Source organism: Vigna angularis, chromosome 1, assembly GCF_016808095.1.
Source record: "Vigna angularis cultivar LongXiaoDou No.4 chromosome 1, ASM1680809v1, whole genome shotgun sequence".
Classification (NCBI taxonomy): Eukaryota; Viridiplantae; Streptophyta; class Magnoliopsida; order Fabales; family Fabaceae; genus Vigna; species Vigna angularis.
In genome coordinates, this window is record NC_068970.1 from 11322472 (window position 1) to 11394560 (window position 72089).

At 31.3% G+C, this 72089-nt stretch overlaps 6 protein-coding genes across 6 annotated transcripts; 2 read left to right on the forward strand and 4 right to left on the reverse strand.

The window, feature by feature from the left end:
* Window positions 1–5056: 5056 nt before the first annotated feature.
* Window positions 5057–7061, reverse strand: LOC108321126 (uncharacterized). Its single transcript, XM_017552776.2, has one exon. It carries the CDS (start codon window positions 6766–6768, stop codon window positions 6154–6156), a length of 615 nt encoding a protein of 204 aa, XP_017408265.2. The 5' UTR covers window positions 6769–7061; the 3' UTR covers window positions 5057–6153.
* Window positions 7062–13503: 6442 nt separating this feature from the next.
* On the reverse strand, window positions 13504–14358 carry LOC108338793 (uncharacterized). Its single transcript, XM_017575826.2, has one exon. The coding sequence runs from the start codon at window positions 14091–14093 to the stop codon at window positions 13710–13712; it is 384 nt and encodes a 127-aa protein (XP_017431315.1). The 5' UTR covers window positions 14094–14358; the 3' UTR covers window positions 13504–13709.
* Window positions 14359–21360: 7002 nt separating this feature from the next.
* LOC108338925 (uncharacterized) lies at window positions 21361–24719 on the reverse strand. Its single transcript, XM_017576003.2, has 9 exons — window positions 24532–24719; window positions 24249–24451; window positions 23280–23464; window positions 22828–23115; window positions 22686–22744; window positions 22557–22593; window positions 22385–22456; window positions 21910–22204; window positions 21361–21821 (listed from the first exon to the last, which is right to left on the reverse strand). The coding sequence occupies exons 1-9, from the start codon at window positions 24698–24700 to the stop codon at window positions 21483–21485; spliced, it is 1647 nt and encodes a 548-aa protein (XP_017431492.1). The 5' UTR covers window positions 24701–24719; the 3' UTR covers window positions 21361–21482.
* Window positions 24720–34349: 9630 nt separating this feature from the next.
* Window positions 34350–36120, reverse strand: LOC108340498 (protein RGF1 INDUCIBLE TRANSCRIPTION FACTOR 1). The gene is made up of 4 exons (XM_017577939.2): window positions 35728–36120; window positions 35346–35591; window positions 35060–35200; window positions 34350–34953 (listed from the first exon to the last, which is right to left on the reverse strand). The coding sequence occupies exons 1-4, from the start codon at window positions 35734–35736 to the stop codon at window positions 34606–34608; spliced, it is 744 nt and encodes a 247-aa protein (XP_017433428.1). The 5' UTR covers window positions 35737–36120; the 3' UTR covers window positions 34350–34605.
* A 12059-nt stretch (window positions 36121–48179) lies between these two features.
* Window positions 48180–49823, forward strand: LOC108339074 (protein CHLORORESPIRATORY REDUCTION 6, chloroplastic). Its single transcript, XM_017576227.2, has 4 exons — window positions 48180–48472; window positions 48876–49007; window positions 49130–49338; window positions 49423–49823. The coding sequence occupies exons 1-4, from the start codon at window positions 48271–48273 to the stop codon at window positions 49627–49629; spliced, it is 750 nt and encodes a 249-aa protein (XP_017431716.1). The 5' UTR covers window positions 48180–48270; the 3' UTR covers window positions 49630–49823.
* An 18163-nt stretch (window positions 49824–67986) lies between these two features.
* LOC108341016 (uncharacterized) lies at window positions 67987–69436 on the forward strand. The gene is made up of 5 exons (XM_017578620.2): window positions 67987–68157; window positions 68240–68289; window positions 68396–68474; window positions 68898–68959; window positions 69068–69436. The coding sequence occupies exons 1-5, from the start codon at window positions 68100–68102 to the stop codon at window positions 69236–69238; spliced, it is 420 nt and encodes a 139-aa protein (XP_017434109.1). The 5' UTR covers window positions 67987–68099; the 3' UTR covers window positions 69239–69436.
* The last annotated feature ends 2653 nt before the right edge of the window (window positions 69437–72089 follow it).

Consider the following 72089-nt stretch of genomic DNA (forward strand, 5'->3'; position numbering starts at 1 on the left):
TGATAAAGAAAAATTAGGTAAAAGATCAATTTTAATACAAGATTGTTCAAGCAGTGAAGGTAAAATTGTATGTATACCTTTGACAAAGAAAAATGAAGAAAAGAAGAGATGAGTTTAAAGAAAAAAGAGGACAAAGTTTAAATAATAGTGTTTGTATTTTTTTTATTTCTATAAAATGGTATTTATGGTAATGAAAATTAAAATAAAAAGGAGTATGAACATTTGTCTCGTATTCGCCTACTTAATAAATTGTAATGATGATTAAAAGTAATTTTTAAACTACAATTCTTAATATAAATTTATCTACTTATATTATCTCCTATTTGCAACATTCATAATTTAACTGTTTGCTAAATATATATATATTAACACTTCATTTTTTTATGAAATTTAGAATTTATAATTGGTTATTTCGGCCTCGTAGATTTAATAATGATACAAAATATATAACAGTAAACAAAAGAATATTGGAGATTAATATAGGATAAATATTTTCGATATTTCGTTTGATTGTTTATAACAAAGGCATAAAATAAAAAGTAGAATGACATGATATGTTTTACACTGTTGATATGCAAAAATAAAATAATTTTAAAATTATATCAAGATGCATTTAAAATTTGTTATTTTATAAAAACAATAATGCTTTTGTTTAATTTAAAATCTCGATATAAAATAATTTATTAATAGATTTCTTATTGTATATTCTCCGTACTAAACAAAATCCTTATAACTTATATAAAAATAAAATAAATTAGATATAAATAAATATTTTACTGCAAATGTATTTAATTTAAACATGACTGAAGAATAATAAAGGTTTTTAGTATGCACCTAATTAGAATATATTTATGAAATTTTGTAATTAACTTTTTTGAATCATTGTTATTTCTAATATATTTTATTACTATGAAAATCAGTATGTAATAGATAAATTATGATCAATAATTTTGAACATTTAATATCATCATTTATATTAATCTCACATTATAATTTTTGTGAGAATTTAGAAAATTACTTAATAGTGTTAATTTTTATTTTAATAATAGTAAAGGATTTAAATTATAAATAAATTTCTAATGATTGAAGTTTATTATATAAAAAATCACCATTTATTTAAAAAGTTTGTCTATAATCACCATTTTAAGTTTTACAAGATCTCATGTGACTTAAAATAATTCAAAGTGAATATTTATTTAGTTGTGATCATAAAGATATACTTAGATATGTTTGTTGTCTATATATATAGTTAGATCATCCTATGAGAAATATAGCAATAAGGAGTAGCTATAAGTTAAATGGTTATTTAATCAAGGTAAAGGAAGCTAGTTTTAAATTTAATTCTTAATAAGGTATGATGAATTGTAATATATGGTGATGATTTATGATGAATATAGTGGTTGAATATGTTTTAGAGTGATAATTGTACATGTTTGAAATAATTAATTGAATTGATGGTTGAGTTGTGAATTTTTTGTGACTTAATTGAACAAGAAATTTTGATTTTAAGTGGGCATGAGGCACTTGATTAAGTTGGTTGACGTGTGATAAGGGGATGTGTTGTATATTGAGTTTGATAATTGAGTTGTGAAGTTGAGAAATAAATATGCGGAGTAATGTTTTAGTTTCTAATGAGTTTATTTTAATTGATCTAGTTGAATTGATGAATGAAATAAGTTGGTTTGTTAGAGGATTAATTAAGTGTGTTTATAAAATGGAATTGTTGAGTGTGTAATATGTTTAGTGTTGTATGATTTATGTAAATATAGGTAAGTATGATTCAATTGGTGTTATAAGGTATTTTGATCTTGTGAATTTGAGTATGAGCTTCTCTATGAGACCTTTGATTGATTAAATTTGTACTTCTTAGGCTAAGACACAGTGGTACTATGATTTTACAAAGTTAATTAAGTGGGGGAATAGCTCAAGAACTCAAATATGATGTTTTCGATTTCGGTATACTCTTAGGTGACGTCGCACCACCATCGAGCACCACTTAGACTAGTGCCACTAACCTGGGGGTGTTGGGTGCCGCTTCTGAAGCACCAAATGCTCTCAAAGCAGTGTCTTCGTATGGGTTGTAGCTTTAGGCACCACTTACCCAATGAGCGCCACACCCTGTTTCCAGCCTTGAGCGAGCAGATTGTGATTCTTGCTTTGTTAATCGTTAGATCGGGCTGAAATTGTGATGGCTGGTCCTTGACATATGAATCTTTACTTTGACTGTTTGGATATTTGATTAGAGGTTTATGGATGAAGTAATGCATATAGGAATTTTGATGTATTTAATGAGAAAAAATTAATTGAATGTTATCTAATAGAAAATAAATAATGAATTATTAATATGTAATTTGAAATAAACAATATGTGTGAATATTTAAAATTTTATGAGACTAGGATGAATGAGTGAAGTAATATATTGTGTTTTAATATTTTTCTTGTGATTGTGTTTTCTATCAAAAGAAAGCACAATACACCAGTTTTTTAGAAACGTGTATGTAATTATCAATATATGTTGTATTATGTGATTCTTGGGATTGATTGTATGATTTTTTGAAAGTTACTTAGTTATTTTTTGAATTTATAGTATAATTTATTTATATTTAATACTTATAAGTTTTAAATTATCTCTAATTTATTATGTTTTTTTTTCTGTGTCTGTTTGTGATTTATTCATTTGCAATAATTATAAGTTATATGTACATAGAGGAAGGAAAAAATATAATAATCGAGAAGTAGTGAGACGGTTGATGGTCAGGTAAAGTTTAATTATCTGTGTAGGTGTATATATATTATATTGTATAACTCTCCCATTTATTGAAAAATAATTATATATTTTATAGAATTTTTCTTGAGTTTAAAGGAGGATTCTAAATACATATTATAGATTTATATGAATAATGTATAGATTAACACCTAAATTGTAATAATCTATTTTATAATACAAATCTACTGATTTGGAATGTTACATTATTAATATAAATTAAATTTGGTATTGTTGAGCAATAATTTTACTATTGTTCCATAATATGGGATTTCCCACTATAGAGGATATGAGCTATTATTTTTTCACTTATTAATTTTTCTCTTTTCTTTATTTATTTTTAACCAATGGAGCATATATTTTTCAAAGAATTAAGAACTTTGTGGTGTGAAGTGAGAGTATATATATTATTCCCAATTAGGTACAGTTATCTTTTTTTTTTAATATTCTTAAGACAATTACTGTTTTATTTTTTCTATCAAGAGACTCTGTCCTGTTTGTTGTGTTTCTTTACTCATTCATTCACGAACACAATTTTATATAAAAAATTTACATTTTATATACAGCTTCGTATATCATATTTTTTAAATGTTGTAAAAATAATGTTTTAATCCCAATCGTACTTCAATGTTTTGAATTATAACATTTTTTAAATATTCAAATAAGTTATCATATATTAAAACGTAACTTTTTGTTTTGAACAAATAAATTAAAGTCATTTTAAAGAAATGTATTTTCAAATATAAAACACGTTATTTTAAAAAAAAAAATTAGTAATATTTAAAATAATGCTTAATATAAATCTTGTTTTGTGCAACGATTGCGGACAAAGTTGAAATTTTTAGCATGCTATTGTTTTATTCTATCTTGTTAAACTTGCCAAATTGATAGGATAGATATGAGATAAGACCAATTGACTAATTGGTCTATTTTTTAAAAATAAAACTTAAAAATGAAAAAATAAATAAAACATTGAATTATATGTTTCATTTGTTTTTTTTTATAGAAATTGTTCCATCATAATTATCTTAATTTCCAAATGACATTCAATTATATTGTTTTTTTATAGTCATCTAGTGAACGTTGTTACAATAGAAGTGGTTCTTGACATTGTTATTTCCAAAAATGACAAATAAGACAAGTTGATATCAATAATACTTTCTTAAACGAATACATTGAAGAAAAAAGTTTATATGAAACAACCTAATTGGTTTGCAAGACTGACATCCACTCTTATTCATCTTGGATTTTCACCACCAAATTTTGATGCTTCTCTCTTTATTCAAATGGCAAACTCTCTTTAGTATGCAATCATAACAATTCCTCACATTAGCTTTTGTTGTCAGACTCCTTTTTTATCATTAGAAAGTAGTAAAGAAAGTTCTCATATACATTATGATTACTTTATAAATAATCTCAAAATCTCAACATAGACTAGATATTTGATTCTTCTAACTTGAAGTCTACCACTAAATTCAGAACCATGACTACTTTTCATACTAAAATATAATAATTAAAGTCTCTCACTGAGCTTCAAATTAAGCTAATCAAACCACTTTTGATGTGGGTGACAACCTAAGGATTTGTGGTTTGTCAATCATAAGAAAAAATCACAGTGATCTCCTAACCAAAGCTTCTTCTAGTGCCACTTTTTCTTTTATCAAGACCCAAATTGAATGTTAGATCTAAAACTACACTCGATTTGAGAGCAAACAAAAAGAATAAATCCACAATTATTAAAAGTAGAAATGGACTTAGTTTCTTAATTATTTTTCGGTTTAGCATTTTAATATAATTCTCCTTTATATATCTCTTCTCATTTTCTTTCCAAATTTTGTAGTGGATTATTCTAAGCTTCTTCCCTTTGATGTGAGAAGAGTGTATTCAATTATGTATCTTTTCTTTTTCTTTCCTTTCTACCCCCATGCTTTAATTTTCTTACCAACATATTAGTTAGACATCATATATATATATAAAAGGAATAATGATAATGTTGTCATCTGATGGTTCCAATGCTCAACATCTTAAGCAACACGCAACCCAAAACCGATATTTTTAAGCTAAAGAAATTTTTCTTTGACACTTTTAAAATCGAATCAAATCTCATTATATTCATAAAGATCAACCCCTTCAACCAACAATATCTTCACTGAGCAAACAATCCAAGAGATTAAAGAATGAAAACCATTCTATATTTACGAAAATAAAAAAGTATTTTGTGCATAAAATTTTTTACCCTTTAAATTTATGCCTTAGGAAAATTGTAAGGAGAGTTTCTTTAAAGTGAACTAATTTTAAAAGAAAATAAAAAACATTAACTTTTATTTATAAAGTTTCAAAATTGATCTTAAACAAAATTCAAGCCTAGTGTAGTTTTGCTTTTTGCTTTTTGCTTTTTTGAAAGTATGCAATAGTAATGTTTTACTTTACCATTAGAAATATCCATCCCATAATGTTTTTCTTTTTTTGAGGGTGAAGTCATTTTCTACTCCAATTCTTGTGCCGGACGTCACATTCCACAAATATATTCACGCCATTGCCCTTCATCATTTCATCCAGCCACTGGCATGCAATGGGATACAGGGAATCAATCATTCATTGTATTCAGGATAAAGATTATGTGTTTTACAATCATACCAAACTCTCCACATAACTTTATCCTGTTCTTGGACCCAACCCAGTCCCGTTATGCGTTATCTTCTTCCTTCTTGCCTCCTCCACTAGCCACCCAAAATATATTCCCTGCAAAAACAAACAATTATTTAATATCAAATCACCAACCATTAAAACAACATAAATATAAATAAACTCATAACGGAAAAACATTAATACGTATAAAAATACGTATTCACTCCAACCAAGAAAACGCACTGAAAAGAGGAGAGAAAACAAGCAGTTTCAAAATAGACCCAGTTGATAAAAAACACAAGGCTGAGACTAAGAAGTGACAAGCGAATACCACGGAAAAGTTTATGACAAACGTCACGTCACGGGAAGTGTTAAAAACTTTTACAAAAAAAAAACAGAATCTATACTGAACCGGAAAAAATAAATTAAAAGACAAAACAGGATTGCTATGAACCAAAGTTTAGACTGGATCCAGTATTCAGTTTCAATTTAGGATTGGTTGTTTGTTTTAAATTTTGAATCAAAACCATTTTCCTCAAAATTAGGTCCAGAAGCTCCACGAATGGCCATCAATGGCTGCAACTGATTAATATAAGTTCTGTATTATGTACACAGATACACACGCACACAGACCAAACACATAATCAATTTTCGTTAGATTTTGAAATCCGTCAGATCCCAAGCCAGCGCGACAGGATCCGTCGCCGCTGCCGTCGTGGCCCGGAATAATGAAGGTAGACAAAACCAAAGCGACGTTCGATTCAAAGGTCCTCTGCTTTGGTCATGACGGAGAGCCTGCTCGGCCTCGGATGAAAGTCTCCACGCCGTCTCTGCTGGTGCGAGGAAGGTCGAATCAACGCTGCGAGAGCTCGTTTGACGAGATCTCCCTCCACTCCGCGAATTCTCACGAGCGAGTTCGTCATCGCCGATCTGCGCGCGTTGAGGCGATTCGGGGAGTACGGCGCCGGCGCGTGGCTCTTCTTGTGCAGACTGCAGCGGAAGGAGCCAGGGTGCGTCGTAGGCGAGCACATGCACGTCCGCTTCGGCTGGTGCGGGTTAATACTCCCCTGTCTGGACGCGGCGGCTCGCGGCGCAACCGCGATGGAGCGGTTCGGAGAGACGGAGCGGTGGTCGAGAGAGAAGCGCACGGAGGGAGCGGAGGAACCGCAGAGGTTGACACGAGTGGGGGAGGAAGAGCGGTTAAAAAAGGTGGTTGAAGGAGAAGAGAAGCTGGAAGTGGAAGATGCAAAACCTGAGGGTGAAGAAGAGGAGGAGGAAGAAGTAGTGTGAGAGCGAAAGTGAGAGTTGTAGAATCTAGGAGTGGATGAGAGGGATCCAATTACTGCGTTTCTTGATTTTCTAGAAGCTGCCGCCATTTTTTCTCTTTCAGAGGAAAGGAAAGTGAAGAAGTGTGGGAGTTTTTTTTTTTTTTTTTCTCCCTAAAGGCCGGGTTCGGCTCTTCGGTTTGGCAAACCTAGCTTTACTCGAGGCATGTATATATAGAATTTTGAAGAAGAGCAATGGGTTTGTTTGGCGTAGGCAAAGATTGACGAAATTTTCAGTTTGGGATGTGAACTTTGGGTAATTGTGTTGTAGTCCCTGATTGTTCTTTTGTTTAGTTGCGCGTGTGGTGGTAAGTGGGGAGATTTTGAATTGAAAAGACAGGAGAAGGATGGAACAGCAAAAGAGAAGAATAGTGTAGAAGAGCGGTTAACCAAAAGTGGTTGGGGTTGGGTTAGTTAACCAAAAGTGTAGAGGAGCCCTCGGAATTGCAATGGAACCGCTTTAAGTTTGAGAAAGCTATGGGCAGCAGTGGGCATAATAATAAAAGACGACAAAAAAATATTGAACCGTTTTAATTCCACTGACACGTCTCCTAATTCTCTATCCTTCTCCCACGTACTTCTCTCACTTGTAAGTCACTAAACTACCCTTCTCATTCTTTTTTTATTCCAACACAATACAACCCTTCTTTTTTCCTTTACTAGTATTTTGATCTGTCGTTGCCAACGCCTCTATCATTTTTGAAACCACCAAAATTTATTTTTATTATCATTCAAAATAAATATGATTTCAAATAAGAGATATTAACTTAACAGTTCATTTGATATAAGTGTATTGCAATTTTAAAATTTATATAAATATTATTTTCAATATTTTATTATTTAATTTATTATAGTTTATTAATTTATTAATAATGTCGGTATTTAATTATTTATTATTTTATGTAATATTTTAAAATTTATTATTATGTGGAATTTGTTAAGAAATATTGACAAAGTTCATAAAAAACCTTCATTTTACAATTTTTTTTATTTTGAATTTTAAATGCAAATTCTGTTATTACGGTATTTTGTAATTTGTAAATTTGGTTATTATATTTTAAATTTTAAATTTCTCGTTGATAATATGAATTTAAATTTTAGAAAAAAAAAATAAAATAGTTAGTTATATTTAATTAAGAGTAATTATTAATAAAAAATATTCTTTAATTATTTGAAGAATATTAACAAAGAATTAATTAAAGAAGATTAAGGAAAATTAAACTTTTATTAAAATAAACAGCAGCACAAAAATATCATAATGGTAACATTTATTATTAGAAAGTTTATTTTTTAATGACATTTTAATGTAAATATTTGATAAGACTTTATAGAAATTTTAAAAAATAATTTATAATCTGATACACTTTTAAAAATTAATAACTATCTATTTAAGTTAATCTTAATGTACGTCAATTATCACTATATGATAATACTATTACTCGAATTGCAATTTTGTATACTATACCAAGTAGAAAACTTTGATTTGTTCCCAAATATGGATGTCTCTTTGACCCCTATTTTGATCAAAATGAATATTATTTAGCATCATAAAGTACCATTTTTGGATTTGATGTTGTGTATTATTTTTGTTCCTTATTTTTATATGTTTTAAAGATTACCATTCGTAATAGATTACTATTATAACTTTTTATTATAATAAATTTATTATCTCTTTGTGTAAATTATTTAGAAGTTATTAATTGTAAGGACTAAAATATAATAGAAAAAAAAATACCAAGATGTTATCGAAATTCTAAAACCAAAAATGAAGATGTATATTGTTTTTTCTAAAATCGAGACAGATAAATAGGAAAAAAGTGTGAGGAGATTAATAAACAAATTATTCCTTTTTTTTTTCTTTCTATTATTGTTGTATTTTTAAAACATTTTTTTTGTTTATATTTGATTGGTACTTTTAAAGTTTAAAATAAAATTAAACATTTTTTGTTGTCGGTACTTTATTTTTCATATATAAGTTTTAATTGGTTTATAAGTAATTTTTACTTAATAGGTTGGGGCTGCTACTGTTATAATTAAGTAGATAAGAAACAATCCCATCATGATTCTTATTATAGAGTGATTAAGTCATTTTGTAACGGAATTATTAATAATCTCTAAGTCCATCTATATAGATTTAGAAAAAGATACTTAATGGAAATTTCAAAAAGTGTTCTCTTACCAAAAATTAAGGGTTCAACAGAATCCAAAAGGAAAATAGGTGAATAAGTTGTTTTTTTATATTTAAGATTTTCTCCTAAAAAAAATCTAAAGAAAATTTATTTATGAACACAAGACAACTTTAATATGAGAAAACTGTTCTAACACACTTAAATTTTGAACTAAAACATTTTAAAAATAAAAAAATATTTAATAGTTCTTTTTCTCTCTATATATCTATAACAATAATTGAATGATTTTTCTCTGCTTAATTTTTTCTTAATATGATCCTTTTTGCTATATCAGATTAGGATTATAGTCATTTAAAAGATGACGAGCCGATATATGTTAATACAATCATTTACTTATTTTATATTTTTATTTTTCAATCTCAAGAACAAAATAAGAAAAATATCATTAATATGATGTAACAAAAATACAACATCGAGTCTTTTAGAAAAATATAGAAATCACGTTTAGTTAAATATAAATAAAAAATTACATAATTACTATAAATATAGGAAAAAAAATACTATTGAATCAATACAAAATGTAAAATATTTTATATAAAAAGAATTGTTTATGAAGTGCTATAAATTTGTGTGGCTTTTCCAAAAGAATAACGTCGTTAAAAAAAATAAATGAAATCAAACTTTTTCTACTTGTGTGATTTGATTTTTATCTATATTTATATTTGTAAACTAGCCACTAAACAGTTTTTATTAGTTTAGGGTCCGAAAAAAAAATCTATGGTATACATTTTTAACGTCCTAAAAAAATTAATGTTATTTTTCTATTTTTGCATTGCAAAATTGAATAATGTTAAGATGATAATCTTAGGAATAAAATTGCACTTGGTTTCCGAACATTCTTCACAAGAAGTACATGTTATTTTGTGTATCGGCTTTCATGAATCTTAGGAGCCGCATGAATTTTGTCTATCATGCTTTGAATGATTATTTATGCTGCGTTTATTCATTTTGAATTCCAATAAGAAAAATAAAAACATTGATTTATAACATCGTCCTTCATTCTTTATTCATTAATATTCGTCATTACGATGTTTTTCGGTAACCATGATCATTTAAGAGAGTTTATGATTGATTCATAGTATACTCTTTCAGGTTTATATATATATATATATATATATATATATATATATATATATATATATATATATATATATATATATATATATTTTTTTTTTTTTTTTCTTTTTGTATTTCTACGCAATTAAATAATTAATTACTCTATAACATTATAGGCGTACGGAGCCAAAGTTTTACTTAGCAGAGAGCAAGCCGAACAAGGAGAGGAAAAGTTGCTAATTAAGGATGTTACGTTTGTAGATATCCTTATTCCTAAAAATCTACATCACTGTCTTGATTTTCTTTAGTGAAATTTCATCTATTTTAAATGGCCATCTTGTGTGGAGTTCTGAATTTTGGATCGAATCGAACTTCCAAGAATTAATTCGACCGATCGAAATAGCCATATGTTTGAAGAATCCTTAGCACATAAACCAAACTAGAGGACCCTCTCTAGGCAAAATCAAACCTCATCCACTAAAATAGGGTTTTGATATAATAGTTGACACATGGGTCATGGGTACTCTTATTTATGAATGTTGTTGATCACTATGCAAATTGCTGAAAGCCATGTTGGAGTTGGCTAAAGAGGGAGAAATTATATATATTCATATATCAACTCTAGCCAGCTGCATCACACTTCCTTCCACTCATATCTTGTGCCCTATTCTTCATTTTGGAACATTCTCAAATAAAAACCAAACAAAAATACTATATAAAAACGACAACTCCTGAATACCGAGGCCTCCTATTAATGTGGTTGGCTTTCAACAGTCACATTACGCCTTTATTAGCCAAACAACCAAGATAAAAAATTAGGTCAGTTTTTAGTTTTGAGTATGAAAATGCCGTGAAACAAAACATTATAAAATAAAACACATGTTACGTGATATGTTCAAAGACGTCATACACTCGTACAAGACATAATATAGTTAATGGTTTAATTTAAAAGGAAATTAAACTATTAATAATATTATTATTTAAGCACTTTCTTATCCAGAAATTTTAAAAATTCAAACACGATTCGTTGGACATGTCCAAGATCATTTAATCGTGTGATAAATGAGACGCTTTAATTATCTTCCGTGTTCGAATTGGGAAATAAGATTAGTGTTATTCTACTTTGATATAGACATCGAGAAACGTAGTGAATTATGAAAAACAAAAACCATTATCTTAAACAACACGATCTGTAACAGTGAGAGAGGGTCAACGCTTATATGAAAACACACAGTATTATCGATCTACGGCATCCGTGACACTGCAAATCTTCATCATTCGTGTTGTTATAGTATTTTACCAGAACACACTTCAAACCGTGTGCTTTCGCAAATCAGTGTTGGTACCATGTCAAACATTTACTTCACTAGTGTTACATTTTGAAGAATTTTCCTTAATTATGTAAAAGGTTATTTGATGAGACATTCGATTCTATCATGTCTTTTCACTCCAAAAGTATATGGTACGGGGAAGACAAAGTCGCGAAACCCATCTTGTTTGTCTGAAGGAAGCATGAAATGAAAGAATGCTTATGAATTGTTCAATACAACATTGATTAACGCGTAGAAATGTCTACAAGAATTACCAGCAAGCACGGATTAATTCAACGAATCAGAAGGCAGAGATTTGAGTTTTGTGTAAGATTCGCAGCATTAGTATGAACATGCACCATCACTGCTCATTAATAGTTACGCGTAGTAAATTAGAAAAATGTAGCATCGATGTTTTGGAGATGATTTCGCTTTAATAATTTTTTTTCATTGCCTTGTTTATGTAAATCGTATAATTATTATATTAAGATATTGTGTGGTGGCTAATTGATAAGAAGAATTTTGAAATGTTGGAAAGAAGGTTGAAATGATAAACGAGATAGAATCGTGTGGTTTTGTTTTCAACAATGGTGGCGTGGAGTGGCAGAAGCAAGAAATTGGGAACTTCTTGGGTCCAATTATTGGCGTAAAGAGATATGTTGCGGCTAGCAGTTATCTTTTCCCAGCTCTCAAGGTCAACTTGCTTCGGCTTATCCTACTCATTTTTCAATTTTTTTTTTCTTTCATTATAATTTTACACGCACTTTTACATTAATTTAACACAAATTATAAAATAAAATAATTATAAAAGTATAAATTTTTATATTATCTAAAAAAATAATATCAAATAAATGTAAAAAATTTAGGTTAGTAAAATAATAATTATTCTTTCATCTGTAATAAACTTTCATATATATTTTTAGTTTTAGAAATCTCACTTGACTCTTTTTTTTCATCTTCCCCATTTCTCTTTTTCTTAACTTCTTTAGAAATTGGAATATAAAATTTAATTCTACTTGTTTTTTCATAAAAAAAAACAAATAGTTAGTGCATTATAACTAATGAAAAATAATTAAGCAAATTAATAATATTATTATTAAATTTAGAAGTACGTGTAAAATTAAATTATTTAATTAAATGACATTTTTTTATCGCTTTGGTGGTATCAATTTTTCGTTTATAAATTTACGTGTTGATCACGGTCAAGATGTGAAAGAAAGATAATTATTAAAATAAATAATTATTTTTAGTTTAAAATTATTTCAATACCTTCGTTCACCGCTTTCCTACACTCTTGTACCCATTAATTGAACTTATTTCTCAACCACCAGTCTAATCAAGTTAATATACTTTAATTGTCTAACTATGAAACTTGTTGAAACATTTGAAAGTCTCTCATTCCAGTTAAAAAAAGGTTAAAAAAATGTCCTTTTCATTTTACAATGACTCTTTTATACACTAAAGATGTTGAATGTGTTTTCTACGTGTACTAATATTTTAACCTGTATATAATAAATGAACTAATTTACATTACTTAACTTGGATGTTCTCAATCGAGTGTTAAAATCAAACCTCGTTTCCCTAAACAAAACCTCCTTTTACCCTACTCATTCACAATCTCAGTTATATATGGAAATTTATTTCAAATGGAAATAAATTATCACTCAGTGCAAGTTGGAATAGATATTTTATATATATAATAGTTATATACCAAAGTCCTTGATCTTATCTAATTTTTGTAAAAAACAATGGCCTGCATCTGCTTCTGTTTGATTTAGATGTGAATATATTTGGATTTAACGACCGTCCCTAGAAGTGACGTCTATTCTGTGTGGAAGAAAGTGAATTAGGTTTCAAGTTTCTCACCAATAATGTTAGCTCATCAGTCCAATTTAATATACTAATTATGATCTTATCCACCATCACATTACCAACATAAACATATTCAATATTAAAATAAAATCTGTAGTCAATGTTGCTGTTGTGTTCTGTTTCTTTATGCTCTGCTTTCGTTTTTGTTTTCTTAACTAGGATTCTTCGTTTATTGAATGAGAGTGAGATTTCTGAGGGAAAGGATTCTTATTACCACATCCAATTCTTTCACAATTAAAATCAAAACTTAAAATAATTTAAATATTTATTTTTCTCATTGAAAAATCGTGATAAATAAAATTTTAAATTAAATAATACTTTAAATTTACTAATATTTTAAATTTACGATGAGAAGCAGAAGAAAATAAAAAGAATGATATTATTATGTGCAAGTTGATAACAGAAAATCTAGTAGAGTATTGCTTCCGTTACAAAGAGAACAGAGAATAAAGAATGTGGTATATACAGTTACATAAATTACAGAATCACAGACGACAGGACGACCAAAACCTTCATTAAAAATGTTACATATCCGTCAGAGGAAACCGAAACGGGAGCAATGTGATCAGCTAACCGCAACCGCAGCGGTGTCGGCGTTCATGAGGGAAAACCTAGTTGGCCTTGGTTGGAAACTCTTCCTCTTGTGAAGGTCGTGGCTGGAGGGCCTAAGCATTTGCAACAGAACAGCCTTCAAGGAGTTGGCTTTTGCAGCCATGGAAAGGTCCCAATGGTTAGGGGTCCGAGGCAAGGATCGAGCCATGGCTCGGGGTGGCTTCTTGTGCTTGGTGCAGCGGAAGGAGCCAGGGTGCGTGGAGGGTGAGCAGGAGCAGGTGCGCGTGATCTGGTTGGGGTGGGAATGTTGGGACCTTGATGATGATGATGATGATGATGATGATGATGATGATGATGATGATGATGATGATGATGTGAAGACAGTCTTTGATGCCATTGAAGAAAGGGAAGAAAAAAGAAAGAAAGTTAGGAATGGTTTTAAGGGCAGAGAAAGAGGGAGAGTGATTTATGGCCTTGTGTTTGGGTGGAGATTCTTCTCCTTCACCACTTTTATAGGGCAACCACTCTCCTTGGAAGGACAATTCGGTCTTTCTCTCTACCTTCTCTTCTCATGCAACCATTCTTCCTCATCAATGTTTAAATCATATTACAAGGTTAAGGTGGTTGTAAATTACAACCTTATCAAATGTAATTACAACTATGGATATGTCTTCATCTCAGATCATTCTGTAATATTTTGTTACATAACAAAATATTATTAACAAGTTTCAATGTTCAGCCAACCGATTTCATTTCTCATATTTTTGGTAGACAATTATTTTTATACAGTTTAAAGAATTAAAATTTAACGAGATATTATTTTTAATGGCTTATCATGAAAGTTGCTGTTTTAAATAAATAAATAGTATATTGAATTGTATTACCGCATAATAAAATGTAGTTTATAAGAGAGATATTTTTGGAAGGAGAAATTAGTGTTTGTGGTGGGTTGAAGAAGTCGTTGATTAGTACAGCAGGAGTCTGGAAGCAATGGTGGATGGTCCAATCATTAAGTATGCTGAGTCAATTTAAAGGACCTTTTGGTCAAATTAAGTGGACCGGTCTTCTTTCTTGCAGGAGAAGATGAAGAACCGGTCCAAATAATTTCCGCAACTTTATACTGTTTTTACCTATTTTTTTTGTAACCGGGACAAGACTAATACTGTAAGTGTTTTTTTAGAATGGAATCAAAATATTGCCCTAATGTTTTCATCGATGTTTGGTGTGATTTTTTTTTTTAAATATTAAAAATTTAGAACTGAATACAAAAATATACTTTTATAGATGACACCATTTACGTGATCAAGGGTCCTTTCTATTAATTTGATGGAAGATATTATATTACTTTTTTAAAAAAAATAAGACCCTGAAAGGAAATTGGAAAAAAAAATGAGATGAAAAGAATATTTAATCAAAGTGTTATAAGGATAAATATTGTTCTTTAAGTAAAGGAAAGTCATTATAGAGGTTCAAAGAAAACAAGACAATTCGTCTTTTATTACATCTTTTTTAACTTGTAGGCCAATCAAGATTCAAGATAAAATCATCGTTGGACCAAGCCCATACTACTTCAAAAAGAAGTGGGGCTTTCCTTCCTGCAACCCCCTTCTTCCTTTCTGTACCTCCATAAACTTATAACTCCCCAACTACCCCTACTTACCTCGTATTATTTTTGGGATTGGGTGTTTTGAAAAGTATTTTTATTGGAAATATTTTTCGAAATATCCAATCTAAAATATGTGTTTTAGATATTTTAAAATGAATATTTTGAAAATATTTTTGGATCATAAATGTAATATTTCAATTTTAACAGCTTATTATTGATAAAACAAGGCCATATAAAATTGATAAAACAAAATGTATTTGTCTCAACTTATAAATATTTATAAATATAGTATTAATATAATTATCTAGAAAAAAGTAACTACCATAATAAATATATTTAAAATAGTTAAAGATAACTAGTAAACAACTTACAAAACATTTTATAACATCACTTTTTTTCCACCAAATATGCTTTAACATTTATCTCTCATCTCCTCACACCAATAAAGTGATCATTACAAAAGAAAAAATAACACACTAAAAACAACAAAAGAAATAAGAAAATAAGCTTACACATAAAAAAAATTTCATAAATAATTTAATACATCAAATATTAGTTTAACATTTATAAAATTTTATAACTCATATAAACCTATAACTAATTGACTTTGAACTGTACTATTGATAAAGTTACAAAATCAACTACTTTAATATTTCCACTACTATAACTTATTTAAACATTGAGATAATATTATTATTTAAGAAATATGTGTATTTTGGTTATTATTTAATAAGATAATAATAAAATTTATTTTAATCTTTCTATTTAAGGGTAATATTAGAATTCGTTTTTTCTAAAATTTTATATATTTTATTTTAAATTTTAATAATACATAAAATATATCTTCAAGAAAAAAATATATATTTCTTTTTTTTAATTACATGTGGTTGTCAACCACGTGTTTTCACTTTTTAATAATGTTAACATAGACATTAGACACATTATTTAAAAGTTAACAGAATGTTAGTTTTGAAAAATGTATTACATACATTATTATAATATAAAGATGAATTCCATTTTTGTACTAAAATATACTTAATTCAATAATTTTGAATTAGTTGCGAAAACAATATATTTCTGAATCTAGAAATGTTTATTCCATAGTATTTAAAAAAAAAAAAAATCTTCCCAAGTGGGGAAAGCAGAAATGCATGAAATCCTCTGGGTGCTACCAATTGATAAAGTCTAACCTTTTCACGCTTTCTAGATAAAATGAGCATAAGATAGTAATATACACAAATTTCCAGAAAAGATGTTTGTGTTTCAAAATAAAAATCTTGAAATCTGATTTTGATGGTGAATTATTTGGCTACACTTTTGAGTAATTGAACTTGTGTGCTTAGAGTTTCAAACGTATTAAAGAAAAAGCATAAGCCCATCTAAAATATATTCTTACCATCAACAATATTGGAATAAAGAAAAAGGGAAATACTCTTACTTTATACTGTGTTTTAAGATATAAACTTGTTATAGTTTTTTTTTTAATTTCCTTTTATGTACGAAAACAAACTTATAGCGTATAAAAATCTTTAAAAATCAAAACATTTTAAATCATGTTATGATAAAAAAGGCGATTTTTTTTTGGTTTAAGAGTAATCCATTGCTGAATGACATAAAATAAAAGTGGTATAGATATGGAAAACAATAGTTAGTTGTATACAAAATTAAATAAATTATAAATAGAATTGTGAAAACGAGTAACTTGACTTGACCCGACTCAGTCCATAACAGATTGGTCATGAACCAATCCAATACAACTCACTTGTTAGTAAGTTGAAAATTTTTTAACTTGATCTGACTTATCACGGGTTAGGGGTTGGTGAGTTAAACGAGATTGACTCACTGATTCACTTAATTATAAGTTTTTTTTAAAATAAAAAAATTATAATTTTTTAAATTCAAATCTAAATAAATTTTACCATGTTAAACTCCAAAGACAATTCAAAATAAAAAAAATATCATATAATCAAATCTAATCCAAAAATAAGTACAAAAGACGACAAATAAGTTTTTAATATTAGAATCTTAAATAGATAAATTTATAATATTTTTTTCTATAATAAATAATTAAATTAAATTAGGTGAGTTGGTTAACCAACGGATTAAATCCGGATGTATCGAGTTCTAAATGAATCGGATTAAAAATTATCTCACATAAAAAAATTATATTTTTTTCAAGCATGTGAAAGGTCAAGTTTGTTCACATATTAGAACTCATTTTGACAACACTAATTCTAAAAAAAAAAAACAAGAGATAATATAAAAATATTCATAACTAATATTAATGATAAATAACAAACTCCTCCTTCCGTGCTATATGTATATATTTCTTTCGTTCATATATCTTTATTTTAAATTATTATAATATTTATAATTTAATTAATAAAAAAAATTATCTTTATTGTTTTTTTTCTTTAGTTTTGTTTTATTTGAAAATATATTTCTTTGATTTATTATAATTTTTTTATTCTTTCTTTAAATGTTGTGTAAGTTGTTTAATATCCACAAAATTCATTCAAATCTATATTTTTTCTTATCATAATCTTAATTAAATATTTTTTTTTATGAATTTTGTTGAAGTGTTATGTCATAAAATACAAACATCAATTTCATCATTTCATTAAGTCGAATAATTTTTATATATATTGAGTTATTTCTACTTTTTTTAATATTTTAATTTATTGTTTATTTTTTTCACATGTAAGTATTTAATGTTTGCATTTTTAAATGTCCAATGATATAAACCCATAAAATATTTTTGTTCTTTTTTTACGTAAAATCCTTGATAGTATCATGTTTCTTTTGTTTTTGTTTTGCTTGTTTATTTTATAAAAAGTTATTTAATTACTATTTGAAAGTGTAACAGAGTGATTGTGAGTATGAACACAAGTACACCTTTATTATCCTATGGGTATGTGAATGAACATAAACTTTTATTTCGGAAATTAGGATGGAATAAACAAACCTACACTTGCCCCACCCATTGGCATAAGTAACAATCAATTATTCATCCGTCCTAACTAAATGTAAATTAATCGTGCTATACCAAAAGTTCAAAAAATCTATTCTTTAATTTTAATTTTATAGTTAACAACGTGATTGATGACAATTCATCGTGGCTAAAATGAATTTCAATTAATGAAGTTGTTTATACTTAACTCTATATTATGTTTAAAATATTTGGCTTGATCTTAATATGTGACTTATGGTTATATTGCATTACAATGTGGGTTTATTCAAGTATGTCTTACACTACATTCATGAATTTACAATAATTTCCTATAAAAGGAAAATTTCAAAGATTTATCAATGAAAAATCAAGGAACTAGATGGTGATACGAGGAATGAACAATAATTGAAGGAAATAATGATTTTGAATTTTAGTTTAAGAAAACAATTAAAGACATTTAAATGTTTGGGATGGAGAACTTTAGTTTACATAGACAAGTGACAAAGAGGAATTACATGTGGAGTAATGTGAATCTGATCGCACATAGTAACATTAGGAGACAACAATACGAAGTAGGTTATGCGAGCCAGTCCGCTAGAAAAAGTGTGGGGGCAATATAGATACTTTACCCCACTAACTCACTTACGATGTGTTCACTCTGCCTGATTTATTGCGCGAAGGGATTTACAAGTGTGGATTTGCGAGTGTCCAATGTCTTTGTTTCCATGGATTTGTGAGAGAGTGGGTTTGCAGTAGCCAAAGTGGGGGAATTGTGGGGATAAATTGGTTTTTTACCATAATATCTTTGTCGATGTAGGAGATTATTCGAGGTGTTGGAGCTAGGGCTAAGCAATGGTAGGGTTGGCTCGTATTCAGGCCCAACATGATCAATCCAACACAATTCAAATTTAATATTTCAAATTCATACTCGACCGTTTAACAATTTGAGTTAATCAAATTCTGGTAATTTCGAATATGGTTAACTATGGATGGATATGGGCTACTCAAATTTAACATGTACTTTCAATATCACAAAAATCACCAAAAATTTTCTCAATGACCACATCAATGCATTATCAATACCAAAACAATTATCCTACTTCAATTCCACTAACTTACAATCTGAATTTCAAATTCCATAGCCTTTGGTTTAAGATTGAAATCGCAAAAACGAAAAAACTCCAAATAAAAAAAATGTTGGGCAAGAATGGAAATGAAGAATCCTTAATAAGAATCATGAGAAAAAGTAAAAGGGAGGAGTTTAATTTTCTACGATTTAATAAGTTAGAAATTTTACGAAATGAAGTTGCAACTGAAAATGGAGATTTTGCATGTGGCTTGATATCCATATTTGATGGGCCTTCGCCATGGGACAATTGATGCCACTTTCAACAATTATTGAACAATTGCCCACTGGAATTGAACTCATGACCTTGGCTTTGATACCAATTATTGACAATTGATGCCATGTTTTCTAGCACTTTAATGTAGTCAACATGGTCATCATATACATCACCTAAAAGTTCACACGACCAGTTTTGAGGGACATATTTCACGCATTTTATAAGAACTTTGAGATATAGATGAATTTCAATTTCGCATGTAAGTACAGAGACTAAATACATAGCTAGTCCTAAATTTTAACTATAAGTGCAAAACAATAATATTACATTTTAATCTATTAAAAAAATTTATTTATCGTATTAGTCAAATCATTCACAAACTTCATCTCTAAATTCAGTCACTTTCAACTCCAAATCCCTTGAAAGAAGCAACATGAACTTTGCCATCAAATCCACTTAAATTAGTTTAGTGACTTTCTTCTAAATTTATCTTTAGATAGAAAAACATGCTTAAGTTTATCTCGAATAACTAGTAATTCACATAACTATTGAGAAATCGAACACGTTAACCGCATAAAAAAAATTATCATGTTTTAATCTTTAAGTTAAACATAAATATTTTATTTTATTTCGTTTTGTTAAATATATATATATATATATATATATATATATATATATATATATATATATATATATATATATATTGGCATGTATTTAACATTGATTATAACTTTTTTTATAGCGTAGACAATAATTTATTTTTATGTTTCTTTATTCATAGAAAAAATTAGCTTTCATATTTATAAATCATTTATATCATGAATTTTAATTTTGTGTTTATTTAGTTTATTCTAATTTTAATATCATTGATAACATTATATAATAAAGTAAGAAGTGTTAAAATAAAATTGTTGTTTAAACATTTATATAATTTTTTTTTAATATTTTGTTTATATTAGTTTATCCGTAGACCAATTATTATGCTAAATAATAATTGATTGATGTGGTATGTATCTTTGTTGACGTAGAATACTTGATGCAAATTAAGTATGTAAGTATCTTTCTTTATACACTAATTCTTAAATAACTAATTAGCATAAAAAAAATATTCAAATTCACATTTTGTAGGTTGAAAATAATTAATGTAAAACTAATACACATTAGTTTCATCTATTGATATATAAAGATAACTTAACAAAAAGAGAAAAAGAGAGATTCTTACGATATAAAAAAGAAGAAAATGGAAAAGGAATCTGTATGCGACATAACAGCAATCTTTGCAACTATTTATTGTAGTTTTTAACATATATACAACTATGTTTCTATAGCAGTCATCATTATATAGTTTCCCATATTTATAAAACTGTAACCTTTATGTTTTTACGATGCTTATTTTTATCATGCATTATCGAAATGTAATGATGACATTTAATATTTTTCAACTACTATCTAAAATAAAACTTTGGAGAAATTATATAAAATATTTTTAAAGCTGTCCACAAGAGAAAAAAATTAACATTTTAATGGGTGAAAATGAGTTCACTACGAGTTGATTTATAATTTTTTTCTTATATAATTTTTTTTTTATCTTTAACTACTGCGGAAACTACTTGAAAAAGTTAAATTTATTTTGTTTTTATAAATTTGTTTTGACATGCCGTATTGATTTCAATTATTGTTTGTTAAACTTTCGTTCATTATAACTTAAATCACAAAAAAAAATAAAAATCATCTTTAAGAAAAGGTCTCAATTAAATAAAATAAGTTAATTAAAATTAATTTATTTGTTTTAATCTATCATATATAATTTTTTTTGTACACGAGTCTGCAAAATTTCTGTTCCACTCGAATATTTTTTTTTTCTGAAATAGCAACTGCTGTGTCTGACTAAAGAACACCATTGTTGTGAAGAAACATCCACTGCTCTCTGACAAAGAAGAGCGAAGATATCAAAGAGAGCATTACTGCTGCAGAAACCAGAACTGATCCCAAATAAACCTGTTCACAATATCTTCGCAGAGGTGGACAATAATGGGTGCTAATGTCCTTGAACGTTCTCCGAACAAAATTGCAGTCAACTAAGTCAGCAATAAATGGCCCATACTCAAATAAACCGTACGTCACATTCACTGCATCTCCCAGTTTCGTGTAAATGCTCTGTGTCAAACGACCTGCACTCGTACATTTTTCACTCGACGAAACCTGGCACGTAAAGTTTTTCCAAACCTGAAAATTCCAACATGCTGTAAAATATATGCCTTCAATTCCAAGATGCTGTAAAATATATGAATGAATGTTTTGGAATGGTCCATACCTGGATGGCGTTTTGGAATGTGACTTCCCCTGAAGAGCAGTTGCGACTTGTTAGGTCTGAATTAAATGGATTGCAGAGAAGAGGGACGAGGGGGCCTGATTGAGTATTTGAGTTGGTGAAGTTGGAAATGACTTTGTCAAATGCTTCAACGATTTTATATGTGAGGATCTTGCTTTTTAAATATGTTTCCAGAACAGCTTTTTTCTCCACGCATGGAAAAATGTCATCCAGTGCAGTGTGGGCGGTGGGGTTCACAACCCATTCATCCATCGCAACACATGTATCTCCAGTCACACTGTTAGAAAAAAAAAAAACATATATGCATTCTTGGCGGTTTCTTTTTTCTATCAAATACATGCATGAGAAATATTAAAGGAGTATAATCCTTTAACTAATGTATTTTTGTTGGTTGAACTATATTAAAAGTCATAAAATTTGATTTATCAGTCTCACAAGTTCATGAGGAGAAACTTACTTATGAACAAAAATAAATGCAGCACAAAGTACCAAGGTAGAAGTGACAAGAATCCATCCAATAACTACCAAGCTGCAGCCACAAGAAAACATTGTTTATTGAACAGAAACTTCAAAGACAAATCCACCAGTGATTTAAGCATCCAGAAGAAAAATAAATTGATTCAACTTACGAGTACACTGGACACTTCCACGCAAGTAAACAAAAGACTGCATGCACACGAAACCCAAATGAGATCCTATATAATCTGATAAACACTTAGCATATGGTCCAGAAAAGAATAAGACAAATTCAAACATACAGAGCCGGAGAAATGCAACAAAGAACAAAACAACAGCAACGATAACGAGAGCCAGTCTTCTGCAGATGATCACAACAAATATCGATGATTAGAAAAAGAAATATTTCAAAAAACCAAATGAAATCTTAGTTTATGTACTTACACTACATCTATGGCTTTGCGTATGGTCTTTGAGTTAGCGCTAACTTTGTTGGAGAGAGTATCAGCAGCACGGTCTATTTTTAATTTGATGTCATCAAGGTCCGGTCCAAGATCTATGTCTAGTGGCAGAGGAGGCTCCCTCACAACGCGCTTAGCCGAATCGAAATAATTTGATATGGTGTTGAGGTTTTCAGCCACGAATTGTGCCTGATTTAAAACGTAATCAAGTGTCTCGGAAGTGCTTCCATCAATATTCCCCTGACCAGAGTACAACTGAGCACATCCACCTCTAAGCGTAAACAATTAATGTGCTTAATCAGAGACACATCAAGACTTATATATTTGTTCTAAGAGAGATATATAACAGCAATTTTCAGTATTAATTGAAATCCATAGAGAACTAAAAAATTAGAAAAAACAAAAGAGTGATCGAAAGAAAAGGGAGCTATATACATTGTGATAATGGTGCTGAGTATAAGCAAGAACAACGAAAAATAATGGACAATTTTGGAATAGTCGCTTGGTTCTCCTCCGTTGCAACAGCAGCAACAAGCACAGCCGATAAGTAAAACAACTCCAAAAATCACGAACCAGGCTGCAGCCACAACGAAAAAAGGAAACGCAGTAGACATAACTGACTGCACCTCCCAAGAACAATTCCACGTTAGCAAATTAAATTATGCATCAATTTCTGTCAATTAAGAAAACGAGAAAATAAAAAATGTGAAATATTTTTTTTACGCAACAATAACAAATATGTGAATCAATTTTAGTAAAATTATCCCAGCCTCATTGAATACATTTTTTATATGCTGTAAATACAAAATATCATGTATGTACTTATTTAAGGACAAATTAAACCTAACACTGCATCAAAAAATTTGAAGCTTCAATCAATTTGAAACTTTTTAATGATTAAAATGGCAATTATTTTGAAACTTAGTATTTGTATTTCAAGAAAAACAAGAAAGAAAAGACAATTCTTATATGTGCTTCTCAATCAAAATGAAGGATCACTTATATAAAGCTCAACTTTAAAATCAAGTTCTCATTGGAAATTCCAAATTGAATAAGAAAATTGTACAAAAAAATATGGTTACATTTTAATTCTACGATTTCCAAGAAAAAATCCATAATCCGCAACTCAAAATTTTCAAACCTTTTGATTAAGTGAAAATTATCTCAAGGTAATCCAAAATAATCACAATATAGCACTAATTAAGTGTTATACACTCTTTCTATAAATTGAAAAACTTGAAATGACCAATAGGAGCTTGAACGCGTCATTGAGTAGTGAAGCATGAACAACACGTGGCGAAAGCGCGTGACGCAAACACCAGTCAAGATGAAACTAATTGGAGAGCTTGGTTAGAGTTATCAATGGTGGAATGTAGTAATTGCAGTGCAAGAAGAAGAGATAACCTTTATATAATACGCGTTGCTGATATTCCAGCCACCTTTGTAAAGGGTAAAACCGTTAAACCAATCTTGCCGGCGAGTTCTCTCCTTAGCAAGCACCAGAGTCCCATTCCTCGGACTTGCACCTTCGGCCGTTGATCTCCTGGCCGTCCATGGCGGCACCACCAACACCTTCTCATACCGCTGGTTAACATCTTCAAGGCAATCTGAAAAGAGTAAGAATCTTGAATTGACATATAATGAAAATAATAGCAGAATAAGATTTTAAAGAAAGAAGAAAAAGAACCTGAAGGTGTTGCTGTAGAAGCCGAAAAGAGAAAGAGAAAGAGGCAGAAGAAGAGAAAGAAGAAAGAGTGATTAGAGTTTGATGTGAAGCCGAGCATGACTGTAAAGAGATTAATGTTATGGCTATGGCGATGGCGTGCATGTGTGTGGCTTCTTCTACTCAAAGGCATTGCTGAAGCTGTTATCAAAACCAAAACCCCACTACATTTTTTTCTCTTTTATTTATACAATCTATTTATCATTTCTTTTCACCATTTTTTTTTTGGAAATAGGAAAGAATTTCCTTTAAGCTAAATAAGCAAAGAAACAAAAATGTAAAAGAATAGAATACAAATTACCAAATAGTAATTAATATTATCTTTCACTTAAAAAAGTTTTAAAAAAAATGCAAGCAAATTTAGTGTTTTAATTTGCTCTCACAATAATTAATGAATGTGTGAAAATAAATGTTGTATATTTATTAAAAATATAAGAGGTTATTGTAGTAAAATTATATAAAAGATATATATTTACAATAATTAATTAAGTCTTAAGTTGTTAATAAATTTGGGTAGGTTTGTTTAATTTTTATTAATTTTGTGGTTTTTTAATTGAGTTTTGTACTTTAATTTTTGTGTGAGTGAGACTATGGTTATTTCATTCAGTTGTCTATTTAGTTGTAACTACAAGTTAGTTTATAATTTTATATTTTAAAATGTATAAACTTTTTAATACTAAATTATAATATTTTATTAAAAATTTCAATAAACATATTTAAATTTCATAAGAAATTAAGATTTGATTAATTTTATTTATAATAACTAGTGAAAAAACGTGATCACTTTTTTATCATAGTAAAAAATAATATAATTATTATTCTTATTATTATAATTATAAAATAAAATATAAATAATTTATATAATTTTATTATAAATATTTTTACTTATTTTATAGGTATTTTTTTAGTTAAAAAGTGATTAAATTTAAAAACAGTCAAATGGAGAAAAAATTAGTTAAATTTAAAAAATAATTACTTAAAAGATAAAATTGTAAAAATAATTATTACTTTTTCATTTATATTTTAAGAAGATTTTCCAATCATTAATATATATGTGTGTATATATATATATATATATATATATATATATTAGTTTAAATAAAATAATTGCAATTTTCAAGTTTGATGTATAGCAAACTCAACAACAGTAATGTGATGAAGAGTTGACATTTTCAGTATATTTCAATTAGTATAGCAATCCGTTGAGTAAGAGGTCCACTAGGTTCACATGTTAACTCACTTTTTAAATAAAAAACAATTTAAAAAATTATTTTTTATACAATATTAAAAAGATATAAATATGCATTGATGTCATAATTAAAGCATTTATGTTTATCAATTAAGTTATAACTATCAATTATAATTAAATAATTTAACGTAAAAAAACAATTATTCTCTTCATTCAACTACAACTATTAATTAATAAGTTAAAAACTTAAAAATTATTTAAATAATAAATACTTTTAATATATATATATTTCAAAAGTTAAAAATAAAAATATAAACAAATTAAAAAAAATGACAGGTTGGCTTCTAAGAAGATGGGTTAAGGCTCCAAATCATAATGATTCAACCTAATCTCATGTTTTTTATGATTTAACGGTGAGATAGATTAAAATGAGATATATTTTTTGAGTTAATAGTTGAACAAATTAAAATATTTTGAGTCTCATTCCTAATTTTTGTATTTATATAACTCTCTCTTTCTCTAATGTATAAATTATTAAAAGTTTAAATATACACAAGAATAAGATTAATAAAAATAATAAATATGATTTTGAACTTTGCAAAAAAAATCTTCAAAAATTTAGGGTTAAATATGTTTTTAGTCCTTTAAGTATCAGACGATTTTGTTTTTAGTCCCTACTCAGAACTTTGATGGTTTTTTGTCCTTATTGTTTTGAAACTCTGACTATTAGTCCTTAAAATTGGACGGTGTTAAGTTTTAGTGGATGTAGCAAACGGCGATGCCACGTGATCACTGATCTGCTCTGTTCACTCTCTGCCACGTTGGATGTTTAAGTGTTAAACTGATATTAAGTCAAGAGCACTTCGTCATCTTTTATAAATGAGATTTGAAGAAGTTGGATTCTTCTTCGTGGCTGCAGTTGGGGGCAAAGAACTTGGGTACACTGAAGGTTGGAGTTGGTGTTCTTTTCAATATCATTTTCCCAACATTTGAAGAACAACAAGTTGAAAAGGAAATTAGAAGAAGAGAAGAAAGTGTCTGTTGGGTTTTGAAAGCTTTGCCACAGGTATGTCGTTTCAGAGTCATCTTGTATCAGTACTAGATTCCCCGAATCTAGGAGCTGCAGTGTTCTGTTTGAGGACGTGGATGGTCCAAGTTCAGAAGACCAGCGACTTTTGAATGCATCTTCTACCACCAGATTTCCATCCTCCGCAATTCGAAAAACTCCACTGGAATCGGCAACAGGATCTTCTCTGTTGGCAACCCACACCACTGTTTGTTGTTTCAAGCCATGATACCAAATCCCCAGATATTTCCCTCTACTTTTTTCGCCAGGAGAAAAGAAGCCCAGCTTAAATGTGGTCGTTCCGGTGCTCGTGAAATTTTCTCCAATTGAAAAAATTTACTTTGCCCCAATTAAGAACCCTAATTAACTTTGCCCCAATTAAGAACCCTAATTGCCCAATTAAGAATCCTAATTGTTAATTTGATTTCAATCAAGAACGTGGCAGAAAGAGAAGAGGGCAACTGGTATTTCACGTGACAGCGCCGTTTGCTACCTCTACTAAAACTTAATACCGTTCAATTTGAAGGACTAAAACTCAGAGTTTCAAAACTATAAGGACTAAAAACCATCAAAGTTTTGAGTAGGGACTAAAACCAAAAACGTGTGATACTTAAGGGACGAAAAACATATTTAACCCAAAAATTTAAGAGGAGATCATGATTTTAAGTTTGTGCATAGTATATAATTAAGGGTTTTTTATTTCTAAACTATTTTTAAAAATTGTATTATGTTTTTAAACTATATTTATATGTTGTATCTGTATTCAAGGAAAGTTATGTAAACGTTATTTTTAACAAAATAGATGTTTAAGTTACATTACACTACAATGTAAAGTTCTAATATATTGCCTTACTTTCATAAAATAAAAAAAATCATAAATTTATTTTAAGGGTGAAACACATCCTTAAAAATAGTTTGATAAAAAAACATATTTAATATTATAATTAATGATTAGAAAAAATATAGATATACACCTAATATAATAGTAATATGTACTCAATAAAATAAAATAAAAAGGTCTTGAAAACATAAGTTTTTTTCATTAAACCAAATAAAACCAATAGAGTGTGTATGAGCCTTGTAAGAATCTTTACATTAGAGTAAAAGTTGTTAACCAATAATATATGAAATAATAAAATCCACAGTAATAAATTTTAATGTATTTTTAGTGTATTTTAATATAGTTTTTATTACTTTTTGTGTAATGTAGGAGTTTCATTAGACTATTTTTTTTCTAATTAATGTTTTATTTTGTTGTTGAAAAAAAATATATACTCTCAAGTTAGAAAGGTATTGTTTTTTATTCTTATAATTCAACGTTTTTATAATATGAACTTTTAATGTTTTTTATCACTTTTATTACAGTGAAATAGTCTTATAAAACTTATTTTTTTAATTAATGTTTTATGAGTTAAATATATTTTTTATTTTTAAATTATTATAAAAGATTATGTTTCGTTTATAAATTAAATTATAAATTATTATACTTTTACAATTTATAAAGTAATATAAAATATCTTTTCAACTTATCGATCTTTGGAATAAAAATTTATTGATAAAAAATAACATTAATCATGAATTCACACCATGTAAGTTATTAGATTATTTTATAATGTTACCTAATACTATTATATTATTATTCAATAAAAGGTAACTTAATTTCTCATTTATAAAATTAAATGATTTATTAATTAATTTAATTGCAATATACTTTATTATACATTTTTTAAATGATTTAGGTTTAATCATTCTAGAGGTTCCTATTTTCGGGTAGAATCTCAATTTGGTCCTTTTCTTTCTCGGCGTCTCAATTGGGTCCTATTTTTGTAAAAATTGCAACAATTCGGCCCTTGCCGTTAAATTGAACCCAACGGCGTCAGTGTCTTGTTGACGTGGCACACTGGAATGAGTTTTTAATTGATACTCTGTCTGACGTGTATATTTATATTTTTTTAAAAACAAACAAATGGAAAGTAGGGTTTTGGTGTTTTTGATTATGGTGCTAAAGACGGGAATGGTGGCCGCGGAGGTGGCGGCTGGGGAGAAACTCACTGACCCCGGCGGTGGTCGTCTTCGTCGTCTTCGTCGGAGTTGTGGGAAGAGTGGAGGCCCCTTCGAACCTCGCCTCCAACCTCGCCCCTGTCAGCTTCCTCGGAAACACCGCCGGCAAACCAACCTGTGACAGAAAAGCTCAGAACTTCGAGTGCTCCAAACTAGCGAAAGACACGGAGCCACAGGACTCGTATACCCAATCGCCCAAAAACTCAACATGGCCAAAGCCCCCAAATCCTCTTTCCCACCCGACAGCACCAAATGCGGCTGTTGCGGAACCAAAGCCGACCCGAACCGCGATGGCGCGTGGTAGAGGGAACCCGAACCGGAACCCGAAGCAGATGGCGAAGTCGTTGTTCGCTTGCGATGGTTGTGCTGAGCCGAAAAGGGAGAAGCTGAAGAGGGCGAAGAAGAAGGAACGACAACGGAGAAGATAGAAGAAATGGGTTTGGCGGCGGAGTTGAAATTGGGACACGTGAATTGTTGAATCTCTTTCACCTGCCACACCCCGCGAGTCCACAGAAATAGATGAGGAGCAAGAAAAACACCTTCTTTCATCATCAACTGTAACTGAGGATGTTACTTTCGTTAGAGAAAGCCAAGCAAAATAATTGGTATCTTTGACGTTAGAAGTTACACTTCGCTTTGAAATTTATCCATTTGTTTGCATCTTCCAGTTGGAGGATGAGGGTTTAATGTTGTTTTTCTTACGAGGTTCATATCCTGCACAAAAGTAAAAGATGAAATGCCCCTCCTCTTCCAGTGGGTCACATCATTTATCCACGTCAAACAAAAAAAAGTAGTACAAATCAATACAATGTGCCACGTCAACAAGACACTGACGCTCACCACCAGGCTTTCCAGTGTGCACGCTTAACTATGGAGTTCTTATGAGTCAGGCTACCGAAAAGCAAATGCATTTTGGTGATATGAGTAGCCAAATCAATCCCTTTAAGATATCCTTCAACTGTATAGTCCCATACCTACACAGTCTCCAGATCCCTCTCATTCCGGTGTATGTCCGATTCGTCCATGTACCCCTTCCACCCGAAGCTGCCAGGAGCCGCTCCTTGTCTGTGCCCCCTGCACCATGCTTCTTGCACCGGCGTCACTCCCCGCCCTCGTCTCCGTGCCCGGGTGTCACACTGTTAGGCTCAATTTAACGGCAAGGACCGAATTGTTGCAATTTTTACAAAAATAGGACCCAATTGAGACGCCGAGAAAGAAAAAGACCAAATTGAGATTCTGCCGGAAAATAGGGACCTCCGGAATGATTAAACCAATGATTTATTAAATGAATTTTAACAAAAGAAAAAAAATGGTAATTGAGTTTCTCCTCATGTTTATCCAATATACATTTTTTGTTATTAATTAAAAGTGGGTTTTGGTTTTGGACACAATTATTAATGCATTTGCAAAATCGAGTTAATAGGTTATTTATGATATTTATATAATAATTAAGTTGAAACGTTTTACATGACTTACAAATAAACAACGTGAAAATTTGAATTTTTTAAATACGTTTTAAATTCTCAAAGGTTTCAATATTTAAATAGAAAATATAACAAATCTTTAATATTAAATTGATACGATTCTGATGTAACAAACGTGTATATAATTATCTCATAATCTTAGATGTTATGAGCATTAACCATTTACATATCCTTGTCTTCTTAATAAATTTTTTCAATTTAATAAAAAGTATTAAATTTCATTTTAAAAAATAAAATTTCTCCAATATCTAACAGATTTAAAAGAATAATTATATAATTAACGTGAAAACATTATTATAGATATAGATCATTAATTAAAGATTTGACCAATAAAATAAATAACATTACATGTAAAATCTACAGTAAAATTTTCAATTGAATCATACAGTTAATAAATTGAGAATTTTAAAATTTTTACTTAAATGACCCAAAAATAGAATTAAGGTGGTATTGAGTTTCCTAAAAAATAGAAATCTAATTTATCTAAATTGAGACATCCAATTAAAACTCTCAGGGGTTAAAGTGAATCAATATGTCTTATAAATTATCTATCCAAATTTCAGGTTAATCTAATAGTTAGTTAGATAAGAATTAAGGTTTTACCGAGACAACTTAAGGACATAAATCAAGTGGTTTTCGTATCCATTCAAAATACAAAATTAATTTTTTCTAAGCAAACTCTTCCAAATATTAATCTAAGTGGTCAAGATGAATTCATATGTCTTATAAATCATATATCCAAATTTCAGGTCAATCTGTGGGAATTAAAATTTTACCAAAGTAGTTTAAGGACAAAAATAAAGTAGTTTTCAGCTCCATCCAAAATGCGAAATCTATTTCTCTAAGCACACACTTCATTAATTATTATAGAGGTAAAAATGAAGTAATATGTCTTAGAAATTATGTATCAAAATTTCACCTTAATCTAACGATAAACGAAATGGGGATTGAGATTTTACTAAGATAACTTTGAGACAAAAATAAAGTGGTGATTAGTCTACTCCAAATTGTTAAATTAATTTTTCTAAGTACATATCATAAATTAAAAATCTCATGGTCAAAGTGAATTAATATATTTTAGAAATCATATATCAAAATTTCAACTCAATCTATCCATAAACAAAGTGGAGATTGAGATTTTACCAAAATAACTCGGTAAATAGAAAATCATAAAAACATAGTCAACAAAAATCAAAACTCTCATAAGTAGATAGATAATCAGCCTCACTAAAATTCAACATGCTCGTATCTCATATAATTATAATCATGAACCTAAAATATATATTTGTTATACACAAAGAAAAAGAGTTAGCTCTCCTACCTCTTTTTCATCATTTTTCCCTCGGTTGAAAATGAATTCTTGTAGCTTTTCTCTTCTTACAATAAAACTAAAATAAACACTATAATTTTATTTCAGTCCTTTTATTTTTCAAATGATATGTGGAGAGTCCTTCTTCTTTGCATGTATTTATAGGCCTATTTTTCTTTTTTTCTTTTATTTTTTATTTTTATTTTTCCACTTATAATTGTTTGTTTGCACATGCTTGATTTCTTGCAGTAAAACTAAAATAAACACTAGAATTTTATTTCAGCCCTTTTCTTTTTCAAATGATGTGTGGAGATGCCTTCTTCTTTATATGTATTTATAGTCCCATTTTTCCTTTTTTTTTTAATTTTTTATATTTAATTTTTATTTATTTTTATTAATATTTTTTCACCTAAAGTTGTTTGTCTGTACATGCTTGATTTGTCAAGTATCGAAAGTGTCTTGACTGAATTTTATAATTTGCATCCACAGTTATCATCTAAGCTACTATAATTCTTTATTTAACTTACCATTTTTCTTTTATATAAGTTCATTAATCATGTTTTATCCATTAAAAAATTATTAAAACTAATAATAATAAGAAGAAAAAATTGTTATTAAGGTAAATATTTTGATGATTCTTACATCACTTGGATCACTCTTATTTCTTTTTATGTGGACATAATCCACCAGTGTTTTTAGGGTGTTGACTTCAACTATAATATGGCTTGATAAAGAGATAACTAAAAGTTATTAAAAAATTATTTCCACTAAATATCAAACTCCAACAGAAATTTTCAAGCTTCGATTTAATACATTAACATTAATTATTTGTGCTCATTTCCTTAATTACATCAATCTATTATAACATATGATTTGAAAGTATGAGAATAAATAATAGCGATTCTTCCATCAAATTATAATATTATGATTAAAGCTTAATTAAAACTTATTAGGCTACCAATATCATTCTACACACAATTATTAGTATCCTTTTAGGAATGAAAATGGTTGATTCCAGCTAAAAAAGAAATAAAGGTAAAGTGCTTAGATTGCCAATTCGAAAACATGATAATTCTATTTAGATATTGTAAAATATGATAAAATTTTAGTATGGACATCATTACTACTGAAGATCTTTAAAGAATAACTTTTTTAATTCTTCAAATAGTATAAATAAATTTATTATAAATTTATCTGTATTTTGAGTTTTTGTTAAATGTTTGTACTCTATTGAATAATTAATTTTTTTATTTTTGAATTAAATATTTGCTATTTAATTCTTTATTAACTTAGTGACATAAATGTTATAGTCGTATCATTTAATTATTTCTGTGTTAAAAAATAAAAAATTATTAAATTAATATTAAATAATGATATTGAAGTTAATAAATAATAATGAGTGATTTTTATTATTTACACTAAAGTTGTATTGGATAATAGGTATTCTAAATATATTTATGTTAAGTTATAATTTTGATATTTTAACTATGACGTCATTAATTATTTGTCACCACATAAATCGTAAAGTTATAAGATCTTACGAGCTAAATCCTATACATAATCGTAATATAGTAAGATGAGTGTGATCCTTAAATAAAATAATGTAAATCGTCACTTTTTTTTTTTCCTACTAAACAACCTGTTCACCTTGTTAGGTGAATGTATTTAGTTCAATCAAAACCTAAACCTAATTAAAAAAGTTAATGCAATTAAAAGTTCATTATTACGTGTATTATCAGTCACAGTAACATCCAATTAAATTTAAATACAAATAAAATTCATATATATATTTTTTGTATTTAACCTAATTAAAATTTAATATAATTAAAAATTTACCTTGTTGGTATTGTAAAACGCAACACCACCCAACATTTACTTTCTTGAATGAATAAAAATTGGTAAATAGGATTTTAATTATAAAAAAATCAAATTTAATTAAAAATATGTTTTTTTTGTTACGTTTTCAATCAATTAAAACTCTTATGGTTAGGGTGATAAGTGATTCACAAAGTTGTTAATTTTGTAAATTTAAGTGTGATGAAGTATTGACATAAAAATTAATTTTATTTGAATAATTTTCCATCTTATTGTAGAAAGTAAAATCTACAATTTGTGTTATGATACTACGAAGAATTAATTTTTCTTTTATAGTTGTAGCACTTATTCACTCTTATGATCGATGAAATTTCAATTAAAATTCAAACCTAATTAAAAATTGAAAAGCGTTTTCTGTTGCACCATTCACTCCCTTGACTAAATGGTTTCAATTAAAATAAACATACATATAGCCTTCTTAAGTGTCTCTTTCATTTTACCCTTCTTCATCTTTATTACTAAATTAAAATTAATTTATTTCCCGAAATTGTTTACCTTGTATGAAAACCTAATAAAACATAATTCATATATTATAAAAACTTTAATATAAAATTGAATGATAATGCAATTGGATGAAAATAGAGAGTAAAAGTTAAAATTAGGTAGAAGTTGAGGAAGCAGAATTATTTGATGTTTAAACTGTAGAGTGACCGTTGGTTTAGAAATTGACATAGAATGTAGCACATCCCAGTGAATGAACGGACACACCTTTACAATTTTGTTCCTTTTCTAGATTCATTTTGTCTAGTCAAAAGCACGATTCTTAGACTATGATTTAACCACAATTATTATGATCATAATAATAATATCTTTTATCAATGTACAGACATAACTTGGAATTGGGAACCACGTGATGCCATTAAGACAAAACCCCCGACCAAGTCATTAATTAAACAAAATCTTCAATTTCGAGAGACAGAGACACAGAACTTTGAACATTTCACCTCAGTCAAAATATCACATCACAGTGATTAAAAAAATTAAAAATTTAACAAGTACTAAACTCATAAATTCATTATTTTGTTCTTCTTTTTTTCTGGGTTCATCAGTGCAGCTAACACAGTGGGGATCTATGAGGGATCCCTTTTCTTCTACTCATGCTGGTGGCCATGTCTTCATCAGAAACTTTGTTATTGCTGTTGGCCATGAATTTTGCACACACAGTGCTCCATCCACTCCTCCTCTTCCTTACAATCTCTGTGCAAGACATGCTCATGTTGTTCTCTGACCCTGATGACCCTGAACACGAACTCATTGGCTCATCACAATCCACAACCGTTGAACGAGTCACCTCTTCATCCACCGTCTCTTGTGGGATCAAAAAATCAGGACTTAGTTGTAGGGAGTTGCATGTCCTCAAGTATGGAGACAGATCCTTGTAGTGTTTCAGCACAAAATCAACCTACACACACACAAACATTAGTGAAAATCTCATTGATCCTGTTTGTTTTAGTTACTATCAGTTTCTGTACAACCTATAACAGTGAATTGTAAGTATATGTATGTACCTTGCATCCAAGAGAGCAATGAATGAAAGGCTCTTGAAGACTTCTATCACAGGAGGTGCAGTAGTTTCCTGATCCTTTGAATTGCCGGTTTTGAGGTCTCTTCTTGATGAACACCACCTTGGCACTATTGATGGTATAAGCCTAACAACACAATTCAAACATTTTTGAATCGGCAAATCGACCATATCAAATTGAATTTCACTTGTGGTATACAAAAGCTGAATTGGAGTCCAATGTATTATTACTATTACTCTATTTAGCTTTATGTATGTGTGTGTGTTTGTACCTGAACGTTGGAGCAATCTATGAGTTTCTGAAGATCTTCAAGCCTAACAACGTCATGGTAAACGTAGCGGCGAACCTGAAGCAGTCTGTGGAAGCGATGAGATGGTAAGCAGTGAGGGCAAATACTGGTGCAACAATCTAAGCAGCAGACGTTCTTCTCATTCTTTTTAGCGTTCTCATGGTAAGAGCACCCCACAAAGAACTTTTGTGTGTAAAGAGCTTCCAACCATGCAGGCTTTTGGTATCCCTACAATAAATCAATCATCACCGTAACAAAGCTGATAAATCATCACTACAAGCAAAAGGGTCATGCATAATCATCATCATCATCATCAAGAGTGTAAACAGAAAAAAAAAAGCAAAATTAAGGGAATTCGACTGACCATGATCATGGAAATTAAGACTTGCAAGAGAACCTCTTGAAATTCTCCTTGAGCTGTGTGATCAAGGTATAGTGAGTAAGTAAACTAATGGGAGAAGGACGGAGAGAGAGAGAGAGAGAGAGAAAAGGAGGGGGAGATAAGAGTATTTATTGAGGTTCACAAGAGGAGTGAGGAGAGAACATATATATTTATTCCATGAATAATAGTAATAATAATAATAATAATAATAGGTAGAAAACAATTTGTGTATAATAGAGGAAGGGTTGTGATATGAGAGACAGAGAAATAAAAGAGAGAGAAACCGAAAGCCATAAAGAAACAAGTTAAGCTATGAGGGGAACGTGGGCGCTGTTTCTGTGTCTCCCATTCTCTTCTTAGGCACCTAAACTAAACTATTCTCTGCTCATCTTCTTGGCTTAAGAGCTCTATTGCTAAACAAAGCCACTCTCTCCTTGAACTAGCTGCAATTTTTGTTATTATTATTATTATTTCTTTCATATCATATTAATCTCCACCTCTCTCTGATTCACTATATCTTGGAAACAACCAGTTGCTGATAGCCACTTGATGTTGGACTTTGAAATCGACTGTCATATTTCATTATTTTTGTGCAAATGTCATTGCCAATTCAACTTCTACAGTCTAATTTCATTTTATAACACTTTTGGCTACTTTCTTCAACCTTCTTTCGGTGGAAATCTCAATTTCTTAACTTTTTTCACCATGTTGTAGCCTTACTGCTGCAAAAATATTCATGGAAAATGGTTAATATTTATCAGAACATCTCATTCATTTTTTTAATAAAACTTCTCTCTTTACATGACAGACACAAATCCGAGACCTTTTTTTAAGCTCAGTTTTATTAGAATAAATGTCATATGAGTATTTTAGTTTCTTAATTGCTTGAAATTTAAAAATCTTTTACTTGATAAATCATTCTTTTACATGAATATGTATATGAATGCTGACAAGTAAGTAACAAATAAGTTTTGAAATGCTTGAATAAGATCAGAGTAAAATTAATTTTGGTAATAATACAAAAGGAATTAGTCTTACTGATTTTTTATCATTATTTGTGAAGTCGGTCAGTTGCTCAGCAGAAGTTTAAAAATGAAAGCAGAATAAAAAAGGAAAGAAAAGGGTCAGAGCGTTTGGTTGAGAAAGCAGAACAGAACTTGGAGCCACCTTTTCTCCAAAAACTATTTTTAAGGTTTCTTTAATTTCCTCTGTGCCATATATGTTGGACTTCTGCACATCTCTGTTCTCCTCATTTTGCATAATTAATAATGCATATTACTGTGTGACTTCAAAGCTAAGCAATGAGAGCATAGAGACACCAATCATCAACCTACTTAGCAAGACATAGCATGAAACATAGTACCAGAAATCAAGAGCATACTTGTTTCAGAGGTGGAAATTTATAATAGAGATTGACCTCACATTTATCTGATACAAACAGAAGAACAAATTTGATTCTATCTACACATAGACACACTACTATAAAAAACAAATTGTTTACTGTGAAGTTTTATTTATACATAGTATTCATGCTATTAAATAATTTGATATTCAAGTAATAAAGTATGATTTTATGTCGAGGTCCTTTGGGAATGTTGATCAGAATTATGATACCTAATGATGTAACAATTAAGTTGTTCAACCATGATCGAATCACTTGTACCAACAATTTATGTCTCATTCTATGGACTGAAAAATAACCTTGCTTTGCATATATATCAACTTTTGAATTTGGACAAAAATCTTTTCAATTTACATTGAAAATCATTTATACAATATAACATTTGTGATCACTCCCCTGTGTCTTAATTTATTGTTTGTCATTAAGCTTCTGAAAACAATAGTTCATCCTATCAAGTGCTTCAATTTCTTGATAGAAGGAATATAAACACACATGCATAAACAGTCTAGCAGCTTGAAGAGGCTAAAGTATTGAGAACAGTGAGTTGAATTCTGAGCATAAATTGGAGAGTTAATTTGGCAAGAATTCTGAGGAGGCTTGTAGGTAGGTAACTAGCCATGATTATGACAGGTAGTTAAAAAGTCATGTTTTATGAACACTCGAATCCAGCTGGGAATGTTACTGCTGCTAATGACAAAGATTAGAAGGTTTTGTTAATCTATGGGACCAATTTCATTGTTTCATTTTTGACACCATGAAATTCTATGGAATAGTGGAAGTGGGGTAGTAGGAATTAGCACTTTGTCTCAGCCTGGCAGTTTTCTCTTTTGTTGCAGACCAAAATTCTAATCTACTGGAGGTGACATAGAGAGTGTAGGAACTATAAAAATCATGGCTAGTTCTGTGTTGTAATAAGACAAAAGCAAAGCCAAAAGAATATGATATAGTTGTGGTGCAAACTTTCCCATCCTCCATTTTCTGACTAACTAAAACAATGACAATGAAGATATATATATATATATATATATATATATATATATATATATATATATATATATATATATATATATATGCTTTCGAAACCAAATTATTCAGCCACTGAGTGCAAAAATTGGTTCCTAGTGCTATGTGCTGTGCATATGGGCTCACAGAGATGGCAGCATCGCCTAAACTGAGCCAGCTAAAATCTGAAACAAGACATGTACGATGAAATCCCATGTTTTTTGGGGAATCAAATATGGGCAACATTAACCAATCAACCACTCCACTAAACCAATCTCTGTGTACTATAATAATTATCAAAATTTGTAACAAACGTTTGACAGACAGGCACAACTCATTAAGCACTAACCAGCAAAATTAACGACAAATTATTTTATGGGCTTAATTTAGTGCTAATTTTGAGGACATTGCTTGTTGTGCCTTTAGGCCATAACCAAGAGTTATTCTTGGGGTTTGAACGAATAAGAGATTAGTATTGTTTTTCTCTTTCCCTTCTTTACCCTTTACCCTTGCTATGTGGTTTTCCTAATTCCCGTTTCACGTGATCCTTAGCCTTGGCGTGATACCTGACAGTCCGTGGTGTCACTTTTGGAAAAACAATTTCACCAACAAGACTAGTAAAACAAGTTGATTCCTTGTTTAACTTATCTTGAAATTTCAGCTCTATATAGCTCCTAAGCTCTTTTAGCCATTATTCTAAGGCAATTTGGCAACTCATAGCCACGTTTAACATAACTATTTTCATGATGCATAAATTGCATAACAATGAACATAAATTGAAGAAGCTAGCAAAGGGAGTGAAATTTTAGTACATAACAGCTTCAACAAATGTAGAGTAGAGAGAGACGTTATTATAAGAGAAGAAAAGAATTGTGAACCCCACCCCACGTGCCATGAAAAGCAGAATGGTATCATATGAGCAAAGGAGGTCACGTGCAAGGGATCCAAGGACCAAAACTGAAGAGTGTAGAGGATCCTTTTCCATGATAGAATACAAGTTATAAAGTTTGTGTGTATGGTGTGGCAGTCAAAGGTCAAAAGATCCCGACTTTGGCAGAGATGATGAGGTTAGATTAGAATGAGAAAGTGTGGGTCAGCGGGTGAGCCGCACGAGGGGATCTATCTGCAGAAGCCACTGGAATTCTACCTCACTCTCACTTTCCCCTCCTTCTTTAATGTGACACTTCCTTCCACATCTATTTTATTTCCCATCCCTTCTTTTTTTAAACCCTATGTCACGTGCAGAGCCGTTTTCAATGACCACAAGAGGATCTACCATATTCACCTTACTCTTCAATAACCACCTTCCATTTTGATAGTATATGCCATGAATTCTTAACTTCAATTCAATCTAACAAAAATCACTAATAAAAATACTTGTGAAATTTATACCGTGAATCATGAAAAAACAATTCATGTTTTATTTTTACCGTCACCAAAGGAACTGATTACTTAGGTCGACCGATCACTAGACCAACCGATTATTAGGTTGACCACATGATTATAAATAATAATAACTCATTAAAACCCTAATGCAGATTATAGTGTGATTGAGTCGTCATTAGGTCAATGAAAGATAAAAGTCCATTACAACTAGTATAAATAAAGGTCCTATATATATGATTTTAGACCATCGATGCATATTATATGCATCACTTGCCCAACTAACCGATCGGTTACATTACTAACTTTAGCATTGGAGTGCCCGCACGACTTCGACAAAAGGGAGGGAGAGCAAACAACGTAACTTGGATGATGGAGTACCACTAAAGAGTTATTTTGATCTTCGAGACAACTTGAAGTGCTTTGGATAATGGACTTCAACCCTATACCCGAAACACTTACATTTTCAGTATGTTCACAACACAACTCACCTGTTTGAATTGTGTTTGTTTGAATCAACACATCCCTTTCCTTTATATAGTTAAATGATAAGTCATAAATCTCGCTATCTTCATGATTAGCAGCACTAACTTACGAAGTCCTGCTGCAACTGATGAAAGGAACTGCAATGCAACATAATGGTATGAGTCACTGCATAAATCTATGCACACTACTGATGTGCACATTTTTATTTTGGTGGAGTGTGCAAGAGTACACATACATGTTGTGCACGTGACTTTATTGAAAAATATTAGAGTAGGACCACAGAAAACTAAAAACGGGAAAGTCAGGTCAGGTATAAAATGGTGTGAATTTGTGATTGCAATAATTGTGTCAATGGCATTGCTCCTTACTTTTATAAAGGTCAATGTAGTAACATAAGATGAGATGATTGAGATTGGTTTGTTGATGAAAGCATGTCATGTGGGACAGCACCACTAAAAGAAACAACGTTAGAATCATGTCGGTTGAGTTGCGCGATCACCTTTACGATTTCACGAAACTACTAAAGCCTCATAAAGGATCCTCACATTGCTACTGAGCTATCAACATATATATTACTAACATGACCCACACTATCCAAATATCTAATTTGGCATTTACACAATGTGGATCATGTTCTTCACACGAATTGTCAGCACTGTGATGTATCCTTAGACATACATCTATGATGCACTTTACGCACACAACACAACCTTTACATGTGGCCCATTCAGCAGTTTTACAAAGGTCTATATATATATATATATATAATCTCTTCCTCTCATAGGTCCATGCAAACCAACAAACATTGTAACCATAGTCTTGGGAAATAATCAATTAGTCTCTCTGATGACTAACACAGACATGACACAGATAGGGAGTGTCATTGTTAGACTTGACACAGATCAAGCGGTGCAACACAGCTACACAGACATGTGGAAGAACATTCAACTCAAATGGTGATGGTGAGAGCTACAACACTAACAAATGTTTAATCCACAAAACAAAGGTCTAGGATTTTTCAGAATACCCACATGATCTAGTACTAGTAACAACATATATATTTGGTGAGACTACAAGTAATCTACAAAATATATTTATCTGTGTTTGTAACAGGTTTTTGGTAAGTTTGTATACAGAATAAAAACGTACATCTCTCTCTAAATAGATATATATAATGTCCGTATATATCATGCATGTGTTTACACACATGTATATTAACTCACAAGAATGCAGTTTTGTATTTTGAAATGGTCTTATATGGTTTAAAAAAAATCGAAGCTTATAAAAATATGATGATAATTTTGAAACTTTTACTAGGTTTTAGTTTCTTAAGAACCATATATATATATATCCTTTTGATTATGAAACCGAAATTGTCACTTTTTTAATTATTTTATCTAAGAGAAAGATATAAACTTGGACTATAAAGTATAGACCTATAAGTATTCCGAAAGCTAGTGTTTTTTATATTAATTGTTACAATCTTGCATCGAGATTATGTGAAGCCAAATTTTGGTAATCTTCTTATCAACAAACTGTGACCAACTAAACGCTTAACCTTAGTGAAAAGAGGCATAAATCTCAACATACTTTTAGCTTTGTGTGCAAATACAGGATCAAGTTTTAGTCAAAACATTGCCACATAAAACTACAAGATTATAAATAAATCAGCACGTCTTTAAATGATCCATAGAATATATCAATTGAATCGATCCTCATTAACTTCTTGGTAGTTTCTTCCTGCACCCCTAAATTCTCCCTGCACCCTCATAAAAATAAAATAAAATTTTGCTTTTGAAAGTTATTTTCAGAAATAAAAAATAACTTTTTGATTCTATAATCCAGAAGTCTTTGTTTTAATTTTGTGAGGCTGCTACATAAAAATTATCTCACTGGTTCAATTGGAAATACAAGTTCTGCCACTTTCCACATATTTCCAGCTGAAATTTAGCTATAGTTAAATCAACAATGACATTACCCAGCATGCTTCTACACTATTCCGTGGAATTTATCTTTTAAGTTTCTTAATTTTTAGTTTTATTTTCCAATCTAAACAAGTGATCCTTATTAGTATAAAGTCTGAGAGACTTATAAATAACTCAACCGATTTTTAAATTAAGATTTTCATCTATTTATAGTATAAATTTATTTTATTTCTAGTTAATATAAAATCTTCAACCTATTTTCTCAAATTGATATATATATAAAATATGTGATTATACATTAATAGTGATAATAATAGTTTGATAATAAGTGATATAATTAATGTCGTCAAAATGGGTTGAAATTCGTGAGCCAACCCGGTTCACCACGAGTTTGAACCGGGTTGGACTGAAAAAAAATGCAAAATTTTTTATGCGAGCCAATTTTGACCTGGCTCACACGGGTTGAACCCGTGATGGGTCGGGTTGGCTCACCAACCCACCTATTTTTTTAATTAAATTAAATTAATTATTCAAATCCTATTTTTTTTAAAATCAAATTAATTAAATTAATTATTGAAAATGCACAATCTTTACTTAACAATAGAGCCTTTCACGCTACTGTCTTTCCAAAAGTTCCCCTCTCGAAATAAAACCCTAAGATTATAGATTGGATAATATTATAAATGGAGATAAAGAGAGCATAATGGATTTATCCATTCAGAACTCCAATTTAATAGATGGATAATTCAAGAATATATTGTTTTTAAACCTATATACAAGCATCACAGTTTTATCTTGTGCTATATATTTTTGTTAACAGCTATATGTAGTTTCTTGGTCAAACGGTTATGTATGTCTCATTAAACTAAATTGGCAAAATTTTATGCTTGATAGCTTAGAATATATATATATATATATATATATATATATATATATATATATATATATATATAACAATATATTTCTTTTGTTTTATTTTCTTTTATATCAATTGGTCCAATTATTATTTTTTCAATTTGATTGATCAAAGTAGCATGTTATAAGAATTTAAGAAGAAGATGGTGAAAAAAAAGTTAATTAAGTGAGCCAATGAGTCAACCCGTTTAACCCACCAACCCGTGGTGAGTCGGACCGGGTTACCCGTTTTGACAACTCTAGATATAATAGTCTCAATAAACAATAAATCTCACTATAATAAACTTTAAATGACTCTAATACAATCTTAAGAAATTAACTTTAATCAACTCAATCTTAAAACTTCAACTTATAAAATAAAATTTATAATTACTATAAATTCGTTTTATTTTAATCATCTCCAACATATAAAGACTTGGCAATCTTTAAAAATATATTCCAAAAGCTAATGTTTTTTTACATTAATTGTTACAAAATCTTGCAGGGAGATTATATAAAGATAAATTTGGTAATTTTTTTATCAACATAATCTAAACATTGTATATTAGTGAAAAGAGACATAAATTATCTCATCATACTCTTAGCTTTGTGTGCAAAGAAAGGATCAAGTTTTAGTTGAAACATTATTACATGAAACTAAAACAAGATTATAAATAAATCATTACATAATCAAATGATCCAGGGAGTATATCAATTGAATCAAACTACGTTAATTTTATTTATTTTAAAATTGTATAATATTTAAATACAACCATGTAGAAACCAAAAATGTGTAACGAATATACTGCAACAAAAAAAATTGTCATGATAAATGAACTCATAATTATATAAGACAATATCAATAATACTTGTTAAAATAAGATCATGGGTTATAAGGTAAAATTAGGGATGAGAATAGGACTGGGTGGACATCTCTGACATTAGTTCATATTCATTTTCAAAGAAAAAATTCATCTCATCTTTATAGTCATATTTAATGTTTGTTTAGTCACATCTGATAAAGGATATATTAATACCATGTTCATACTTGATTTCTTACTGTTTCAAGGTTAATTAATTTTTTCTTTAAAAAATAGAAATCATGAGAAAGAAAACATTATATTTGTTATAAATAATTTAAGCGAGTCTAAGTTTTTTATTAAGTAAAAATGACAAAATTAAACATTATATAAGAAAAAAAAACATAAATCTAATTTTTGGTTAAAAATAGTCTAAATCTCTTATATAAATTAGGCTTTCATCTAAGTAATAATGTTAAAAATTATAATATGAAAACAAATATTAAAATTTAAAAACATTTCAAACATCTTTTTACTTAATTTCTCGAAATGTTAATGAAATATCTTTTTTATGTTAATAAAGATTATAATATATTATTTGAATGAAATCATATAAAGAATAAATATTAAACAAATAATAGTTAAAATTTATGTCAAGTTTATGTATTAAAACACGTTGGAAGGAGGAAATTTAAAGATTTTGGTTGAAGAGTGATTGTATTTTAATTTGTTTAGATTTATTAGATCAATAATGAGTAATTTATTGGAGTTTTTAAAGGAGATGACATTAGTGCTTGTATTTTTAAAAAACATATAAAATCTAAAGTTTTTCATGTTTTTATAAGAAAAATTATTATGTAAACAAGTTCGCTAATTTTAACTTTTATTTATAGAGAACAATACAAGTGGTTTAACATTTTATCTCGTGTATTTATTAAGATTTTTCTCATAACAGATACATTTTGTCTATATTTCATGAAATGTAATTTATATAAGGAGTTTGTATGGTCCTTCATGCTTTGTATATTTTTTAATAAATTTTCACGTGATAACAAATGATTGATAAACTTTAGGACGTCAACCGATACTTAACATGAACTTTGTTTAAAATTTAAAATGAACCTTTAATTTTTTGAATTTCAATATAGATTGGATGATAATAAACAAGATTCTTGACAATAATATTAAATTATTATATTATAGTAAGTGAAAATTCTTTATACAATTGTGATTGTAAAACTACACATGTGATAATGAATTAGAAAATAAAAATTATTATATAAAAAATAATCAAAATAACATTCTACTTCATAAAAAAAATAATAAATAACAATATTAAAAAGAAGTAAAAAGAATAAAATGTGTGTTTTAGAAAATATATTAAAACTTTTAAGATATTCAATTATTAAATCTTGAAAAATAATATTATTTTGAAAAAACAAAAGTTTTTCGAATGAACAAGAATTAAGGATAAGATAAGTTTTTTTTTTTTATATTACCTGTTAAAGGATGGATTTATGCTATTAAACACTTAAAAAAGAGAGTGTAACATTTTTATGTGAAAAAAATTAGTAAATAAAAATATTAAAAATGAGTAGAAAATAATTAAATATGACACCTAAAAAGTTATTTGATTTCTAATAACTCATAATACACTATTTGAATATAACTGCACAAAAGTTACAAGGAGAGAGAAAATAGACTGAGTTAGTGATTTTTGTGGATATAGAATAAGTCAAAAATTAGAAACAATAAAAAAAAAATTGTGTATCAAAAAAAGAAATTATGAAACTAAAGATTATAATATATATATATATATATATATATATATATATATATATATATATATATATATATAATTTAAAACATCATATATTATTCATATTTATACTTGTAGCTAATCAAACGAGAATTTTTTATCAAAACAAATCGAATTTGGACACTACCCAAATAAACATGTTTATTTTCATTCCTAATGAAAATATATAAATTTAAACTTAGATCATAAACTTAACCTATATGAATTGGGCTATTAAATTTATTAATTATAGCATATTAATAACAGAGATACAATATACTAAAAAGGTGTTGAAAAAAGAAAGACATTTCTCCCATTTTAATATACGTAATTCATGTTACCACTTTCCCTTACTTATATTTTAAAATTTTAAAAATATCACTCTGTATGTATGCAACCATAGAAGAAAACAAAAACTATAGGGCAAAAAAGTTACCACTCCACTAGAATTACATAAGAAAAAGAAAAAAAAAATATCCCATTTCTTAAAATAAATTGAACTACTGCATCATAATACAAATTATGTTTATATATATATGTAATTTATATTGTTTTTTAAATATTTTTTAATTCAAATTATAAACTACAAATCAAATATATAAAATAATAATACATATAAAATAGATAAATAAAATTAATATAAATATATATTTTAAATTTTAACTCATTAAAATAAGATAACACAGTAAAAAATGCGGATATTCATAATTGTTTCGAATTAATTAATTAAAATATATCATTATATAGGACTAATTCTTCGAACGTTAATTCTACAATTTACTACTAAATATTGTTTTATGTGTAATTGGGAATTGAACTTCACATATTTACTAATAAATTTTATGTGTAATCGGAAATTGAACTTCACATCGTATGAGTCAAATTAAGAGTTTCTGTTGGAACTTTTTTACTAGTTTTCTGTTGTGTTTTTAAAAAACATTGTGTTACAACATTTCTCGTTTTAAAAATATACTAAAAATACCATAACGATGAGATTTCCAAACTCAAATCAAATTTATTAAAGATCCAAAGCAATAGCATGTTGTACATCAATTAATAAAGAATTAAGGGATTTTATTTTATAGAAAATAATTCCATGATTTCAATTTTGTACCAAAAAATTTATTCATTTTAAAATTTATTTACCTATCATGACCTGGTTTAAGGGTACCAAATTATAATAAATTAAAGTATAATGTACAAAATTTATATGTCAACTTTTGTCTATTTTAGAGATCAGGTCGATTACATGCTAGTTTCGAACTTTTTGAGGTGGTTTGACGATTTATAATCGAGGATTATTTTCTAGACTATTCTATATTGCTTCCTGTATCATCACATTTTTTTAAAATTCTAAAATCATCTTTCATATTTTAAAATATCCTACACCCTCTCTTCTTTTCTTAAACGGATGTGGACATTCGTTGAATTTTTTTTTTAATTTTTAGTATTTTAATTTATTGTATTTTAAATTAATATATAAATATTATTTAATTTTTTTAAAATTATTAAATAATTATTTATAAATTAATTTAATTTAATAAAATAATTATTATTAATTTAATTTATATATTATTATTTAAATAATAATTAAAATATTTTTAAAATTTTTATTAGAAAGGATGTGGCGACATCCATTATAGTTTTTATTTTTTAAGTTTTTTATTTTTTAATTTATTATATTTTAAATTAAAATATAAATATTATTTAATTTTTTTAAAATTATTACTTAATTATTTATAAATTAATTTTATTTTATTTAACAAAATAATTATTATTAATTTAATTTATGTATTATTATTTAAATAATAATCAAAATATTTTTAAAAAATTTATTAAAACGGTGCCACATCCGTTAACCGTTAATGGATGTGGCAATGTTATAGTTTTTTTTTAGTTTTTAGTTTTTTAATTTGTTATATTTTAAATTAATATATAAATATTATTTAATTTTTTTAAAATTATTACTTAATTATTTATAAATTAATTTTATTTTATTTAATAAAATAATAATAATTAATTTAATTTATGTATTATTATTGAAATAATAATTAAAATATTTTGAAAAGATTTATTAAAATGGATGTGCCACATCCATTGAAGATTTTTCTTTTTAAATAAAAGTAATAAACTAAAATATAAAATATGTAAATGGATGTTAACATGATGAAACGGATATTGACATCCGTTTTAGAGCAAGGACAAAATAAATATGAAATGGTGCAGAGAGTTCGGTAATGATGCAGGGAGCATCTGTCTTTTGATATTTCTCTAAAAAAGTTAAAGAAAAAAAAATACTCATTTTATTGACATATCCATACCAATGTAATAAATAAAAGCCAAAAAAATGTATTATATTATAACATTTAGAAACATTTTTAAATATAATATTGTAATCACAGCTGCGTTTAATACTAAAAGTAGCTATATATTATCAGGTAAAATGTTAGTGTATGTGTACAAAGGACTAACACAGATAAAAAGTCTTATTTATATAGAAATTAATTTTTAATTTTAACAAATTTAAGGATTAAATAAAAATAAATATTTTTATAAGTGAAAAGGACCCAAAACATTTTCTTTCGAAAAAAAATTAGTGATAAAATTGAAAGCAATTAAAATAATTTTTTGGAATTTCTAACATATATCTCTATATAATTTTCTATTATCTATATTTTTGAAATTAATTATATATTTGATGAAAGGCCCAAAAAGTGGGTTTAAAGAAGTGGATAGAAGTATGAGGAAAATGTAAGGACAGAGAATTTTGTGGATAGAAACGGTATTAACTGCTTATGCAGTTCTCTGCCTGCAACTCTCACACATTGCAAACTCATGATGGCTATTTCCTCAGTGAAATGCAAACCATTGCTTCCACTTTCTCCTTTGCCAAAACCATCCATTTCATGTTTTTCTTGCAAACCAATTTCCCTTACCTCTCCAATTCCTCCTCCTCCCTATCAGAGAGGACATGTTGCTGTCTCCGTTGCCTACAATCCCCAAGGAAACTTCGACCTCTCCTTGTTTGATGATGATGGTAACACAATCACAATCATTCTATACTTTTTCTGTCACTTTTTAATGCTTATTATAGGTTATCATTCTTAGATATATTAATATAAATTCATATAGATTTGTTAACTTTTACAGTACATATTTGAAGTTCATGTTAATATTGGTTCCTGATTGATTGAGAATTGTAAACTATTTTGAACTCACAGTGGATAGAAGCTGAACTAAAATGTAAAATTGTGCATAATGAAAATTGAAGATATGTACACTGTTGATTTCAATTAAAGGGCCTCCTAAATCCGTTTCAAATCAAAGATTCATAAAATGTTACTTTCTTTCTTAATCCACGTAATTTCGTTGCAATGAACTGTGCTCCATGCGTTTGATGGAATGTATTATACTACATTTGAACAGACTTTGGTTGACAGATGAACAAAAAGTTGCACCTTCTCTGCCCCCAACTGAAGGCCGATTTGAAGTTGTTATTGACAATGATATTATTACTCGTCTTGACTTGTCCCCTTTTCAAGCTGCAACAGGCATGAAGTCTCCTTTATCTGGTAGGCATTCTGATATGTAACCTTCAAGGTTGTTTAGCTACTTTTTGGATATACATTCATGAAACAGCTTCATAACTTCATTGTTAACTTGGATGCTGTACATGGTGATGTTAATGTTGCAGTTGAACCAAAAGAGTTTCTTGAGCGCTCAATTGGCTTCACCATCAACTATAAAAGAGAAGATCCTCATGATCCTAGAGAATTGTCAGAGTATCCTGATATTAGGGTATGGTTTGTGAGACTTGATGCTACTTATCCATGGTTGCCAGTTTTGTTGGATTGGAGAGCTGGAGAACTGGCTCGGTATGCTGCAATGATGGTTCCACACCAGGTGATGTTAAGAACTGCATGCTTGTGTGTGAAAAAGGGAAAACATGTTTTGATTCTGACACAGTATGTTTATGTTATGCTGCAGATGAATTTGAAAATGGGAATTGTTTTCAACCCGGAGGCCTTGGAACTGTTCGTCATGAAGAAAGTCTTCATTGTGTATTCCTGGTTGAAGCATCACAACATTCCCAAGCCTAAATTGATAGCAAATGATATGGCCAGAATGCTTGGATTTAGAATTGGAGATGAACTATATGACTTTGTTGATAAGCATCCGCTTGATCTATCGTAAAGGGGTGCCTAAACAGACAGTACTATAAATCAGTACCCCGAGAATGAGAATAACAATTTTCTTGTTTCTGGTTTGATTCAGTATATGATGTAGTGTAAGCATTTTAACAGTAAGTAGACATGCAAAGGAGCAGTGACATTGGTATCTTATGTGAGTCATAAATACAATAAAAAAGGATCACTACGCTTATTGAACTAGAGGTCGTAAATTTAAGGTAAATAAATAGTGTAATCTTCCTTGGTACGACAAATATTCTGAACTAAATGAGTTTACTAAACTCAACTTTACACAGCTGTAAAAATTTAAAACCAATGTCATGGATTAAGCTTAAAAATTTAGAAGTCTTGGACCCCAATGTCTTGTTCGAATGAAGATAGCACTGTCATGTTGATTAAAAATTAGTCTCTTTAGTATCTCAGAAAATGGACATGGATTAACAAATAAGGTCTCTCCCGATGTAGGTGGAATCCAAAAATTCTACCTCTTGACAAGATTTTAACCAATCTTTCAAGTGAGGATTACTAGAAAGACACAAATATGAATACAGTTTATATCTAAGATTCTTCACTCAGTACCTTGTTTTGTTAAACAATTCACAGGGTATAAAATACGATACTTTCATTTATTTTTCTGTTCCTTCTCAAATGAGGTACATTTTTATAAGCAATATTAAATGTTTATACTTAAATAGGAAACAATATAAAAACAGAAAACAACTTTAAATATTTAAAACTTATTCCTAAATAAGTGCAACAATAATTTAAATGTAAATTATATCTTCAACACTCCCCCTCAAGTTGGTGCATGAATATCAATCATGCCCAACATGTTAATGACTTCTTCAAACACCTTTCCTGAAACAACCTTTGTTAATATATCAGCAAGTTGATCTTCAGACCGAACATGTGGAGTTTGAATTACTTGATTATCTAGCTTTTCCTTAATAAAATGTCTATCCACTTCAACATGTTTGGTTCTATCATATTGAACCGGGTTATGTGCAATCTCTACCGCAGCCTTGTTGTCACAGAAAAGGTTCATCGGTTGTTCATATTTGATTCCCAAATCAGCTAGTACACTTCTAATCCATAATAATTCACAAATGCCATATGTCATACCTCTAAATTCAGCTTCAGCACTAGACCTTGCAACTACCTTTTGCTTCTTGCTTCTCCATGTGACTAAGTTGCCTTCTACAAAGGTAAATGATGAGTGCATATTTATGCCCACATTTATGCTTTAAAGTTCAAATTTTTGATGGGATAATTGTGCTTAAATGGTTGATTTTAAGTGAATTTGTGATGATTGGAATTGTTGGGTTTGGGAAATAAAGAGACGTAAAAAGTGAGTTTTAGTGCATAAATTATTCTTGGATGTTCTAATGTTTATTTGTACAGCTGATAATATAAGTTTTATTGGTCCAAATGGCAATTCAAGGCCCAAAATCAGATTTTATTTGGAAAATTCAGAAGGGGTTAAAGTGCAGATGGAAGAAATTTTAGGGTATTTGTGCAATTTTGGAAAGTCAAAAAATCTAAAAGATAAAATTCAGTTGTTGAATTTAATTTGGGAATATCAACAGAAAATATCTTCCAAATAATTTTATCATTATCTAAATCTTTTAGTTATTTGGAAGATATAGGATATAAGATAATTGAGTTAATATCTATCAAATATTCTTTAAAACTGATTTAATCTAATAAATATTTGAAAGATATAATAGATCAACAGAAAATATCTTATCAACAAACTATTCAGAGTCCAAGCCCAATCAAGCCTATATAAAGAGACCCAAGGGAGGCAGAAAAAGGGACTTCACTTCATTCGTTCTCTCATACTCCTCTCACTTTTCTTTTATCTTGTATTCAACTCCATTCATGGAGAGCTAAGCATCTAGGGCTATTCTGCTGTAATTCCATAACGGATTCTGAGGTTACGTTCAGTTAATGCAATTGTTTACTTTGATTATTGATTTAAGTTGTTCTCTCTATGTCTTTCATCTCTCTATCTTGTTAAAAGTAAAGATTTTTGCATCATAATGTGTTTGAATCTACATGCATATTGATTATATGAGTTCTAGGGTTTCTAGGTTTGATTGAGAATTTACTTTGATTTAATTTAGGAACTTTCATATGATTAAATGGTTGTTACTATCAATTGAGAATGTACTTTGGTTGGTAGTAATAATTTCAACTATAATCAATTGAGAATTTATTTTGATTGATTAACTTTTAACTTGGTTAGGAGATTTAAGAATAGACATGATTAAACACAATAGAATTTGATTGAGAATGTACTTTGGTTGAATTTATTGTGAATAATCTAGAAAGGTTTTGCATTTGATTGAGAATTTACTTTGGTTAAATGCACGATCGCCCTCAAATTAATTAAGAATGTACTTTAATTAATTTGAAACTTAAACAATAATTAATTGAACAATTATTCGTGAATAACCGATGATGAATCTATCTTAGAAAAGTAGTGGAATTAGCCTATTTAATCATAACCGTTTTTAAGTTTCTTATTTGTTCTTTAAACATTCTCCAAACATTACTTTTATCCATAAGCATTGCATAGCATTCGTAAGAGTCAGATATTCAAAAGCAATTCCGTGTTCGTTGGGAGACGACTCAGGGTTACTTTAGCCCTATCTACCTTCTTGAATACTACTTGGCAATATTGAAGTTGCCTTGAAAAGTAGTATTAATTTGATAGCTTCAACGACAGCCTATCAGTAAAATACCCTGAAGTTGATTGCCTTCTAGTTTTATCTCCAGCCCAGTCTGAATCTGTGTATCCTTCTATGCAGGCTCTATCATTTTTTGAAAATAATAAACCTTTTCCTGGTGAACCTTTGAGGTATCTAAGGATACGGTATACTGCTGTCATATGTTCTTCACTAGGAGAATGCATGAACCTACTTACAATGCTCACAGAATAGGCAATGTCAGGTCTAGTGTGAGATAAATAAATTAACTTTCCTACTAACCTCTGGTATCTATGCTTGTCCGTCTCAATCTGGTTTGGATATACAGCAAGAGAATGATTCATTTCAATTGGAGTATCGACTGACTTGCAAGCCAACATTCCAGTCTTAGATAGAAGGTCTAGAATATATTTTCTTTGAGATAGAAAAATACCTTTTTCAGATCTTGCAATTTCTATGCCAAGAAAGTATTTTAGTTGTCCAAGATGCTTCATTTCAAATTCAGCAGCCAATTTCTTCTCAAGTAATTTCATTTCTTCCATATCATCTCCTGTTAACACCATATCATCTACATAGACAATAAGTATGGCCACTTTTCCTTTGTTATGCTTTATAAACAAGGTATGGTCTGAATTACTTTGTTTATACCCAAACTTCTTCATTGCTAACGTGAGTCTTCCAAACCATGCCCTGGGTGACTGTTTAAGGCCATATAAAGCCTTTTTTAATTTGTAGACTACACTTTCTTTTGAAGGGGGTAGCTGTACTCCCGGTGGGACCTCCATGTAGACCTCCTCTTCTAAATCACCATTCAAGAAGGCATTCTTTACATCAAATTGTTTCAGGGGCCAATCTCTATTAGCTGCTATGGAAATTAGGATTCGGATTGTGTTGAGTTTAGTCACTAGAGCAAACGTATCTTGATAGTCTACCCCATATTTTTGTGTGTATCCCTTTGCCACGAGTCTTGCCTTGTATTTATCAATACTTCCATCTGCTTTTAACTTCACAGTGTATACCCATTTGCATCCAATTGTCTTTTTTCCACTTGGTAAAGAAGTTAGTTTCCAAGTTTCATTTTTCTGAAGTGCTTCCATCTCTATGTTCATTGCTTGCTTCCATCTAGGATCTTCTAATGCTTCCTGCACACTGTTAGGAATAGATACAGTGGATAATTGATCAGCCGTTAGAGCATATGATTCAGATAATCTATGAGATGATACATAACTGCTAATAGGGTATTTTACTTTCACTCTCGGATCTGGTTCATAAACTAATTTTGGTATACCTTTATTTTGTCGTTCTGATCTTTTGATTTGTGTATTGTGAGTGTTAGAAGAAGTTGGGATGAAAGAGTTTACAATAGGGACAGAAGTTACCTCAGTAGTAGGTTCGGGATGTGTTTCAAAACTGTCCACATCAGGTGATTCTGGTATGTAAGGTAGACTTGGTGCCTCATTTTGTGAAGAATGACTTGCATTGAGAAGATCTGTACCTGGAAGACCGGTGGAGACTTCAGGAGAAGGATTTTGATTTGGTGGACTGTCCATAATAAGAGGAGATGTTGGAGTAGGAGTCACAGGTAAAGGTAAGCATAATTCTTCTTCTCCAATATGACGAATCTCCCCCTGAGAAGAAGAAGAGGTGACTCCCCCTGAATAGAAAGGTTCAGACTCCCTAAAGGATACTTCAAGTGTTACATGCATTTTGTGAGTTTGAGGGTCAAAGCAACGATATCCTTTTTGGACGTCAGAATAGCCGACAAAGATACATTTTTTAGCATAAGGATCAAGCTTACCGTGTAATTTTTTTGGAACATGAACATAGGCAGTGCAATCAAAACCTCGAGGTTCAAGATTCATGACATGTGGAATAGAAAAGAAAGTTTCAAGCTTCTTTTGAGGGGTGAGAAAACCTAAAACACTAGAAGGAGTGTGATTTATAAGATAGGCCGCAGAGAGGACAACCTCACCCCAATAATGGGAAGGGACATTCATGCCAAATAATGAAGCCCGTACAACCTCCAACAATTGTCTGTTTTTTCTCTCAGCTAGTCCATTTTGTTGAGGTGTATATGTACAAGAAGTTTGATGTTTTATTCTGTTAGAGGTGAAGAATTCAGAAAAGGATCCATTCTTATATTCGAGGCCATTATCAGATTGAAAATTTTGTATGGAAGTATTAAATTGTGTTTGAACCATACGGTGAAATTTCTGAAAAATAGGGAAGACGTCATTTTTATGTTTAAGCAAAGAAACCCACATCATTCGAGTACACTCATCAATAAAGGAGACATAATAATAAGAATGAGAAAACGAAGGGACTTTAGCAGGACCCCAAATGTCAGAATGAATGACTTGAAAGGGAATACAACTTTTATTCACACTAGGGTAAAAGGGAATGTGATGGCTTTTAGCCATTTCACAAGTAGAACATTGAAATTTAGAGGAATGACAATTTGAAAATAAATGGGGAAATAATTTTTGAAGATAACCAAAGGAAAGGTGTCCGAGTCTTTTATGCCAAAGCCAAGAGTTTTACCTAGAATACCTTCATACACAACATTAGGTTGAGGAGAGGGAGAGGAGTCACCATCAGAAGAAGAATGGAGGGCTGCATCCCAAATTTGATGGGCAGATTCAAGACGGATAAACCGCTGCATCAACGGGGGGCTCATGGAATCAATAGGCCAACTTTTCACCCGTTTATTCTCAGTAACCCAGTTATCATAGGTTGTGTCATCAATGGAGGGTTTCACAGTGGCCCTAGTGAGATACCCCGATTTGTTTCGAGCACCAATACGCATGTCCATTAACTGGGACCAAAGGGGGTAGTTTGAGTCATCAAGAATAACAATGATGGGAAAAGAAGAATTATCTTGCTGAATGATAATATTGGAAGATGGGGTAGAGGTGTTAGACGGTGAGGAGGTGGAAGAAGGATTGGCCATGGCGAAATTGGGAATTTAGGGATTGGAAACAATGCGGAGATGAAGATAGATATTCCCGGAATTAAAAACACCTGATACCATGTTAAACAATTCGTAGGAAATAAAATACGATTTCTTTCATTTATTTTTCTGTTCTTTCTCAAATGGGGTACATTTTTATAAGCAATATTAAATGCTTATACTTAAATAGGAAACAATATAAAAACAGAAAACAACTTTAAATATTTAAAACTTATTCCTAAATAAGTGCAACAATAATTTAAATTTAAATTGTTATCTTCAACATGTTTCAACCTGTTATCACGACAAACCTTCAAATTTTTTGCTCTAATACCATTGTTTCGAGAAAGGATCACCACATAAACACAACACTAATTATATATGAATATAATCCCACACATTCTTTTTTATATAATATTCAACTTGATCATATGATACTTAAATTCATACTTTTATTTCCAACAAAGAGACGGGATGAGTAGTTAGTATTTGTCATGACACGTGACTAGGGGTGCAGTTCTGAAACATGTTTTTTCCATTCTTACATAATAAAAATGCACTTATTGCTATAGATAAAAAGTGACGAGGGGATGATTGGATGTAGACAAGGAATGCTTTTGCAAGGATGAGCTATTTTCATAACTTTGGTACACCGTAAAGATGAGAATCCTCTATGTTAGATTTTGATTTATATCAATTTATCTATAACATTTAAATCTGTTATATATTTTTTTTTCAGATTATGTTTTTAGTATCACTAAGAAGTTATTTAGTGGGTATAATTAGTAAGTGGCATAATAAAGTTTAGGGTTAAATATGTTTTTAGTCCCTGAACTATCAAGCGATTTTGGTTTTAGTCCCTACTCAGAACTTTGATGGTTTTTAGTCCTTATTGTTTTGAAACTCTGATTAATAGTCCTTAAAATTGGACGGTGTTAAGTTTCAGTGGATGTGGCAAACGGCGTTGCCACGTGCTCACTGATCTGTTGTATTCTCTGTCTGCCACGTTGGATGTTTAATGGTTTGAACTGAGTTTAAGTTAGTTAATTACGTTGTTCATTGAAATCAGATATAGGGTTCACAATTTGTGAAATTAAATTTTTGAATTGGGGGAAAATTAGTTTTACTTGAAGCATTGTAGTGGAAACCTTTCAGAGGAAGCATTGTATCTTGGTGGTCCTTGCGGTGGTGGTTGCGGTGGTCGTTCCGGTGGTCGTGAAAGTCAAGCATTAAGACACAAGACGTATAGGTAAGTTAAGCTTTTTTTTTCTGTTTGGGTTATGTTATGGTTTTTCCAATTTGTGCGTAAAGCGTTGATGTCTGAATGTAGGTCTAGAAATGGTTTTCGACATTTGTTTGCATCACATGGGGAAGTTTGTTAGTAATAAGGGGCTACAGTATGTTGGAGGAGAGATACACGTGATCAAAGGACTTGATCCGGATCGTTGGTCGTATTTTGAAGCAGTTGGAATAGTTAAAGAATTTAAGTATGATGCAGACTTCAAACTTTGGTGGAAGGGGTCCAAACAAAGGCTGATGAATAATGTGAGATTATTGAGTGATGATAGTGAAGCACTGTACTTGGCTAATTATGCAGAGGAGAATAAGGAAGAGGTAGAAATCTATGTTCAACATGTTCCTAGTGAGGCAGTGGAAGTTCACTTTCTTAGTTGTGGTGAAGTGGGTGAGGAAGTGGAAGAGGGTGATGTTGAAAAAGGAAACATAGACACGGAAGAAGTGGTTCCCAAAGTGGATGAGATTGTACAAGAGGGTGAAATGGGTCTAGAAGAGGGTGAGGAAGAATGTGATGGTGGTCATGAACAGCAAGAGGTTCAAATGGGTGGGGAAGAAGAAGAGTTTGGTGGTGGTCATGAACAGGTAGAGGTTCAAATGAGTGAGGAAGAAGAAGAGTGTGATGGTGGGGACGAACATATAGAGGTTGTAATGGGTGAGGAAGAAGAAGAGTGTGATGGTGATGATGAACATGAAGAGGTTGAAATGGGTGAGGAAGAAGAAGAACAGGTTGTTGGTCGTCATGAATATGATTATCTTGGGGAAGAAGAGGAAGGTGGAAATGTTGTTGAGGGGGAAGTAGAAGCTTCGGCTGAAGAATGTATGGATGATAGTGAAGATGACAGAATGGCTAATGAAGATGATGGGTTTGATGTTGAGAATGATAGGAGGACCAACATCAACAAGGCCAAGAACAAGTGGCAGTGGAGCAGGAGCTGCATCAAGTCACCAAGGAGGAGGAACATCAAAACGGGGAAGAAGAAGCGGCAGTGGAGCAGGACCTGTATCAAGGCACCCAGGTGGAAGCAGAACATCCTCACGACTAGCTGCACAACATCTAGGGTCCCAAGCTAGTACCAATTGAAGATTTATTATAGCCAACCCTTTATTTTAATGACAATTTTGTAAGTCACAGTGACCCAGGGAACAATAGTAGTAGTGGGTACAGTGATTGGTGTGGTTGCTTTTAATATTTTTTGTAGTGGAAAGGGACCACTAAACTTATCTTATTTAATACTCTGGGACCACTTCATATTATATCGTGCTTCGTGTTGTATTCCATCTTTGCATAATGTGCCAAGTTAACTTTATTTATTCCAACTCCACATTTACAGACACTCTGCTTCACTTTCTTATGCTGTGAACTCTTTTCTTTATTAACATATATCAATATACCAGTAACACTGGAATGTTAAAGGGAAAACAAACAACAACCACAATTTCCAGACAAACCTCATTCTATTAATCCATAATTCTTAATTACAATTCATCTTTAACAAAAACATAATACAAAAGAAAATTGTTAACGCCCATGACAAGACAAACAACAATAACATCATTTTCACAACTTTCTTCTCTTCTTCTAATTTCCTTTTCAACTTGTCGTTCTTCTTCCTTAGATCCAATACAAGCTTTTCATTTTCCAAACACATTTGAAATTCTTCACGTTTTCTTTCATAGCTTCCTTCAGCTTCAGAAACTCCTTCATCATGCCATTCAAAGTAATTACAACTTGAATTACTCTGCAATCAAAACAACACAAGATTAATTCAAATTTTAGCAAATGAAATGAAAGATTTAATCACTTACTGCCCAATTTCTACATCTATAAAACAATCTTCCTTTGTTCTTCACAGTAGTGGCCTTCAAAACCAACAATGTTTCACCACAACCACACAATTTAGAAGGTAACCGTGAAGATGATCCACAGCTTTGCGACTTAGACGAACTAATTGACCTTCGCGTCCAACCATTTCCTCCACTGTCACCTTTCATTTCACTACAAGAAAGCAATCCCTTCATCAACTTTCCTGCCCACAAAAAACCCTATATCCCAAATCCTCATATTCATACGAAGAACAGAAGAAGACCAAAACCAAAACATATGAACTTACCTCCTCAAGAACACCAACTCCAACATTCACGTGTACCCAAGTTCTTTGCCCCCAGCTTCAGCGACGAAGAAGAACCCAACTTCTTCAAATCTGATTTATAAAACATCACGAAGTGGTTAAGTAACTTAAACTCAGTTCAAACCATTAAACATCCAACGTGGCAGACAGAGAATACAGCAGATCAGTGAGCACGTGGCAACGCCGTTTGCCACATCCACTGAAACTTAACACCGTCCAATTTTAAGGACTATTAATCAGAGTTTCAAAACAATAAGGACTAAAAACCATCAAAGTTCTGAGTAGGGACTAAAACCAAAATCGCTTGATAGTTCAGGGACTAAAAACATATTTAATCCTAAAGTTTTTTGTGATTATAATGATTTTTTTTCTAGGAAGTTAGTTGGAGAAAGTTGAAGGCAGTTGCTAGAAACACAGTTGTTTGGAGTTAATCATTGTAGAGCTTTGTGAATGCAACCGGATAGAAGCTGGAACCAAGGCTGACCGCACCTGATGTAGAAGGTTACCAATGAAGAAAAGGAGTTGGAATAGTCACTTACAACCTGTAACAGCCTGGATTCAAGGAAGTCGAAGACTTTATTTACTTACTAAGTTAAGTTAGTTGAATAAATCTTGAAAAACAGGATATGTCTACTAGAGTTTCTTAGTTTTAGTTCTTTGTTTTTGTCTATATAAGGCCTTGATCGAACCAAACACCACACGTCACAACCCTAGAATACACATCAAACACTTCTTTAGTTTCTAGTTTTCGTTTTCTGAGTTTCGGGAGAGCATTTTCTCTGGAGTCTCTTGGCTATCTTAGACTACAAAGTTATCAAAAGCAAATCAAGAACTTCATTGTATTTTGTACTTCTAAACCAGGTTCTATATTCTGCTCTTAATCCAATTCAATTTCTGATTTTCTTGCATTGCTTTGTTCTTGTTATGGACTTTTATTCATTTACAATTTCAAATTACAGTTTATGCCAATTTACATTTTACACATAATGAATCAAACCCAATTTTCTAGTTCTAAATTAGAATCAAAATCTTGAGGAATGATCACTTGATTTTCAGCACTTTTCTAGATTCGGTTTTTCGACCAAGAATTGAGTTCTAAGAATCTGAAATGATCACTGTATTCTAATAGTTTAGAAATGAATCATTGACAGTCAATATTGAAGCTGGAATGATCCTAACTCAATTTTGGTTTTAGTTTTAGAAAACCCATTTTTCATTTATTTAATTCTTTCAACACATTTGTTTATTTCTAGTTTTATAATCTGTTTTTCATTGCAATTTTTTTTTAATTTGTTTTCGTGTTGGTAAACCTGTTCTAATCATTTGATACAAGTTTGGATTCAAAAGTGTTAAAAATTAGAAAATTAGGTAAATCTATTACTTTCTCGTCACTTTTTTTGGTTTTCAATGTTGATTTTTAGTCTCTGCATTTTAATCTTAGTTTTAATTGTTGTTTAAGTATTGTTTTCATATTAGAAATATGTTTGAATGCCAAATTCTGTGTTTAGTTTAATGTTTTCAGTTCTTACCCATTATTAGAAAGTTAGGTTTTCTAGTTTTGCATAATGCTTTCCTTCTTTTAATATTTCTACACAACCAGGATTCTATTTTATATTTATGTTATTATATGTTGAAGGCATGTGTTATGTAACACTAAGTAGATAATATATATATATATATATATATATATATATACCGTGTGATAAGATAATAATATAAAAAAAACACTGGTGTGTAACATATTAGATAAAATTAAGGTACATGTTACATGTACATGTTTCTTTATAATTTCTCGCTCTTCCTCTTCTCTAGTTATGTTCCCTTACCAACGCGTGACAAAGTTATAGAGTAGTACTATAATTTGGTCACAAACTTTCGATAGTTCAAAGCAAGAAGAAGAAGAAGAGGAAGGGAGATGCTAAAAAAGAAGCAAACGAAACGGAGAATATCAGAAGCCGGAGAAGGAGGCGGCACCACCGAGCAAAAGACAAAAAGAATTATTTTTCAACTCGCCCTCATTATCATCACCCTGGATCCTTTCCACCACCAGCTTACGTTTACCACGGCAAAACTGTCATCGTCAAGAATGATGCCATTAATATTCGGAAGGAGAGTCTTTGCATGGAGCTTGATGTGACCAACCCTCGCCGTTTTTTTCTCACTTTCACCCTTGATGCCACAGCTCCTGGATGGTAATGGCTCCCCCCACTTCATTCCTTCAACCCAATTTCTCTTTTTTTACTTACCCTAGATTTAAATGTTGTGCTGCAAAATCTTGGAGGTTTTGATCTTTTTTTCAATGGCACGTCAAGTAATGAATCTGAAGTCTCATGCGTCTTTTAGTCTTTTAAAATTTACGTTCATGATTACATCCAAATTAATTTACATTGGTTAAAGAATTTCGATTCTGATAGATTTTCACTGTGCGTATCTGATATGATCCATAGTCAAAATAAGATTTCAAGATCCATCCTTTTCAGAAAAAATGATATATTTGAGTACCATGTAAAGAAAACAAACAAAAAAGAACCAATCTTTTCTAACTGCTTTCGCTAGGATTGAGAAGAAAGATATGGGTGAGTAGAAGATCCAAGTATTAGAGATATATGGAAAGGGTGAGGGTGACCAAAAATCTGGTGGAAAATGTTTAATTTCTCTGTCGAAACCATTAGAAATAATTGTGCTTTGCAGACACATTCATTCCTTATCCTCCTATCTTGCACCTTCTTGTTCTACATAGTTTTAGTTTGACTACACAGGATTGGAAACTTCTTGTTTGGTTTGGTTTGGTTTGGTTTAGGTTGGGTTGGGTTGGGTTGGGTTGGGTTTGGTTTGGGTATGGATTGGGTTGGGGTTGGGTTGGTTTGGTTTGGGTTGGGGTTGGGGTTGGGGTTGGTTTGGTTTGGGTTGGTTTGGTTTGAGTTGGGTTGGGTTGGGTTGGTTTGGGTTTTGCTTTGGGTTGGTTTGGGTTTTGGTTTGGGTTGGGTTGGTTTGGGGTTTCGTTTGGGTTGGTTTGGGTTTTGGTTTGGTTTGGTTGGGTTTGGCTTTTGTTTTGTTTTGGTTTGGTTGGGTTTGGGTTTGGTTGGGTTTGGGTTTGGGTTTGGGTTTGGGTTTGGGTTTGGTTGGGTTTGGTTTGGTTTGGGTTGGGTTTGGGTTGGGTTTGGGTTTGGGTTTGGGTTTGGGTTTGGGTTTGGGTTTGGTTTGGTTTGGTTTGGTTTGGTTTGGTTTGGTTTGATTTGGTTTGGGTTGGGTTGGGTTGGGTTGGGTTGGGTTGGTTTGGGTTGGTTTGGGTTGGGTTGGGTTGGGTTGGGTTGGGTTTGGGTTGGGTTGGTTTGGGTTGGTTTGGGTTGGTTTGGTTTGGGTTGGTTTGGTTTGGGTTTGGTTTCGGTTGGGTTGGGTTCGGTTGGGTTGGGTTGGGTTTCGGTTGGTTTGGTTTGGTTTGGGTTGGTTTCGTTTGGGTTTGGGTTTGGGTTGGGTTTGGGTTTGGAATTGGGCTGGGCTGGGCTGGGCTGGGCTGGGCTGGGCTGGGTTCGGTTGGGTTCGATTGGGTTGGGTTGGGTTGGGTTGGGTTGGGTTGGGTTGGGTTGGGTTGGGTTGGGTTGGGTTGGGTTCGGTTCGGTTCGGTTCGGTTCGGTTCGGTTGGGTTGGGTTGGGTTGGGTTGGGTTGGGTTGGGTTGGGTTGGGTTGGGTTCGGTTCGGTTGGGTTGGGTTCGGTTCGGTTCGGTTGGGTTGGGTTGGGTTGGGTTGGGTTGGGTTGGGTTGGGTTGGGTTGGGTTGGCTTGGGTTGGGTTCGGTTCGGTTGGGTTGGGTTGGGTTGGGTTGGGTTCGGTTGGGTTGGGTTGGGTTCGGTTGGGTTGGGTTCGGTTCGGTTCGGTTCGGTTGGGTTGGGTTGGGTTGGGTTGGGTTGGGTTCGGTTCGGTTCGGTTGGGTTGGGTTGGGTTGGGTTGGGTTGGGTTGGGTTGGGTTGGGTTGGGTTGGGTTGGGTTGGGTTGGGTTGGGTTGGGTTGGGTTGGGTTGGGTTGGGTTGGGTTGGGTTGGGTTCGGTTCGGTTCGGTTCGGTTCGGTTCGGTTCGGTTGGGTTGGGTTGGGTTGGGTTCGGTTCGGTTCGGTTCGGTTCGGTTGGGTTGGGTTGGGTTCGGTTCGGTTCGGTTCGGTTGGGTTCGGTTCGGTTGGGTTCGGTTCGGTTCGGTTCGGTTCGGTTCGGTTCGGTTCGGTTCGGTTCGGTTGGGTTCGGTTGGGTTGGGTTGGGTTGGGTTCGGTTCGGTTCGGTTGGGTTGGGTTGGGTTGGGTTCGGTTCGGTTCGGTTCGGTTCGGTTGGGTTCGGTTGGGTTGGGTTGGGTTCGATTCGGTTGGGTTGGGTTGGGTTGGGTTGGGTTGGGTTGGGTTGGGTTCGGTTGGGTTGGGTTCGGTTCGGTTCGGTTGGGTTCGGTTCGGTTTGGTTCGGTTGGGTTCGGTTGGGTTCGGTTCGGTTGGGTTGGGTTAGGTTGGGTTGGGTTCGGTTCGGTTCGGTTCGGTTCGGTTCGGTTCGGTTCGGTTCGGTTCGGTTCGGTTCGGTTGGGTTGGGTTCGGTTGGGTTGGGTTGGGTTCGGTTGGGTTGGGTTCGGTTGGGTTGGGTTGGGTTGGGTTCGGTTGGGTTGGGTTCGGTTCGGTTCGGTTCGGTTCGGTTCGGTTGGCTTAGGTTGGGTTGGGTTGGGTTGGGTTGGGTTCGGTTCGGTTCGGTTCGGTTTGGTTCGGTTCGATTCGATTCGGTTCGGTTCGATTCGATTCGGTTCGGTTCGGTTCGGTTGGGATGGGTTGGGTTCGGTTTGGTTGGGTTCGGTTGGGTTGGGTTCGGTTCGGTTCGGTTCAGTTCGGTTCGGTTCGGTTCGATTGGTTTGGGTTCGGTTGGGTTCGGTTCGGTTGGGTTCGGTTCGATTGGGTTGGGTTGGGTTGGGTTGGGTTGGGTTGGGTTGGGTTGGGGTTGGGTTGGTTTGGGTTGGGTTGGGTTTGGTTGGGTTGGGTTGGGTTGGGGTTGGGTTGGTTTGGGTTCGGTTCGGTTCGGTTCGGTTATGTTCGGTTCGGTTCGGTTCGATTCGGTTCGGTTCGGTTCGGTTGGGATGGGTTGGGTTCGGTTGGGTTCGGTTCGGTTCGGTTCGATTTGTTTGGGTTCGGTTCGGTTCGGTTCGGTTGGGTTCGGTTCGGTTCGGTTGGGTTGGGTTGGGTTGGGTTGGGTTGGGTTGGGTTGGATTGGGTTGGGTTGGGTTGGGTTGGGTTGGGTTGGGTTGGGGTTGGGTTGGTTTGGGTTGGGTTGGGGTTGGGTTGGTTTGGATTGGGGTTGGTTTGGGGTTGGGTTGGGTTCGGTTGGGTTCGGTTGAGTTGGGTTGGGCTGGGTTGGGTTGGGTTGGGGTGGGGGTTGGGTTGGGGTTGGGTTGGGTTCGGTTGGGTTGGGTTGGGTTCGGTTGGGTTGGGTTCGGTTCGGTTCGGTTCGGTTCGGTTGGGTTCGGTTGGGTTTGGGTGGGGTTGGGTTAGGTTCGATTCGGTTCGTTTCGGTTGGGTTCAGTTCGGTTCGGTTCGGTTGGGTTCGGTTCGGTTGAGTTCGGTTGTGTTCGGTTGGGTTCGGTTCGGTTGGGTTCGATTCGGTTGGGTTGGGTTCGATTCGGTTGGGTTGGGTTCGGTTGGGTTGGGTTCGGTTGGGTTCGGTTCGGTTGGGTTCGATTCGATTGGGTTCGGTTCGGCCCAACCAAACGAAATTCAACCCAACTGAACTCAACCCAATCCAACCCATCCCAACACAACCCATCCTAACCCTACTCTACCCAACCCAACCGAACCCAACCCAACTCAACCCAAACTAACCCAGCGTTACCGAAATCAACCCAACCCAATGCAACTTAAACCAACCCAACCCAACCCAACCCAACCCAACCCAACCCAACCCAACCCAACCTAACCCATCCCAACCCAACCCAATCCAACCGAACCCAACCCAACCGAATCGAACCCAAACTATCCCTGCGTTACCGAAATCAACCCAACCCAATGCAACTTAACCCAACCCACCCCTATGCAACGTAACTCAACCTAACACTATCCAACCCAACCTAACTCAATCCAACCCAGTCCAACCAAACGCAACCAAAAGCAACTAAACCAAACCGAACATAACTAATCTAATTCAATCCAACTCAATCCAATCCAACCGAACCAAAACAAACTTAACCGAATTCAACCCAACCTAGAACCCAACCACTTAGATGCAAATAATGTTGATATGAGATAACTATAAGACTATAGAGATCGTAAGTTATCATTAAAAATTTAGTACATTCATAATATTTTTCTGGAAAATACTGATCAATTTTTAGTCCTTAAAAAATACATATAATCTGTACTTAATTTTGATAATATTACGTAGGTATCTATATGAAAAAGTATCATGAATATCAATGTTCAATATGTTATTTTGAACTATCTAAATATTCAATACTTACTAAATACCTGATCATGCTCTCTATCTTTCGTCCACAATGTGTTTCAAAGGGTGACTTCCCAAATATACATCTTCACACATTATAGTCTGATTATAATTTATTACAACAAAACTTATGACTCATTCTCAAAGGACATTTTTTTTTACATTTTCAAGGATCTATATTATTTTTTTGACCAATAATTTTCACACACCATTTAAAAGAAAGAACAAGTCCAGGGATGAATATTGATGACTATAAAACAAATTTGGAATTTTAATTTGTTTATTAATAATAGTAAAGGGTAAATTCGTATAAGTTCAGGATAAAAGAAAGCAGAAAATCATATTCTTCTAGTTTATCCAAAGGGCACGGAAAGATTAAATTTATGAACATCCAGAAAATCTGGGAACTACAATACAAATATCCATCTGTAAATACTCTTTACTTGCCGAATCAAGAAAACTGAACTACAATGTATAATACTTAAGAGGAATATTATATATAAATTAATGGCGAAAGTATAATAGGATTGTCGTGGAAAATTGGAGTATAAAGAAAGGAATTAGCATCATCAAAGTTGGATTGTTTGGCCATGAAGAGGCACGTAATCAGAAATTACGTACAAGTTTTGGTCTTTATCAAACACAAAACAAAGAGAGACAAAAAAAGGTGCCTCCAACTTCCAACTCTCTTAGCCACTCCAAATTCTTAGTCTCAAAAGTGATGTCCCAACAATGTCGGATTGTTTAAAAGCAAATTCAAACCATTGCCACAAAACCCTTTGTTTAATAATGAAGTGAACTCCCTATTGAACATCTAAGAAGAAAAAAATATACAACTGTGTTTGAATGATGCATGATTTGTTGAACTGTGTGCTTATTGTTGAATTTCACTGAAACAAGAGTGTTTGGGATTGGAGTAAGTTGCGTTTGGTGCGTTACAGAGACAAACACACTCCTCCATGTATAATGATTTTGGCGACATACATTCTGGAATTCCACGATAACCTCTTTATTTTAAACTTAGTTTTAGTCATCAAATATCTCCACAACGTGGACAAGTTGACAAATAATATAAACGAAATGTCTTCACCTCTGTTCTAGTTTCTTTAATTTATTCTTCATTACAATTTTAAATTCTGTAAAAAAAATTATAATTTATTATATAACTTTAAAAATCCTAATAGAGAATGTGAGTTTGGGATATATGAGAAAAGACTCATGTGCAAGTTTGTATGAGAATGAAGATAAAAAGAGAGTGAAGTAGGATTAGTGGGATATTTGAAGGAGGAAGAAGAGTGAATTGAATAGAGGAGGTCCTATATATTTGACAAATTCTGACAAAGATGACCACCAATGTGTTAGTTGCATCCCAGAGGAGCAACATGGTGCGTGAAGTTGCGGTGCCCACGTTGTAACTGGTGTGCCACTTCATCCCAAGATGTCGACCTCCACGTGGATTGGTCTTTTCCTTCCCTTCTTAAGGCAACTACACGACAAAACTCCTACGTAACCATTCCCATGATGCATCACTGTTCATTAATATTATCACCCCTTTCAAACCCTTTTCTTTCTTTCACCTTCACTCTCACAACAATAATGTTGCCTCATTCATGCTCCTGCATGGCCTAGTGCCTGCAACTACGGAAGCACAATGCACCAGTTCCCATAATTAGCACCTACTTATGTCCATCACCTCACTTCTCTTTCTCTCTCTATCACTGTGAAATCTTCACACACTGCCATATACATTTCAGAAACACTGTAAAATGGAGTTGGAATCAACGTTCAATTCTCTTACAAGTACAAAATACAGTAATTTTTTATCCAGTGGTAGGTATTCCATTCAATAGTAACTTTTTCTCCTAACATTCACAAAAACAAGATAATGTAACTATTGATATAGAAGGAGTGTTGCTGTACACAAGCAGCAAGGATATTTAAGCTGTCTTAACTGAAATTGGACTCCTCTTTCTGCCTACCTAGCCACAGAAAGTGAAAAACTTTTGGTGATTAGAAACAGGCTATACTGTTGGAAATGAGCAAATCCATCAGGGTTGTCTTCTAGAAGAGACAGCATCCAAAAGGCGACGAAGGGAAAACATGGTCTTGTTGTACTCCTTGTTGCTTAAAAGTGAGCCAGACAGAACAAAAGTCTGGCATCATGGAAATTTGCAAACATTGATGCTTGCATTCATGTAGAGAAGAGAAAAAAAAACAGTGTACTAGCAGGCAAACTTGCATTATTATAGGCTTCTTCAAATTTTTTTCCTGTGCCGTTCCCCAAAGTAAATGTACCATTTTCAGGTTTGACAGGCACCAAATGTTACATGTTGTTTAACACCTAAAGTAGAAAAGAGAAAAGAAATAGTAATAAGTGATATATGACAGAAAACAAAAATAATTTCTTGATGAAAATATGTTTGATATTTAAAAATGTCTTCATATCATTACTATTTGAAGGTTTCCCACTTCATTTAGCTATACCTCTATTTGGACTTCCCACTGTACTTTTTATTGCTTTTAATTTTTGGTGGATATTATAGTACCTAACAATTAGTAGCACCTTTGTTAATTACTTAATATTTTTCTATCATTTAGCCTCAAAACCTTCTAGCCCTTGGCTTAAATAATTGGAGGTTCAAATGATTAGCAATTTCCTTTGATATAGGGTGGCAGTTGGCACTTTGAGGGGTGCCATAAGACAACTAATAAAAAGGGAAGTAAAATACTATTATAGTTTAAGTTGAACTTCTCTGTGGACCCCTATACTCCACTATATATATAATAAACCGCCATCCCTCTCCTTCATCCATATCAACCACTCATAATTCCTCATTTATTTCACAGTTATAAGCTCTTCTTCACAGGAAGAAAACTCTACCCTCTTGTTTGAGGACTCAAACTTCTAACTTTTTCCCTACATTTTTCTTCAAAATGAAATCTTTTGTGGTCTTTCTTGTTATTCTCTCACTCCTCCTTGCACAAACTCAAGGTAATTCAAATAATACTTTCAACAGCAGTTAAGTCAATCAGTCCTTATGTTTGGATTTCTAACATTACCTTACTTTGTGCAGGGACTCGTTTGGGGAAAGTGTCTTTACCAGTTCAGCAACAGAAACAACAAGTAGGTGGTCGTTATTTTCTGGTTTTATGGATTCATTTCTTTAATAAACTTCAACCCTCATTCATACTTCAGTTGATGTTAATGTAAAATTTTGTTACTTTTGCAGGATGGAGAAAGTACTTTGCTGAAAAGAAGTAACACTGATGCTGAGGAAACTGTTCTCTGCAAAGACAACGAATGCACAGGTAGCCAGAAGAAAAGAGCCTCTAAAGTATTCACAAAACCAAACCACAACTTACCAAACATTCATGAAGATTACTACGGACCTAGACGCCATATGCCTAGACACCATTAGTTTTTAAGACCATTAGTTCATTTTTATTCTTTTTTTTTTTCATTGTTCTCCTTATAATACAAACACCATTCAGAGTCTTAAATCAGACCGAGTATTATAATTAGTGCAAGTTGTCACATATACTTCAAATTTCGTGGTTACGCATAAATATGCAAAGCTTCGTTCTCTTTAACTTGGTTTCTGGTTTGAGTAAAACATAGCAAACTATCTCTACCAAGCATCACCTGACAAATTTAACAAGAACAACCAACCCTCTTTTGTATATATACAAATCGTAGTATTAAACATCTTGAATGTTCTTGTGTTGTTGCAGGAAAATTAAAGAATAGGAAACTTGTTACCGCTTCCATTTCTACTACCCAATCCCTCCCAAAGGTTCGTTGAGAGACAGAAAAAAAACATCATTAATTTTTTTTCTGCAACAGAAACCTTGGAATTTATTTTCATTTTTTTTTTCTCATTATGTGTATGTTCCATGGACAGAATGTGGAAGAATCCAAGGCTGAAGACTCGGTGAATGGCAGCACTAAAAAAGTGAATACACTGAGCTCTTGGAATCAGAAAGATGTTCCTGAGGAGCACAACCATGACCTGGTAGAGATAACTGAGATGGATTATTCTCCAGCAAAGAGAAAGCCTCCAATACACAACTGAGTCTAGGGATGATCAACAAGAAAAACTGACAATGTTCCGTATATTAGTATTAATAAAATATATACAGTAGACAGAGATGTTGGACAGCATTGCAGAAATGCTGCAGTTTTTTGGCCTAGGAATGATTTGTACATTATTATTCTATCACCTTTATTGATTATAATATATATTTCCAATGCCTTTTAATTTGATGATTAAGTCATGATCAGTGCATGTTGGATTTCTGTCTTGAATTTTTACTTTCTTCTTATTTTTACTACAGTGAGATTAAGGAAAAGGAATGTGACAAGTGTTGTTCTTGTACCTAGGTGTGTGTGTGTCTTTCTTATGAAAGAAAAAACAAGCAGGGACCAATGATTGAAAACGTACCTTTCACTGGTTTTGTTTCTTCTGTAGCTTGGAAAAACATGTTTTCGTGATGTGTTGCTTACTAAAATTCTTCTGTAACCAAGTTCAAACTTCATGATCCATATTTTCTGTCAGTCATCTCATTCAATTGACAAGTAGAACTGTTTGCAGTAAAAATCTGTACACAAATAATATCTGAAATCACCCTTCACTTTTACTGTGATTCAACAACAACAACCATGTTGTTGTAATAACGTTAGATTATTGCAAAAGAAAATGTTGAATTGCAACGGTCAAAACTTTAATTGTCAATAATGTTTAAATTCATTTTATTAAGTGCTCAAACGATAAAATATTTAATGGTTTTTATTGTTTTTTATTGATTTTATTCTTCTCTAACTCTATAAACAGGGAATTCTTCCTTCATTCCAAAGACACACTAAAAGGAGTCTTCTCTCCTTCTTTCTTCTTTTCTACTTCTAAAATTATTCTAGGTTTATTTTATACTTTTTGTAGAGATCCTTGTTAGTTTTGAGAGAGATATTCTGAGAAGTTCCTGTTGTACCCTGGAGAACTTACACTACACCGCGGATAAATCCTTAAGGACAATAACTTTACACGTCTCATAAAATTTTGTTTGTAATTATGTCAGCTTTTATACAACACATGTGGTGCGAATGTCGTTGGGAACTTACCAATCTTTTTAGGAGTAATTATAATAATATTTATAGAACTATATTTTAAAGTAAGTATTATTGCAAAAAAAAAAATCTCCCATCCACTGTAAATGGACTGAAACTCATTGGTTGACAGGAATGATATTATTGGGTGGTCAATTATTTACATAATGACAATGATACTCCCTCTATAATAGTAATATAATATGTTAGATGTTTCTCCTTGGATAAAGTGAATTTAAAATATATAAATTAGGATATATAAATTAGGATAAATTTTACTTTATAAGTTGATTTGTGAAATTGAACTTTATTGAACTTGTTTCATCCATAGATTACTTTGTTATATTGTTGTAATATTATTATCATTTATCTATCTAGTAATCATGTTTCTTTCCACCACTGCATTGTTGATATATTTTCACAAAAACCTATCTCGATTTCTTTTTAATAATTTCCGGATCAATCTTTTGACAAAAATTGTCTTGAATTAACAAGCTTTTTTAATATGAAATAACTAAAATATAAAATAAGATAATCTCTAATCATTTATAAAAAAAATTATTTTAATTCATTATATGTTAGACATATACATCTTAATATGTTTTTTTTTCAGTTTAGTTCAACTTTTCACCTCAATAATCGGTTAAATATAAATTACTTACTAAGTTAATTTTTTTAATAAAATATAAAATATTGCAACTAAATGTCTTAAAAAATATTGTGTTATATTTATTTATTCATATTTGTATATACATAAAAGGAATTGTATGTAGGGGTAAGTAGTGTATGGTCCATTTCCATTATAGGGGCTACTTTCAGTGTACAAAGTAGACAATGAAGGCTATGGAGAATTAATTGAGTAACGGCCCTCTTGTCTTGCCGCATGCAATCGATTGGGCCCATTATGTTCTGCACATTGAATGCAATGCTACCAAGGGTCAATCTTACATGTGGGCTCACATGTTAGATCATGGATCACTCTTCTGCACATATGGCACAATTTGGTTCCACACATTGCGCTTCACCACAACTATTATAAGATCGTGCATTTCTACAAAGCTCTGCATGCTACCTTTGTCTCTTAAAAACATAATATCCCCCACACCACTGCACAGTAACCAAAATGTCCAAATCTATGATCTTATAAACCATACTAAATAATATCACATTAATAGATTAGTTATATTAATAAAATAATGAATAGAAATATTTACTTATATTCAACTCACAGATAATTAAATATTAAAAGAAATTATAGAAAGTCTCCAGGACTTAAATGTTCAACTCGCTTAATTTTTTTTATTGTAGATATTAAAACTATCGATATAATTTATACGTATGATCATCCTAAGTTTGTTATAGTATATTTGTTTAGGTTTTACAACTGTTAAACACATATAAATTGGAAAAAATAAAGTTTGAGTCTATAAGATTATTGGACAATCAATCTATACATTCCTTAAAAACTTTAATGCAAAATAACCTTTTAAATAAGTAATTTGTTATACTGTATTATATATAACATAATTATTTATAGTTTTTATGTTATATAATAATATAAGAAAATCATAACTATTAATGAACATATCTATGACACGATAAATGTATTATATTTTTTAAAAAGTTATAAAAAAAATTAAACGAACCATATACTTGCATGTTAATCTTACTCAATTTTTTTTCAGATTTATTTTCACTCCTGAATATAATTTTTTTTCACTGTATTGCTTGATATCTTTCTTTATTTATATATGTTATATCATTAATATTTGTTTATATTTATATTCATGTTAAATAACTTAGCTTATATATATATATATATA

Coding starts and splice junctions, on each gene's coding strand:
- LOC108338793 (XM_017575826.2), bottom strand. CDS start 14,093: ATGGCATCAAAGACTGTCTTCACATCATCATCATCATCATCATCATCA.
- LOC108341016 (XM_017578620.2), top strand. CDS start 68,100: ATGAAATCTTTTGTGGTCTTTCTTGTTATTCTCTCACTCCTCCTTGCA. Junction 68,475..68,897: donor CAAAGACAACGAATGCACAG/GTAGCCAGAAGA, acceptor GTGTTGTTGCAG/GAAAATTAAAGAATAGGAAA. Junction 68,960..69,067: donor CTACCCAATCCCTCCCAAAG/GTTCGTTGAGAG, acceptor TTCCATGGACAG/AATGTGGAAGAATCCAAGGC.
- LOC108340498 (XM_017577939.2), bottom strand. Junction 35,201..35,345: donor TAGATTGCTCCAACGTTCAG/GTACAAACACAC, acceptor TTGTGTTGTTAG/GCTTATACCATCAATAGTGC. Junction 34,954..35,059: donor ATTGCTCTCTTGGATGCAAG/GTACATACATAT, acceptor GTGTGTGTGTAG/GTTGATTTTGTGCTGAAACA.
- LOC108321126 (XM_017552776.2), bottom strand. CDS start 6,768: ATGGCGGCAGCTTCTAGAAAATCAAGAAACGCAGTAATTGGATCCCTC.
- LOC108338925 (XM_017576003.2), bottom strand. CDS start 24,700: ATGCCTTTGAGTAGAAGAAGCCACACACATGCACGCCATCGCCATAGC. Junction 23,116..23,279: donor CTCAGCACCATTATCACAAT/GTATATAGCTCC, acceptor GTTTACGCTTAG/AGGTGGATGTGCTCAGTTGT. Junction 22,745..22,827: donor CGCAAAGCCATAGATGTAGT/GTAAGTACATAA, acceptor GATCATCTGCAG/AAGACTGGCTCTCGTTATCG.
- LOC108339074 (XM_017576227.2), top strand. CDS start 48,271: ATGATGGCTATTTCCTCAGTGAAATGCAAACCATTGCTTCCACTTTCT. Junction 48,473..48,875: donor CTCCTTGTTTGATGATGATG/GTAACACAATCA, acceptor TTTGGTTGACAG/ATGAACAAAAAGTTGCACCT. Junction 49,339..49,422: donor CAATGATGGTTCCACACCAG/GTGATGTTAAGA, acceptor GTTATGCTGCAG/ATGAATTTGAAAATGGGAAT.